This window comes from Ambystoma mexicanum, chromosome 5p, assembly GCF_040938575.1.
Source record: "Ambystoma mexicanum isolate Mex_15411 chromosome 5p, UKY_AmexF1_1, whole genome shotgun sequence".
Taxonomy (NCBI): domain Eukaryota; kingdom Metazoa; phylum Chordata; class Amphibia; order Caudata; family Ambystomatidae; genus Ambystoma; species Ambystoma mexicanum.
This window is the reverse complement of record NC_090930.1, coordinates 894,010,939-894,083,027: the sequence shown is the minus strand read 5'-3', so window position 1 is coordinate 894,083,027 and position 72,089 is coordinate 894,010,939. Positions and strand designations below refer to the sequence as shown.

Here is a 72,089-nt window from a genome sequence, read left to right as displayed (position 1 = left end):
GTGGTTACCTATTAAAATATATTGTGATTAAATTCTATATACATAAATAAATATTTACCTTTGCAAACTAGCATGATTCCTGGTTCAGTGTGACCGGGGGGGGGGGTCTCAGGAGAAAGGTGTGATATGAGTGGTATCTCGTTCGGAATATTGAATTTATAGATAAAAATAAATAAGGGTTTAATTTGCGCACTACATGCTGGGCGTGACTTGGGTGTGTGCCAGATTGAAATCACTTACAACTGCTAAAATGGGCATTAACACTGCCTTAACCCACTCATAATCCTATGTTAATGCTATGGGACAGAGTGGCAGTAAAGGTAACCGATTCTGGCAGTATTTCCATGGATTATGCCATTATGCTGTCGTTCTATTTACATAGCACTAAACAGGGATATATTAAATGTTATGAATCAGTAACAAATAATGGCATTGAGCTTGGCAACCCTGTGCCATTTTGATTTCATCCATCTGGGGGATTACAGAAGGGTGAAGACCATATGCAAAACTGCTTCCCTGCACACAAAGAACAAAAGCAAAAATATCCAAGAAAGAAAAGCTTTAATTTCCCTTATGTTCATGTTTTACTACTGGAGTATTTTAGCTTACATCTTCACTGAGCACACTCTAAGTAGAGATCACTTGAGGAGAAAATGAAACAATGGCCCTCATTCCGAGTTTGGAGGTAATCATGGCGCTATTTGCGCCATGACTACCTCCAATACCGGTACAGAGTCCGCCCTGATTCAATGGTGACTTACCGGTCTATTCCGACCTTTGCAGGACCGGTAAATCCCCATTGAAAAAGCCATTCCCCATTCCCATTTCAGCCCCCATAGGCCTCAATGGGAAGGGGGAAGGAACTAATAACGGTACCGCAAATTGCGGTACCGTTATTAGCTCTGAAGTTCCTTAACGGGCCCCGTCCATAACGCCTGGTAAAACCAGGCGTTAAGGAAGGGACCCGCTAAGGGACCTCGGAATAGGGCACAAAGGGATTACCGGCACTGATGTCCTTAACAGTGCCCGGTATCCCTTTGCACCCAACTCGGAATGAGGGCCAATATTTTACTTTATCTATTATCCTATGGTGTTTGCCATACAGCACAGTAGGTGGAGTGTGTGCTCAACCCAATGAGTACTTGCAGAGCAGACCCACATGTGCTGATGGAGTTCACAGCACAGACCGTAGTGCTAGTTAGAAAATAACACAGACTTTTTAGTTTCTTCTTTGCAATGCTCACGGGATAAATGTGAAATACAAGAATAGCAAATACCAACAAACCTTCCAGCTATGAAAGCTCTTATTCATGTGGTGGAGTTCAACAATCAGGAGTATATGGGGGTGGGGCAAATCAGGTTACCTGGAAACAGAGTAAATTGAAATCTGCTCGGGTTCCATTCACAACTTACTGGCCTTCCTGGATGCATTACAAAGGGAGGCTCTCTCTTCAGTGAAGAAAATGTTGCCCAGAACGCTAACAGAGAGTTGGTGTTGTGGGCTGCTTTATAGAATTGAGTTTTAGTGCTTGTATTAAGCAAATACATGCCGTTTCATGTAAAAATGTTGTAATGTCCGTAAATTACACCCTCTCAAGTAGGCGCGTGACACATAAGATTAAATGAGTGCAAAATTCATATTTTTTTTCGTCACCCACACAGTTTAAACATCTGGATGTATTTTTTGTTTCTGAATTCTTCAAAGGTGTGGGTCGCACTTTAGGCATCTTGACAGATGATGGTACTGCTGCATATGTCCTGGTATGGCAAAACATAAGACATAATATTTGAGACTTGCTTTTAAAAAGTGTTGGTGTTTGATGTTGGTGGTAGATCTCTTTCCTCGGCTGGGGCCTCCCTCTGGAATAGCCTCCCTGAAACTTGAGAAGAACCATCTCTGGTTTCCAGAAGCACCTCAAAACCTTTCTCTTTGCTTCTGCTTTTTCTCCTCCTCTCCCCTGCTGACTTCCTGGCTGTTACTGAAACTGCACTGGTTACCAGGCCACCCCCTGATCTCGGGTCCAGGTCCGCCCTGCAAGTCGCACACCTGCACAGCCTTCCTGGCAACCCCCACACATAGGGACTGTTTCTGTATCCATACAGTTCTACTACCAGCACTTGACACCTGATGTCTGCACTTACCCTTGCACTTGCCACCACACAGATTGCTTCACATAAATAATGTAATGGTTTATGAAACCGACCATTTACCTTGGCTATTGATGAAGCTAGACTCCCTAATATTGCACATCTTGAACACTCTGTTACATGACCAACTAAGTTCTATATTAATGAAAACAACCTCAAATGGAATAACACAAATCAATAGCATACTTCAAGGTATGATGTTTTGCTGTAAGCACATATTTTAAACTAGCAAATCCAATGTGTTTGACGGGTTACTAAAATCTCTCGACCAAACCTCCTTGTGGTGTGTATTGTATTGTATTTGGTTATTTATACAGTACTCTTTCCCCACTTGAGTGGCCTCAATGCGGTTTTACCTTGGTTGAATGCCCTCGGTGACCGTAGTCGATGTGGTTGGAAATTCTAGGGAGTTTAGCTTATGAGATGCATGTGTGCATGTTGCCATTCTAGGACGGGTGGCTGGCGAGGATCGACTAAGCAGCACAAGAGAGGTCAGACACATGTGTGGGTGCTGTTGAGGGTTAGAGATAGATTGCTATTATTTGTGCGAGTCTATATCGGATTCCTTTCAGGCGGTGGTCACTATATGCTAGTTGCGAGGTGGCGAGGTACGTCAGGTGTTTCAGTCTGGACAGCTATGTGTGCACTAGACCGAATGTGCTTGGCCGTAGCCGTATTCTATCATGCATGGATGCTTGGCCATTCCTGCGACCTGTGTCCACACTAGTGGCGTGAAGATATACGTACCGTAAGCTCCTAGTTGCTCGGCTCGGGGCAATGTATGTTCAGGTCTAGAATTGAGAGTCCTATACCAATGGGCCTAGCTTTCATACTGTAGCAGGTGTCTGCATATATTAGACAGAGATGGAGGCTACACCTAGATTAGTCCTGTATAGTGGGAGAAAGGCCTATGTTTTACAGTGCAGTAGGTTTAGGCATATGGTAAACAAAGAGGGAGGCTATGCCAAGGTCTGAGAATCCTGTACAGTTTGAGAGGGGCCCAGGTATCACAACGCAGTAGTTTTCATCATACAGTAAACAAAGATGGAGGCTACACCTGAATTTGGGAATTCTGTATTGTGTGCACCAAGCTTCGGTCTAAATATGCAGTAGGTCTCATCATACCATAAAACAAGTATGGAGGCTACATCTAGATTCGAGAATCCTGCATGGTGGGCGGGGGGGGCACCTAGGCTTCATAGTGCCATAGGTTTCCGCCTATAGTACAGTAGGTTTCCGTAGTGTAACAGAGCTTGATGGTTTGTTGAAACCTAGAACCTGGTTTTGGGAATACCTTAGGTGTGGGAGATTGCTAGTGTTGAGGGCGTCCCTGAGTGAGCGATGCCGGTTAAGAGGGGCAGTGAATTACTTAGTGATGGGAATACGTTACCCTTGGATTACTTATTTCATTGTTAGTCGTCTTTCATGTGAGCTGGCGGGCGAGGGCACGGTGGGAGTGTTGCGGGTGTGCCACAGGTGAAAGCTGCTGGCTTACCTGGAGTGCTTGTCTGGTGGGAAGTGTTGTTGTGGATTGGTTGATGGTGGGTCAGGTGTGCCACAACGAAAGCTACTGGTTTACCAGGAGTACCAGTCGATGGTGTGCCAGGGGAAACTGTTGCAAGAGCTGCCGGCCCCTGAGTTGTGGTTGATGCGTGTGTGTTTATTGGTGGTGTATTCATGGGCAGCAGTGGTTTAGGAGAGTATCGGGAAGAGCCAGGTTTTAAGGGCCTTCGTGAATTTCAGGTGGTTTTCCGTGTTGCAAATGTGTAATGGAAGGGAATTCCAGATGATTGGCATTTGGACGGAGAGGGAGGAACCGCCAAGTCAAATGGAGCTGTGGGGTGGGATCACTAGGCGAAATTCAATGCTTGATCTGAGGTTCCTGGAAGTTTGGTAGAGGACAATTTTGTCTCGAAGGAATTCAGGGACGGTGTCGTGGACTGCACAGTGGGTGATACCTATGGCTTTGAAGGTGATGCATCGAGCCAGTGGAGGACTCTCAGGGCAGGGCTGATGTGTTCTCTGGCGGGCAGGTTAATGAGCAGGCGTGCTGCCACATTTTGGATTCTTTGTACCTGTTTTTATATTGTCATATACAGTGCTCATGGTATGTGATCATGAATTCTGAGGCTCTCTTTCCGTGGTGACTGTATTTTTTTAACCTCTGTCTGAAGTGTGTTCCTTTCAACACCAGCACACAACCTGATAGCTTGTATTAGTTTGTCAAAGAGCAAAGAAAGCTCAAGATGAGTATTTGATCGCAAACACAATGCAGGCAGTACTACCAAGTGAACAGGATATATTTTAATACATGTATGTTTTATTTTAAATCATTTCCCACACCAGTTGTCTGTGTTTCGGCTGAATGTAACTGTACTGTTTACTTTTTGTTGGTAACATACTGGAACCAAAGCATTGGTCCTACTTAACAAAGTGTGATGATTGGGGAGTGGGTTTCTGCAGTTGTGCATCTTATTAATGCTGTTATCTAATGGCTCATACATGATGTATCCAAAATCAAGAGGTTTTGTGTTGAATATCAGGATCTAGAAAAATCTGCCCGGTTACAAGAGGCAAAATTATTGTGTTACTCCCCATTGTGGTAAATCCGGACAAGCAAATTTTGTCTGTTTTTGCAGGTAAAATGGAGTTAACACCCCCAGCCAACTACTGCAGGTATTTCCTCCATTTTACCTTCAAATCATAATTCGGTGGTGCATGAAAGTGGTTGTAATGGATTTATCACCACTTTATTGCCACTTTTAATGAACTACTAACCTCGTAATGAGCACAACTGTATTTAGTTTCAATGTGCCTGTGCCTAACTGTTTCACTTGGGAACTAAATGTGGCTTTTGTACCTGCTCAGGAGGGCAGACATGGCTGGTAAAGGCCCCCCAGCCCGAGTTAAGGCAGGTTCGAGCAAAGATAGTGGATGTCTGCAGGCTGGCAGTAGCAGCTTGCACCACCAAGCTCTCAGCGGGAGATATGAGTGGATAGAAAAGCCAGGTCAGAGGGATTTGGATGATTTGTACATGCCAGCTCCTGTCTACAACTGGGACTGAGGCAGGTTCCTCACAGCATCCAGGAATGGGGCCAATACTGACACATTGAAAATCATAATGTTTCATTTCTGGGTTAGTCATCCAGGATATCTGCAGTTTCATACAGAACTTTAGGTCTGGATGGGGGGTGGGGGTGACAACCATATGGTGTCCACCACCTTAGCCTTCAAGCATTGACAGAATACTTAGGGCCTCCTCAGAGATGAAGCTGGAAGTGTGTCCAGTTCCCGGGGAATTTTCCAGGCCACTGACTTCCTTGAGATCCATGGCCAGTTCCACCAGATCTCAACTCTCTGCATAGAACTTCTCTGGGGAGTCACTTTCTTCTCCATGGTCAAGGGGTTCCATCCCATAGGGTACGGGTCCCCTTCTTCATTGCAAATCTGACCCATTTTCAACATAAAGTGCCATATAGGGAAAGGAGAATATTTGAGGGTCCCCTTGTGCCGAAGATGTCGAAATAGAGGTTGCTGACGGCGCTGAGGTCTAGGCAGAGCCTGTCAGCTCTGGGATGAGTAATTGCCCACAAGAGGTCAGGCCCATTGGTCCATGGTTGTGGTCTATTTAGCCAGCTTTTCTAGGGGTGGTGTGCCCTGATGATCACCCTTGGGGTCCCAGATTCTTTCAGTTTCTTATTTGCGTAGCAGTGCACCTCCCAGTCTCGCAGTGTGTTATCAGGGTCCCAACCCTTTTATTCTCTGTTCTGCACTTATTCTGAAACTTTCCCAGACCTCCAGCTCCTCTGGGTATGCCTGTGTACCTTGTTTCTTGGTGAGCGGGTTCTGAGCAGCGGACTGCTTCTGCAAGGCTCAGGCAGAGTTCTGCCACTTGCTAGCCTTCATTGTGGTGCCAGCTCTAACGTCCTTCTGGGAGTTCTTCGCCTTGCAGTTGCCATGTTCGAGTCCCCGGTCCCCGGTATGCCCAGAGGTTGCTTTTGGTAAGCGACTGGATCAGGGACTGTACGCTTCCTGTGTCTGTCCTCCATACACAGCGTTTGGCATTCCTTCTCCGGGTCTGCTGAGGTTCATTTCCAGCTGCTTCTCAGCTGCCACCGGTTCTCCCTCTTCATCTCAGGTGAGACAATTTTGAACTCCTTCACTTCCTGGTCACATTGTTTAGAGCCAATGGACTCTCGCGGAAGACTACAACTGCTCTGTGTGGTTTGATGGAGTAATCCTCATACTGTTCACGTTATTCTTCATCCCATTACTGGTATTGGGATAATAAGAGTAGAATGTCTGATTTTTGTGTACCTTACCCTAGTCTTCCTTATCAGAAGTACTGATGCCACAGAAAAGTATCTTAGAACTCTCTGATAGGGAGGAAGGAGAATTTGGAATTTGACAAGTTGAGGGGTGTGGAAGAGAAGGGCTTTAACGCATTCTCTGCGAAAGGCCATCCCTATGCCCATAAGGGGTTTCCTCCCCCATGTGATCCACTGCCTGTGTACCACCCCCAGGGGAACTACTGTACTGTGGATGCACCGCCCTGGCCCCCTGGGAAAGGTTTCCCCCTACAGGAGAAGGCACGACATCCTCCGATTCGTCAAAGGGGAAAAACCAGAATCTAACACAGCCCTTTAGCATTCACCCTTAAGCGAATGCGTGGGAGAAGACACCTGTGTCTGGTTTAATTGTTGAAGGATCACGTGACCATGTGACAGAGTGTGCAAGAACAACCGCTCTATAAAAAGAGGCAGCAATTCTCCTGTGGCACATACCAACATCAACGTAAAAGCTAAAGGTCTATTGGTTTGAATAAGGTGAGTTTTAATGTCCAGCAAGTAGTGCACTTGTTTCGTGATGGATTATGTGATTGACCACCAGAGTGGCAATGAGCAGAATCAAAAGCTGCTTTGTGGAAGAAGCAACAGAAATGGCCACCTCCATAGGACACTGCAGAATATGAACCAGAGAATCCTAAGAATTAAATTCCTTGGACTCAGAAAACAACGTGAAAAGTTTCAAGGATTATGCCCCGTCCCTTGATTCTAGATTGAGACTCAAACACATCTTCTTGGGTGATACAAAATATAGCAAGTCAGACAACAATACAAAACAAGAAGTTGCAGGCATTGACAAAGCAATACATTTGTCAAGTTCAAGCACAGTGCACAGCAAGCAGGTTTAATATCCTCACTGTGCTTCAGTGTGTAGTCTATTCCAGAGATGGTTAGAAAACACACATGATAGCGGTTTTATACCTTTTCAGACAGTTACATCAACACCACTGTCATCTCTAGCAAAGTAAGCCATACAGCATACATAGAAAGGTTCAGTAAGTAGACCACAATAAGGAGGGAGCGAGGTTTAGACCCATCTCAGCTCTCAAAGAAATCTGCTGTGTCGAAGTATCTCACAACTGAAAACCAACAATCAACAATTGTCATCTGTCGTATAAAATAAAAAGTGTTGTGCAAGGTAAGCCAACAGCAAATGTTGCATGAGATGGCATTATCCACACGTTTGGCGAAAAGGAAAATGCAACCAGTCATTCTCACATTCCTCTTCTATGTGCAATCGACCGTTTAGCAGCACCTTTTTTACAGCTTTTTTTCATAAGCCTTTTGAGAACACCATCTTTGCTAGTTAGTCTTTCAACATGGATACAGCTTATTTCCCCCTCAATGCACCAACCCAAGGTTCCTGAGACTTTTGAGTGTGCTACAACATATAACACAACATATGAAAAGCTTCCTCTTCAATTAGAGCCTTGTTGCAATGTTGGCAAACGGTTTGCTGGCCCAGTGTCTTGAATGGCTATGATTCCAAGTGAGTATCTGGGCGGAAGCTTGAAGCAGAACCTTTGCGATGAAGCTCTTGGGAACGTACGGCTACAGGCAAATCTAGGCTATCATTCCTGGTAAGTATCAGAACAGAAGCTTGAAGCTGAACTCCTACAATGAAGTCTTCGGGTAAGTATGGCTACAGATACGTCTGGGCGTGCATAGTACATGGAAGAACAGAAGGGTTAAGCAATACACTGCTCTGGTAGCTAGCAAACTAAACGCTAAGCACAGGGTGTGGCCTGGGGCACGGTTTCATAGCCTCGGGCCGTGCCTTGTTAAACCTACACTACCAGGGAAGCCAGATCTTCGGGTCTGCCGGGGGCCATCTTAAGTTCCAAGATGGGTTCAGTCTTGGCGGTCATGTTGGTGTGGGTCAAAGCAGCTCTTGTCAAACGCCTGTGCCAGCCAGCCACCCTACATGTCCAACTTCTCCCTACACTGCCATGGGAGGATGTGTCCTGGGTCCTGATGCACATGTCTTGTGCCTTTACTGGGATCATGACATCGGTCCACCACTTGCCCCTGCGCCATCTGCAAAAATGTGTTAAATAATAACAGTGAGGATTCCAAAGAGTGCCGTGATTGTAATCTATGCAGTTGTAAATCGTCCTTCCTGGCCCAAGTGGAAGAGGAAACTGGGCATGGGCCAAGAGACAGCTGCACTATTTTAACTAATTCTTGGGAGATTATTGGAGCCAAAATCAACACATCAGAAATTAGGTCTTTAACCGGACAATCAATCGAGTCCTAAGGATCAATGTGGTTCAGTGAGACCGAAGTCTGTATTACATCCAAAGAGCCGACCACACTTAATGCTTGTGTCTCCATGGACAAGATGGTCAAAGAATCAGAGGTTTAACCTGAGGGCAATATCCCAGATTGAGGCTCAGAATGAGGTGATCCTACTACCGCCTGAGCCATTGTCCGTCTTGCAGAGCCCTCATGTGTCAAGATACCACTGACTGAAGGGCCACTTGCAGAAGTATTTGGAGCCACAGTTAGAAACGTAGTTACTTTTTACTGTCCTTTACAGACTAAGAATCACCCTTCATGGCCACATTGTTGGAATCGTTCTTTGCTTCACACTCCATAGGTCATGAACCATTAAGGATCCACTTATGAGAACAAAAGAGAAAAATAGTCTGTGCTCAAATGGAACACCCGACTGGCTCAGGGGGCAGGGTTAGTCTGAGTCCCCCGCCCTCTGATGAAACAGACTATACTGCCGTTTTATGGCTTCCACAAACTTGCAAAAAACAACTTTTGATATATGCTAATTGCAATTATTGCTTTAAACCAGCTATCAGTTGGTTGTACCTGGTAGAAATAGCCCCTGCATAAACCAAACAGGAGACACCTCTATGAACTGTTCCCAATAAATAAATAAGTAGGCACTTGGATACCTTAGTACGATTTATGAACCAATGCACCAGTGATTATGCATCTTTGTGGTAACTCAAAACTACAATCAACACACACCACATCTAGGCATACCAACATTAAAGTAAGTATCATGACATACCATCTCTAAGAGCATCAACATCACTGTCACCACACATGATTAATCTGGCCCCTATCACACATTAGCTGTGTGAGGACCTTAACTTCCCTACCATATATATGGGCTCTTTACAATCACTGCCATCACAAATAGTTCCTTCCTTGTGGTGCCAGTCCCTTGCCTGGCTCTGGGGACATCTGTTGATCCTCTATGAGTCTTCAGCACATATTAAGGAATTCACACATGGATCAAAATAGACCCAGCAGGCCTCAGTACAAGTGTGGCGGTCCGGAAACAACGCTTCCGGTAAGCTTACCGGCATCCTTGTTTCCGGACCGCCACGCTACAAGTCTGCCTGCTGGGGCAGCTATGCCCAGAAGTTCTGACCCTGCCAGGTGCAGCAGCCCTGGCAGGCTGAGTTTCCATGGAAGCACTGGCACCGCCAGCGACAGTGCCTGTGCTTCTGAGTCCCCATTCCCAGTCCTCCTGGACTCCATAGAAATGAGGACTTAAAAGATATGACGCCTGACTTCCCGCACCGCCGGGACTTATAATGTCCCGATGGCACGGGAAAGCCAGGTGGCAAATCCCGTGTTACGAGATTGGCAGCAACCCGCCGTTCACACCGACGGGTTACTGCCGACCTCGTAATGAGGCCCACTGTCTCTTTAAGATACTTTGTCCCTGTAAGCAACCATACTTTACAGATTCCAGGTCTGCATGCAGTGCCCCACTTGCGTCACAGAGACACATAAAATATTGGCACAATTCCCCACAAATAAAGTATCCCCTCTGCTACAACATGGCAAAATCCAACAGAGGCACATTTTAATTTCTATCAATGTCCCATTAACAAGGACAGGTGAAGTAATGCAGTGGATACAAAGCGAACACACCTGAGAACTGTTAGCACACCACAGGTGTATAAAAGAGGTGAGCCAGACAAACAGAATGAGCGAGCTAGAGCCTGAGAAGGTTCATGAGTCAGAGTATGTGAGCACAGGCAAACTGGGATGCCCAGAGAACCCGATACCTGCTGGGGGAGTACTGAGGGCCCAGATGCTGAGAGCCTATTGTGCAAAAGGGCTAATGAAAGCGTGGCGAGGGAGCCGTGTCTCCAAAGAGCCAGAAGGGGGTTACGTGCAAAGCTGCTATCCAGAGTGAAGTCCGTGGAAGGTTGCTCATTATCTTGGGGCAAAGAATCCTCCCAGGAGAGTTGGAGGGGCTGGCGGGGATCCCTTGGTCTTCAGTCGATAAAACTGCAACAGTGTTGTTAAAGAAATCACAACCAGTGAGTTCAAAGCCAAAGGGGAACCCGGTTGATGATGGCGGCAAAGCGTGAGGGATCAAATGTGCAAATGGTACGGTAATTACAAGGACAAGTGTAGGGATTACAAGTGCGCTGAAAAGGATAACTTTGATTGTCCATTGTGAACGTTCAAGAGGAGAGATATAAAGTAGCGAGCGTTTGCATGTACGTTAACACGTGTTTAAAGGTGCTCTAGTGAACAGAGACATTTTGTAATGGAGTAAAGTTCACAGAGGGAGCGAATATGGAAGCAAGTGAAGGGGGGCTATGCTTGAGGGAAGAGGCAGCTCCAGTACTATTCTGACCTTTACTTTGAAGCAACCTTTTTATTTAGTCCAATCCCATGCACATTACTGTGTTAGAGAATGTGAGGGCAAGCATAGTTTTCACACAGGCACTTTTGTTTTGACTAACTTGACTGACTTTGGACTTATATTTTTGATTAATGGTCGAGATTTCTCCCATTATGGATGTGGGGCAAGTTAGGCAGTCTCCAACCCAGTTTCTTTATCAAATAAAGGTTTTCATTAACTTGAATCATTGTGTCTGTGTTTCTCTCATGATACCATGCCTGGCTCACATGGTGGAGATATCCATCCCCCTAGCACCACTGTATGTTATTGGCTCTGGCATAGCAACCCAAGAAATAATACATTAATGACCACTAGATCCTAACTCAGTTCACAGGCCAATAATGTAAACATACAAATGCTGCAATTCTCATTGACATCTGTGCAGCAAGCATATTCACTCAAGGGGCCCAGACTTGGTTCCCTGCAACACAATGTTGCAACAAGCTCACTGGAATCTGGTATCATGCATTTATTTTGTCATTTTTTTGCCATTGATTTGCCCGTCCACTGTTCATTAACCTGGTCTCTGGACAACAGACACATTCAGGATGTCTGCAGGGTGGCACAAAAAGAGAGAGGGTTTGGAATTTGCAATGGGAGTTTTGGAATATTCAAACTTGGCCCAATCTCTCAGTCCCCCCCCCCCCATTTGACTCATGTCAATCATTTAACACCCAATCACTGGGCTTCAGCCATTTACCTATACAGGTGAGCACCCCTGGAAGATGGCCAGATTAAGGAGAGCTGTCACAAAAAGCCAGTTAATCAGTCAGTGGGTGTGGGCGTTTGAAGAAGAGGATTGTGCTAGGTGGTTGGGGCAAATTGGCATATAGAAAAAAGCCGTGGGCAAAGTCTAGCCATTAGGGGAGGAAAAAGAACAGCATGTGTGGCTGGAGGTGAGAAGCAGGCGGAGGTTGAAGGTAAACAGCAACAGTTGGCAGGATGTGAGCAGCAGGAGGTCGGGAGAGGTGTATCACATGAGATGCTGGAGATGAGCAAAAGTAAGCAATTGAAGATGAAAAGCAAGAGGTGGTTGGAGGTGAAGGACAGGAAGTGGTTGGAGGTGAACAACATGAGGTGGAGGAAGGAGTTAGTGATCAGGAGGAGGCAGAAATGAAGAATTGGAGGAGGTAAGAAAGGCCCTAGCTACATAGCCTGCTTAGGACTGAGTGGGAGATCTTGGCCCATGGTAGGGGGTACAGGCAAAGCCCAGTCTGAAGGGGTTAACCCCATAGTGGACGGAGGAATCAGGATGTAAAGGACAAACACAGGACTAAAGAAGAGGGGCAGAAGAAAAAGGCTTGTCATCAGGGAGGTGCTCCAAACCAGCATTCCTTGACCACATCTGAGACACTCCATCTGTACCAGTTTCCTCGAGCAGCAATTACAGACAGAAGATCAGAGAATAGAATTGTTTGCCAGCAGAATGGGGAACCACGTTAAAGTCAGTTGAGTGAACAATGGCCCGTGTTAGGCGAAGAAGTGTGCAGGGAAACTCTTAAGCCCGAGACCGCGATTGAAGAGATTTAATTTTTATGCTGTTTTCCTTATATCTTGGTTGTGTAAATAAACTTTGTTTGACTCAAGTTGTAGGTCCTATCTCTTTGTGCATAATCCTTGGATACATAACAGACATTTGACATCACTAATATGACATAGCATATCTATTTTGAAAATGTAACTAACATTAAACAAGTGCTGTAATGATGTGGTGTACATGCTGTAGTAGAGATGGTCTGCTTGTTAATTTGATGATAGTAGATCATTCAATCGTGATTTCGACTACATTGTTCTCTCTTTCCTGTCGTTATGCACCTCACCTCTGGTGACACAAAACTCCTAATCCCTCACAAAATCTCTTTTGGATGTTTAACATCAGGATAATCACAAGCTATCAATGCAGAGAAATCAGAATTTATTTTACTATCATAAAACACCATGTTTGCAATGATTTTGACATTACCATTATCACACACTATTCATTTGAGGACCTGATCACAATTACCATCACACATCATCTCCGAGGGGCTTCACTATCACAGACGATGGGGAGTTTAATGTCATTATTATCACATACAATTTCTCTGGGGTACATCAACATTGCCATTTTCACACACACACTGACTCTGTGAGGGCAGACAAACCATCTCTGTGGAGACCTTGACATCATCATAATCAAATACCATCCCTTTGGAAACTGTAACACCATGGTCATCACAAAGAATCATTGTGGAGATTTCAACATCCCTATTACCAAACAACATCTCTGTTGGGACTGCAACATAATCAAGACAAAATACATCATCAACCCCCATCCACACACACATGCAATTCTATGGAGACATTGATATCCTATCAAACAGCATCACTGTGGGGACTTTAATCTTATTCTCACACGCCATCTTTGTGAGAACCGGAATATCAGTATCATGACACCCAACCTCCTTTGGGACCATCACCAACATCACACACCATATCTGTGGGTACATTCATATCATTATCACACGCCATGTCTGTGGGAACTATAACTTGTACAACACACACCATCTCTATGAGGACCTGGACATTAGAATCATGAAATACAATATATATTGGTACTTCAGCATCACCAACATCAAACAGCATCTCTTTGGGGGCTTTAACATCCAGATAATCACATACTATCTTTCTTTGGACTTTAAATATTATCACATACCATCTCTATGGGGACTTTACCATCAAGATAATCACACACTAGTCCTCATTACAGGGTTGCCAGTTAAACCCGTTGGTAGGTGGCGGGTTACTGGCAAACCTGCAACAATATTGCTAACGGTGCCGGCACTTCAGTGAGAGACAAGCCTGTAGCGGCCTGAAAACCCGGCATGTCAGGCCTGCCAGGAGTTCCATGGCACCTACCGGCATTTTTGTAGTTTGGCGGAAAGGGTGCCGGTACATTGCTACTGGCACCCTTGTTTCTGAAGGAACTTTGAACTTGTGCAACCAGAACTGTTTGAACCTGTACAAATAATTTTGTGCAGTGCCTTTGAAAGCCGAGTAACGCATGCTGAATCCCAAGTTGCTTCCTTGGGGAAGGGAACTGTGGACCAGCTCCACTACTATTCTGACCTTTACTTTGAAGCAACCTTTTTGTTTAGTCCAATCCCATGCACAATATTCTGTTACAGAATGTGAGGGCAAGCATAGTTTTCACACAGGCACTTTTTTTTTACCAACTTGACTGACTTTGGACTTATATTTTTGATTGATGGTCGAGATTTCTCCCATTATAGACATAAGGCAAGTTAGGGAGTCTCCAACCCTGTTTCTTTATCAAATTAAGGTTTTCATGAACGTGAATCATTGTGTCTATGTTTCTCTCATGATACCATGCCTGTCTCACATGGTGGAGATATCCATCACCCCAAGCACCACTGTATGTTATTGGCTCTGGCATAGCAACCCAAGAAATAATACATTAATGTCCACTAGATCCTAACTCAGTTTGCAGACCAATAATGTAAACATACAAATGCTGCAATTCTCATTGACATCTGTGCAGCAAGCTTATTCACTCAAGGGGCCCAGACTTGGTTCCCTGCAACACAATGTTGCAACAAGCTCACCGGAACCTGGTATCATGCATTTATTTTGTCATTTTTTTTCCATTGATTTGCCCGTCCACTGTTCATTAACCTGGTCTCTGGAGAACAGACACATTCAGGATGTCTGCAGGGTGGCACAAAAAGAGAGAGAGTTTGGAATTCGAAATGGGAGTTTTGGAATATTCAAACTTGGCCCAATCTCTCAGTTCCTACATTTCACTCATGTCAATCATTTAACACCCAATCACTGGGCTTCAGCCATTTACCTATACAGGTGAGAACCCCTTGAAGGTTGCCAGATTAAAGAGAGCTGTCACAAAAAGCCAGTTAATCAGTCAGTGGGTGTGGGTGTTTGAAGAAGAGGATTGTGCTAGGTGGTTGGGGCAAATTGGCATATAGAAAAAAGCCGTGGGCAAAGTCTAGCCATTAGGGGAGGAAAAAGAACAGCATGTGTGGCTGGAGGTGAAAAGCAGGCGGAAGTTGAAGGTAAACAGCAATAGTTGGCAGGATGTGAGCAGCAGGAGGTCGTGAGAGGTGTATCACATGAGATGCTGGAGATGAGCAAAAGTAAGCAATTGAAGATGGAAAGCAAGAGGTAGTTGGGGGTGAAGGGCAGGAAGTGGTTGGAGGTGAACCGCAAACTTATAATGAAACCCACTACCTCTCTGGGGACTTTAATATCATTATTATCGCATACCATCACTCTGGGGATTTTAAAGTTATTATTAACACACACCAGCTCTGTGGAGACTTTAACGTAATCATCACAGACCATCATTGTGAGGATCTGGATATGATTATCATGACATACAATCTCTTTTGGTACTGCACCCTCACCAACATCAAACACCATATCTATGGGTACTTTATCATTATGTTAATCACGCACCATCCCTGTTTGGTTTACAAAACAACATAGGTATAGGGTCTTTAACATGATTATTCATACACACCATCTCTGTGAGGACCTGAAACCAGTATCAAGGCATACAATCTTGAGTGGGACTTCAACATCACCAACATCACACACCATTTCATTGGGGACTGTAACCTCATCGTCATCAGACCAATCATAGAGACCAGATGTGTTTGGTGGACAAGATGGTGACTGTGAAACAATGACACCTGCATTCAAATCACTGTTTCCTCACTTGACCACAGTGTGTGATCCCGAGCCATTCACCTAATCATTCTGTGCCCCAGTTCTCTTTTCTGACACATTTGGAGTGTTTTAAAATATGGTAGAATGCCAGATTGAGCACGTTTTTAAGTAAATTTCCTATGGAAAATACAACACCATTACCATTCATCTATTGTGTATTCCTCTGGTATGGTTAAACCTAGATTAAGTATTCTCCCTATTTTTTGTCGTCGGGGGACCAATTCTGAAACGGGAGATTTCAAATAAACCAAATATAAAACACAAAAAATTGGTTACCCCTTTCTATGCTGACAGAAAATTTGATTGGTGATGTTTTTACACACTCTTTATGTTTGCACACAGGAGGTTGCTAGATCTCAATTTAGACTTGAACAACTTGTCATGAAACCACATATTGTCGTAAGAAAAAACAGATTTATTAATCACAAAAAGATTTTTAATAATCACAAAAAATTTTATGAAAACATATGTATGCATATTGTCAGAAAATCAATATACACATAACCTTTGATATTTAAAAGCAATTCAGAAACCTAAGAATGACACACAGTGTGGCGGGGTAAAAGATGCCATGTATATCTCTATATATACACAATCCAATATTATAGGGACAAAACCAATTAGATACAGAGAAAAAAGAGAGACTGTTCTTATTTCAAATCTCTTTTAGATCATCGACATGTTTCAGCCAATGATTAGATTACACTTTATCTCTAGTGTATTTTCCGTCTAGTTCTGCAGGCCTTCTTCAGGACAACAACATTTCTTCAAAATAGTGGTTTACTCCTGTATACCCCTTTGATTGCTGGTCAGAGACAATATTTCTACAGAAACAACATAAAAACAACAAGTAAAAATGTGGTCTAGAGAAGTTCAAGGAATCATCTTTTGTAGGACTCCAAACAGCGCATAGCTTAACTACATCAATCAATTAGATGCAAACATCACCAATCTCTTACTTTTATCTACTCTCAGCATGAAGGTGAAATAACTCCCCATGATTTAGGCAGAGATATACAGTTCTTCTAGGACACTGTCTCGTCCAAGTTGCTGATGAAAATTCAGTCACTATTTCCCAGAGAACATGGTTGGAATATTCTCCTTATTTCCTATAACAGTAAATTGTTTATCACTAATTCGGTTTAGACTTCTTATTTATCATGCACATTATGGTTAACCTTCTACAATTTTTGTCCTATTATACTTGCGAAAAATTATTTTTCTTTTTAAAAAAAAGGAATATTCCTATCCGTGCACATCTTCCATCACATGTGCGAGTCTTATTTCTTCCTTGTAACCCTAGGTCTTGTGCAATGAGTTAATACAGGGTGATAGTTTAAATAAAAGGGGCCCCAGGATGTTAGGATCCCAAAACAATAGGCTCTTTCGAGCACTTGCTTTTAAACAGTTTTCCCCAGCATATTTCAATTTACCTCTTAGTTCTATGAGAAACTGCTTCTATCGTTTTCCCTGACGTCTTCTGTTCAGAGAACAATCCTTTATGTCCACAGTCATCTGGTAACCCAGACGGATGGCATGGGGTGACCCCACCGGATGTTGTCTCGAAACAGCAGCAAAATGACAAGACATTGGGCCTCATTACGACCCTGCCGGACCGGAAAGAATGGTGGTGGTAAAACCGCTGCCACTGTTCTTTCCGGACCGCCTCATTAAGAGTCCTGCAGGCGGGAGGTGTCACTCCCGCCAGGTCTGACCTGGCAGGTTTAACACCACCTGCCTGCAGGCGGACATGGAAACACCGGCTCTGTCATAGACGGAACCAGTGTTTCCATTGTCCCCATCCCCATGGAGTCCTATGGGGCTCCATGGGAATGGCGACTTACACAATTCCGCCTCCGGATTTCCGGGTCACTGGGGTCGTAATGCCCCAGTGATACCGGGAAACATGGAAGTGGAATGGTAATACGGGTCTGGCGGTAACTTATTATATGAGAGAAAGCTTTTAAACGAAAAGCATGTTCAGTCCAAAAAAGGAGGATCATCACATGCTATTATAATCCTTCAAAAACTCATATGCTTTTCCACCTACCCTTACATATACACTCAGTTCATTGTCATGTTAGCTGAGTCAAGATTCACTGGAGGGGTGAAGTGCAGAGGCGCCTAACTCCAGGCTTGTTCACCCCATGATATCAGGTCCCGTGAAGGAAGAGCAACTGTATAAGAACATGTGTTCTCTGGTGAAATATTCTCCCTCTCTGCCCTTCTATCCTGGCTTTCCCTTATCCCTACAGCCGCCTATCCACCCCGTCCCCCCAGAATGTGATTTTGCTCTGTAGTCATGTTGAAATAACAGGGCAGAGCAACATAAAGAGGGGATTTATCATTTTGGTTCATACACTTCCGTGATAATATGGGTCTTGACACACTGCTACATATGATTATTCATTCTTGAATTAAATGTATGTCATATTATATTGATATTTTAACCATATTTTTCCTAGTGTACTGAGGGATACTGCCTTAGGATGTCACTTCCGGCAAATTCACATGGGGGCGAGGTCAAATGACATCACTTCATGTGATGTCACTCGGGTCGGGATCAAATGACATCACTTGAAAATGTCCCTAAAATTACGTCCCTGGTCACTGCTAATGTTTCACAGCCACAATGTACCAGTCTAAAGATTTGGCAAACGAGATCTGCGAACAACCTGACCCCTAGGTACTATCTGTATGTGTGTGCTGGTTTTGGCAAACCCCTGCTTCACCTGCCCTGATATCGATGCCTGGACCATGTTCTTCATAAGGGAATCAAAAGCAATTTAAATGTGAGAGGTTGAGCATCCAAGAAGCATGTGGTGGCAAGAAATCATGACAGTGTACTTGATCATTGAGACATATGAAAAGCTAATGCAGCATCAGCATTAATGAGGCTTAATATCAGGTTTACCCTGGAATCTGAGCTGGTGAAACAATGCAGCAAAAACAGAACTATGCACTGACTTTGGGAATAAGCCACGTGTTGTATTTGTACATTGATGAGTCTATATACTGAGAGCAATCCAGCACACTCGATACAATCACAGATAGTGATGTCATATGACCTTTCACTCTGATTGCATCTCAGATATTAAGGTCACGTGTCACCACGAGGTGTGTCATGACTGTTGTTAAAAAACTCAAGCTGAAGATTATTAAAATGCCAACAGTTAATAAAGAAGGCAAAGCATTACTGTTGTTACCAATCATATGTTAACTATGGAGCTCCCTTGAGAATATATTGGTGTTTTTAAAATCTGACAGGGGTACATCCAATAATACCAGCATAGTTCAGGGCATTGCTTTCAAGTCTCAGTTATCTCCTCACATGTCACCGATAGACATAATATGACAAATACAGCCATGCATTCTCATGTGCTGTTGTGAAATGCTGAGTGAAGCTTTCTCTATGTGGATACTGCCATTATCCTCAGATGGCATACATGGTCATCATATGTAAAGTACAGCCTCACACGTCCAGGTGTTGCCCTCACATGCCAAGTTTCTATGTATCAAATGCATAGGGTAGTCACAATAAGAAAGGTAATGACTCATGGGGGGTCATTACGAGCATGCCGGTCTGGAAATAAGGGGCTGGTGATAATGTGTACCGGCACCTTTCCCTGATCGGCATACTCTGAGTCTGCCAGCAGCGGCAGGGAACTACCGGCAAGCCCGACCTGATGGGAATTCAGGCCCCTACCGGCAGAGAAATCACTGAAGCACCGGCACCAGTGTTCCCATTCCCATGGAGTCCTATGGGACTCCTTACCCCGCCACCACCCCTTATATCCCGGTAATACCAGAATATCAGGCGACAGAGACGGTAATGCAGCTTTCCTCATAGGCCAAGTGTGGTGTCACATGCCTTCACAAATGGCATCCAACGCCAGTTAATGACACATATACATAGAATAGCCACTAAATGGAAGGTGCATCCTCACAGCTGTTGACATCATATGACAAGCGCAGTCTCAACTGCCCCTACAATGCTATTCAATGGCATATAATGCCTTACATACATGTCCATCTGTCTGCCCACCCAACACATATGAAGCCACCTGCTTGCCAGCACTAGCACATGCCTGCCAATACATATGCAGCCACCTGCCTGTCAGCACTAGCACATGCCTGCCAACACATATGCAGCCACCTGCCTGACAGCACTACCACATGCCTGCCAATACATATGCAGCCACCTGCCTGCCAGCACTAGCACATGCCTGCCAACACATATGCAGCCACCTGCCTGCCAGCACGAGCACATCTACCAACAGGTGAGCAACAGACAGCTCACAGGGCCGTACTCTTCTATTCTGGAACCAGTGCCATGTCCAACCCCAAGAAAGCCAGTGCTATTGTTTAGTTGGGAGGAAGGGCTAGATGTAGTTATGCCCTCCCAGTCTCTACTTCTCTGATATCCCGCACATTGCAACCCTCAATTCCAGCTTCATCCACCTCTCCCTTAAAATAAGGTATATTCAGCCTCAAAGCTGCCAGAGTGGGGATTCTTAAAACATGTCTATCGACGTGCTACCGTGGAAGGTGCTTGCGCCACCATGCCCAAAGGACTCCATTCCACTCGGCACATCACTCCATTCCCATGTATATATGTGTGAATGTGTATTATAGCATGCATCTTGGCACTAGGCCGGAATTAAGTGCTCCAGCTATGTGTGTTACATTGCCCCTGTCCTATTACCTGTCCTCCTCAACGACTACGCCGTCCCCAGATACCCTCAAAATATTGTGAAGGCATCCGACGGCATCCGTTTCCTGCACCCTTTGCCATGTACATCGATTCTTGTACACCAGCAAAATTACAAATTCAAATATGTTGATTCGTCCCCAGTTTTTCTTTTTTTTGATGAGTGTTTTGCCGAAAATGTTTGGCTAAAAAAACTCAGCTACATTTTTTTATATATATGTTTGGGCGAGAGGGGGTCCCCCAAAACCCCTCCTCTCCTATTAGTTATTCCCTAATCCCGACCCCAACATTTTTCGATTATTTTTTTGGGCCAAACGTTTTCGCTAAAAAACGAATCTGAAAAAAAACTGCAGATAAATGAACGCCGTGCCGCTTAGGATACCTAAGCCTGCCTGCAGTGGTCACGTCTGGTAAAAATGATGAATGCCGTTGCTGTGTCTCCCCAGACCTAGGAGGTGAATGGGGAAGTCTAGCAACGTTAGGAATGTGTGTTTCCCACCATAATGAGCGCAGGTCCTCATCACTGCCCGGGTAATTACAGAATAAGCAGGGAGAACACCAGAAAGGGAAAAATGCTGGAAAACACACATCACAGAAGTGAATGTGGAACAAGGCCACAGCCAGAAAGATGCTGTACCGTGCAATTTCTAATAATAACATGAGTCCAATACGACTTCTATACCTGGAAAAGAATTAAAATCAGTCTAGTGTAAAGAGAAAGAGGTTTAGCATTAGTCATTCTCATTCAACCGTTTTCCCCCAATTGTATTGCTCCCACGTGAGAATTTGAGAGGTTTCCATGTGTTATTCTCGTTTCAGTGTCAGTCATTATTAAGAATTATGGGGAAAGCTCAATCTCCCTGAAGGCCCGAAAAATGTCAAAAATAGAAACTCAAAAGTAAGAGCATTCGCGCTGCTTCACTTTCAAAACATTTCAGTTACGGGTGGGGAGCGGCGCGGGCAAGAGTTCATTTCCTCCACAGTTATAGAGACGAAGCTCGTAATTGAAATGTGAGGAAGAATTCTTTCCAGACCGCAGTCCCATAAAGCACGCACCTGCCTTAACACACTCACAGCACACATGAAGTTGCCTTTCGTAATACACAGGCCTTCGATTGGATGGGGGCTGCCAGGGCGAAATGTGTTGGCTAGAAATCTTATAGATGACTCAAACTTGACTCTAATATGCTCAGGTGTGATGCTCAGTGGCCTGCTGCAACTTTTTCCCATCAAGGGCAAGGCAAGACGTTTGTCAGGCATTCATAAGGGAATTGGTCAAGGCAAGGGCCAGAATTCCTGCCCCATTTTGCCCAGAGCTTTACCCTGCTGTCTCCCACAAGCTACAAAATCATCTCCCACAGTCCAAAATGTGCCCCGACCCCCGCTACCAACAGTCACAACTCACCAGGTTTTAACCCCGCAGCATCAGGCCTTCGGTATCAGAGTAGTGCTGCAACCCTGCAGGGAACTCTTCATGATGAAAGGAGGTCACAAGGTAATAATGCTGGCTTTACCCTTGATGACTGTTAGGAAAGATTTCTTAATTGTGGCTAATTTTCCTTCCATGTTGCAACCCCTAAACTTTTTGCTGTTGTTTTCACCATGATCTAGACTTTGCCAGAGAAGTGCAGCCTTCTGCCGCACTCCTCTGGGCTTTCGCTCCATTCTTACGGGGAAACTGACATGCCCTTAAGACAGTCAGTACCGGGAAACGCTGTTTTCCGTAGTTTCTTTATCATGTTGCAGCTTTCGTGCAACATGGCACAAGAGGGCACTGTAAGCTAAGTTACTGCTCTCTTGGGTCTCTAGTCTTCTACAGGCCCTAGATACTCTTTTTGGATTGTAAATGAACGGTGCAAGTGAATCTCGGACGGGATTGGTGGCAGCGATCGTTTCTTGTGTTTTTTAACTCCTTTTGGCGTTTTAAGCGCGTTTCTCGCGCTTAGCCCAAAATGGTGGCCTGGCTCCCAAAATGACCAGACCACGAGGCTCTTTGTCCTGTCCGCTGACCGTCTGGCCCCCTTCACCTCCCCCAGGTCGAGCTGACCCGGGGCCTTCCTTATTTGGGCATGTACTTTCCCGCGAAACACAGATGCTTTCGCAGGCTTCTACAGGCCTGTGTGTGCCTCCAGGATGGGGGCTGGGATGTCTGGTCCCAATACACATCCTGGGCGCCAGAGAGTCTAGGGTGGTGTGAATGCCTGGGACCCCCGTGGTCCGTGATGAGGTCCACAGATGGTGTGAGTGTTTTATGAGCGGATCTCCCATTGGGTCCCCTCCGTCTTGGCGCGAAGGGAACCATGGATAAGAGGGGGCTGGAAACGCCACTACCATGTCGATCTCCTGAGTTCTCACGAACAAAGGAATACACGAGCCAAGTATCCTGCAACCACGAGGCTGAACCGAGGAATCGCTGGTGACCAGCTGAAGGACTGCTCCTCTGCACTGCTGTCGCTTTGTCAAACCCTTTCTACCTCTGATCGAATGAGAAGGCCTGTACTGGTACTTCGACCCTTGGAATATTGGGAACAACTATTCTCGGCATCTTCACCATCTCCTGCACGTAAGCCTTCGGAAGTGTCTCTGGGCCATCCAGCAGACTGACCAGCATACCCAGGAGCCTTGCTCTGTAACCGCCATCAGGTTGTGTTGTATTACGAGTCGTTGTCACTCTCACACGATTAGTACACTTGGCATTCCCAGGTCTGAAGTGAGTGGTGTACATTTGGCTGAAATACACACGGCCGCTCCGGTGCTACCGCGGAATCTACACGACGCCGAGACGTCCCCTGCTCCTATCTGAACCCGCCAGCACTGAAACTGACGCGGAGAAGCCTGGGTCTGCTGGCATTGGGGACCGGTGAGTAGCATCGCTAGGACCTGGTCGCACTCCTGCAGGAGCCCATAGCTTTTCCCCCCTGTGTCTAACAGCACGCCTTTCCGTACTCGCGCTCTGCTTCTGCCCACAGTGGAGGCTGCGCTTGAGTCGCGGAGCTCTGTTAATCTTCATTTGTTCACCGAACTAAACTGCCTGATTCCCTCGAAGAGACCCCCTTTTTGCCCGTTGGCACCAGCATGTGCAGGTACTTTTGAGCACAAGGCTCCACTCTTCGTAGGGCTTGGACTTCCTTTTAGTTAGATGCGTCTGAAGAAGGACTGGGTCTAATTATTATTTGCACTGCCTATTTTCCTCCCCATCTAGGTGGTCTACACATTTCGTGCGTCTAACTCTTTAGACTCGTTTGTATTTGTATATATATTGTATTGGTTTGGTATGTGTTGGTTTACTGGAGTTTTATTGTGATTTCTCGCTACGGTCAATGTTACAAAGGCCTTGTAATAAATGTGTATATATTTTTAATATAACACCTGCTTGGAGTAATTTGTAAGTGTCCTTGCTTTGTGTGCTCATTGCAGGCTTTCAGTCACCCTCACCCCTCTTGAGACCTAGTCTTGACCGCCGCGATCGCTACCCTGATAGGTCTGGCTTGTCCAGAGGTTACCCTGTTCCAAGAAACTAGGCTGGCCTTCTGAACCTCTGCGCCTCCAGGACAGAGTTCAGAAATCCGTCTTAACAATGACAATAACAAAAATGCTATTCCACAGTTAGAAAACATGTCCATACTCGCTGAATCAATCTAGGGGAGACTAACCACGTAATACTTATCCTGTTTGCTTTACCCTTGATTCCCTGTAGAAAATGCCATGCCACAGTAACAAAAACATGTCCAGACTTGGCTGAACCAATGTAGGCCAGTCAAGCCACGTAAGAACAATCATCAAGTTTGTTTTCCCCTGATGCCGCGTAAAGAATGGCAATATCGTTGTAAGAACGTATATCCGGACTAGATGCTGATGCTGATGCTGCCCCCTCCCCAAATCTCAGTTTCTGAACAGTGAAATGTGCAAGCACATGCATTCATTTAGCAAACCCTTGCACATTTACTTGCACACTCATGCGGCATACATACACTCTCTTTCACCCATGCACCATTACAACATGCACTCTCATTCACATGTGCACTTACAGATGCAAACCCTTGCATGGACGCATAGACAAATATACACATACATACATAAAATGCATACAGACAATTGGGCCTCATTACGACCCAGGCGGTAAGTTACCGCCTGGGCCGTGACTTTACCACCATGGCGTAAACTACGTTTACGCCATGGTGGTTGGCGGACTTACCGCCCCATTCCGACCTTGGCGGGGCGGTAAGTCCCCAATCCCCATTTACCCTTCCCCATTCCCATTTTTGCCCCATAGGGTATAATGGGAGTGGGGAAGGCGTTAATTACGCCACCGTAAATTACGGTGGCGTAATTAATTCCATGGTCCCTTAGCGCCATGGATTTTAACACCTGCTAAAAGCAGGTGTTAAAAGCGCCATGGCGCTAAGGGACCTCGTACTCAGGCGGTAAGGGTCGGCGCTGTTAACGCTGCCGTTAACCCCTTACCGCCTGGGTCGTAATGAGGCCCAAATGCGTATTCTTTCCTAACCTGCTGCCCCACTCCAGAATCCTCTCAGGTTCATGCCACCTCAGGCTCCTCAATCCAGTGAAGCATGAAACAGGAATTAGGAAGCAGGGAGAGCTTCGGGTTTAAGCACATGCAGTTGAGCTGATGCAACCCCATTTTGCCACCTCTTAGCCTCTGAATATACACGGAGGCATCCCCAATTTGACATGTAATGCTGGGAAAGCAAAATTCCCCTGGCCTTGCATGGTTTTGGGCATGTGCGCTGATGTACTGAACTATCAACAGGAAACCATGTTTCCCTGTACAGATAAAGAGAGTGCAGGAGCATTCTGTCAGCAGTTGCTGCAGGTGCGGGAGCGCTCTGTGTTTCACTGAACCGACTTGGCTCATCCACAATGGATGGCGGCTCGGTGCCCCATTGCCTATTATGGACAAGGCAGGACTCCAAGTTTATGCTTGCAGAAGAACATGAACAATGCACTGTTTTGAGGTCACACTTTTATTTATTTTAATGTGGGTATGTATTGGGAAGCAATGTGGTGTTGTTTATCAGTAGGGGTTACAGACATAAATGAAATGGTTAGAGTGGGGAGCAGGCCTTACAAAATATCATGTATTACTGCCATGCCATTTAGGGTAGCAAAGAGTAGTTAACATGTACATTTAGGTTTGACAAGTGACAGTGCTGAAGGAGGAGATGGGATGGATCAAGAAGAGATTTAAAGAGGGTGATCATCAAGACAGATACTGGGCAAGGTGGGGTTGGGTGCGAGTATCTTTCAGGATGTGAAGAAGGTGCTCCTTGAAATGGTGGGTTATTTTCTACGTTTCATAAGGGAGGGTGTGACAAAATGACCCACAGGAGTACAAGGATGAGAAGTGTCTAAACCACGTACTCTGCGTCACACAAGAGGAATCCCAATCATAAAGGTGAAGTAGACACTGTGACAAATGCCTGGATGTCGTCACATTTCCGCAAGTGGAACCCTTCCCCATGACTTGAAAGAATTAAGGCCGCTACCCGGTAGTCCTCCTAGGGGTGGGATTCAGCGGCAGGATCTCACAGGAGAGACTCCTCCTCTAGGGACAAGGATGACCATCCAAGGGAAACGCGTCATGCCAACCCTTCATCACCTCACCTCCTACACATCCTCCTATCCCTTCACTCAACCCTCTGTACCTCACACTTCCATTGGTTTCGGTAGCATTAATAACCGGGAACATACTGTGACAAGGAGGAATAGGGCTGACCTTAGAATGATCTCCCTAGAAAATAATGGGACAAGGGAGAGTATGGATGACTGTAGAAAGATATCCCTCAAAGATACTGGGACGAGAAGGTCATGGGCAGCAATGAGGAGTGTTGGGATGGAAATGAGCTTATTCCACCCGCCTAGACACTTCCAAATAAGGAAAACACCATATGAGTTGATATATCATACAAGGGGGAGCAATCTGTGCTTTCACGCAACATGTAAAGGCCCTGCAGCACTTAGAAGTAGATGCATGGCACTAGAGAAGCCAATAGCCCTCGACTCCATTTTGTATTAGGCCCAGAAGGGATAAGCTGCAGGCTTGCGCTGCTGACATTCCTAGTTCACAAAGCCTAATTTCTGCACAACATGCTGGCCACGCTAGAGCCCTGTTCCCACAGAAGTCCACTTCCCCCTCGTCCTTTTAGTGTTGCGAATATTTAGTAGCTTCCAAAGGAATGCGCCCTACAAGAACGTGAGATAACACCAAGTTCTGTGCTGGGTTCATTCGTTTCCACTAAACTGCAATTAGGCCTCCAACCCTCACCCAGACATGCCAGAGCTAGCCCCTCACCACTAACTCGACCCGCACACCTTTGCATTCCTCGTTATGCATGCGACCCCAGGTCCCAACCCCCATTAAGGGATTTATCCGCTTGCCACATAACCAGCGGAAGGATGCAATAACCCGACCTATGTGTCGAGGGGGGCGGTGATGGCCGGTCCAAGCACGACCCCACCCCTGCCATATGTTGCACCCTCTGAGGTGTCCACCCATACAGGGGTAAGCGCAAGAGACCTTGAAGTGGCATTGGCCACTACACATACAGAATTAGCGAGGTTACGAGCAGCTTGTGAAACAGCACGGGTGGGAGGTTCTTATGTTGCCCCTAGGATATGCCCCCAGAACAGCCCAGAGATGAATGGAAGTAGGGTGACTTCCTGTTCAGAATTGACAGTGCCCCCATAAGGACCATTCTTCTAGAGCGGGAGGGGGAAACGGAAAGCCCGGGGTATGAGAATGTGGGGTCACAGCGAGGGGATGGGTAGTACTGGAGTGATTTTGAGGATACAGATGGAGCAGAGGGAGGGGCCTAACAAGTGCCTACTACCACACCAAGAGTAGAAACCCTATGGGACGGAAGGTCATGTGAATGGTTTGGTAGGATAGCATTGCAAAGAAAAAGGGAACTGTTGCCAAAAGTGGAAAGGGAAGGATGCAATTACAAATGCCCTTAATACACAAAGGTGCAGGACGACCCCATTATGTCCCCTCAGCACAAATGGACAGAAACCACCTCCTCAAGGCCCTCCCACAACTCAGTGGGAGCAAGGAAATGGAGTTATGCTTTTGAAAAACACACTGCAGGGGTTCCCCTAACCATAGGGAACATTAAGAGCGTGTTTAGTAGTGGCAGTGGGATATCAGGCAGAGTCAGTGTGGATTAAAGCGGGGTTCCTGGGAGTAAAAATAAGTAATGACGCCCATGATGGAGCATCGTTCAATAAGATCAGAGCACGGGTATGGGCTGCACAATACATTCTTAGGGTTCAAGAGATGTGGAGAGTAGAAATGGGCAGGGCCAGGGATCAATCAACATCTTTATTTTATTTTATTGTTAAAAGGGGATTGCCTAAGAAGGTGCAGAAGGCACTGGATAAGGCAAGAGCATTACTCAAACATTCGCCTTACTCAAAACCCCACGCCTCAATGTCCGTACATCCTGAATCACATTCTTCAGAAATATCGATCGACATGAGTTCCTTGACAGTGATATCCTTCATTATAAAAGTGCTAACAGTTTCCTTGGGCGCATGTACCTTTGGTCCTAATGTACCTATAATTTTCGCACAACATCCTCCTAACATCGAACGTATGGCAGGAAGACATTGCACACAACAACAACAAAACATTAGAACACCAAGAACTACCACTAGGACTTCAAAGAGCTTCCATCCCAATGAACGTAGAAAGTCCCAGAACCAAGCACTAAGATCCCAACTTCCCTCAGGAACATATACTTCCTTACTCAGGACATGCAGATTTTGTATCACCTTGAATATGATAGGGGAGGAGTCAGGTACGAACACACAACAAGCAGATCCCACCAATTTATCTCTAGGCAACCAAGGATAAGCTTCATCACCACAGACAAAATAAACAGGATCACCTACATACAAAGGTCTGTCCTCACTTGTCAGATTTGCAATGGTGGTACAACCCTCAAAAGTACCCATTGACTAAGAACCATCTCTTTGTATGCAGAAGGAAACAGAGTTGGGGCTATGATTGATAGTATAAGAATGAGGCATGGCATCCTGGTTGCCTACGGGAGCCATCTTAAAATAAATTAACGATTGGAAAGGTCTAGAAAGTCTATTGGAAGGCCTAATAGAAGCAACATTGAGTTTGCTCCTATTTGCAAAGAGGGAACATCCAAAAGGTGTCAGGACTCATCTTTCAAATTCGTTCAAATTAGTCCCGTCGAAGTTCCCAGAAATACTATCATTCCAAAGACCAAAGAATAGTGCCCTTAGAGAGGTGTAGCATGTAGTAGTCAAAGGAAGAGGATGAATTTACCAGCCCAACCCTTTTTCCCCGTGCTGTGGCAAATGCGAACTTATCCAGCAATTTGTTCTGTTTAGAATCGCATGGGGCGCATTCATAATTAATAGAAGAGAATTATTGTGGTAACTCTGTCTATGTTGTGAATCCCTAGGAGGTAGAACGTGCAGATACACGAAAGGTGAAGACATAGTAGGAACACTTTCAGTTGGTAACAAAGTCTCAAGTGAACACACCAGTTAACATTATTACAGGAAAACAGTGAGTCCTCAAGGACCATGATTTTTGATGCTCAATGTCTTTGTTAGCCACAAGACTCATAGCTTTCTCTGTACGAGTAGAGTAGAGAAGGGCATTGTTCCTCAAAACCCATTCGAAAACTCTCTCCATCAGACTCCTTAAATTCGTCCGTTGGTGATCTCCTGACCACGTGGCTTATCTTGCTTAAAGGAAACTTTTTTTTTCCAGTCCCGGCCACTTACTTATGTTTCAGTAAGAGAGTGGCAAGGGACTAGATCAACAGTGGTTTCTTGTAGGCACATCCGTGCTGTGCTGTAAATCTAGTGCTGTGGACGCAGATCATACCTCAAGACTCCAGGTACGCTGTGATCTGCGAACAGAGTGTCGTTGCTTCCTGACGGAAGTGGTGAAACAGAAGCAAGATTGCTCAAGGGTGCAGAAAGATCTGAGGAAGAATTCAAAGACAAAGCAGCAGTCTCCTCAGGCCCCACAGGCTCAGGAAGAATCTCTGAGACACCATTGGTGTTGTTCAAAACAGGCTTATCATACGGAACAAAACAAACAGTTTCCTTCTCTTCTCCTTCATCGAGTGGCAGAGGAAAGGATATTTTCTTGACGTGAGTACAGCGGTCTGTGTGGCCAACAGGACCTGAAACGGTCCTCTGCAGCGCGGTGTGAGACAGGATGCTCTTTCGAAAGCTTTTGTGAGCACCCAATCCCTAGGACGAAGTCGATGACCTGGCCCCTCGTACTTAACTGGGAGTGCTTCTCACGCCTGTTGATAAATCATATACAAGTTTTGAGTTAACTTGTCACAGTATTCAAAAAGAAGCAAATGCTCCAGATCTTTCAGTCTCCTGGGTTTGGGCATATTCCAAATATTAGCTGGTCTCCCCATCACAATCTTGTAGGGGGAGAGTCCAGTTCTGGTTTGTGGGGTTGTCCGCATGGGCAATAAAACTACCAGTAAGGCATCTGGCCATTTCAAGTTACTGCTAGCACAGACTTTAGCTAGCTTATTCTTTAGGATACCATTATGGCATTCTACAAGTCCAGCACTCTGAGCGTGTCTGGCCGAATGGAACCGTTTATCGATCTGCAATCCCGCGCATACTTGCAGGATAACAGCAGCGATAAAATGTGGGCCATTGTCCGACCAGATGACCCTCAGCAAACCAAACCTAGGAAAATATTCCTTAAGCATGATTTTTGCCGTTGTCATTGATGTGGCATCTTTCACAGGGAAAGCTTCAACCCATTTGCTAAAGGCAAAAATGACTACCAGAACGTACTTATAATTGTAGCAGTGCTCCATTTCGATGAAGTTGAAATGTATTACCTTGAAGGGCACAGAGGGGGGACTAAAACTACCCCTCGGTGTCGCTGTACCCTTCCCCACATTATGCTGTAAGCATACCATACAATTTTGGACAAAACGCTCAGCAGTCTTTGAGTTGTTTACATTTACCCACACAGGTTCGAGAAATGTATACATTTTTCGAGCACATATGTGAGTAGGACCATGAGCCTTCGTAACCATAGCGGTAACATAAGCATCGGGAAGCATCCATCTTTTCCTTATATTGTCTACCCAACAACCTTCATTTTCCAAACTTGCTAAACCCTCAGCCCATTGCTTAAGTTCTTCTGGAGTGGCATCTGCTTGAATATTTTATATCGAATCAATTCCTTCATCTATTGTACAGATATTCGTAACTTCTTTTGTTACATACATTTCTGAATACAAATCAGTGGCAGTCTGTTTAGCTATACTGTCAGAAAAAGTGTTAAATCTCCGTACATCGTCTATTACTTTCTGGTGTGCGGCGCACTTCATGATTGCTAGTTGAGTAGGAAGAGCAAGTGCTGAGAGTAGCTGAACTATCAAGGTACCATGTTGGATTTTAGTACCGTGTGAGGTCAAGAAACCTCGTTCTGCCCATAGTCTACCAAAGTTGTGAACCACCCCAAAGACATACTGGCTAGCTGTAAATATATTTACTCTAAGCCCTTCGGAAAGTTCACAAGCTCGAGTCAATGCGATAATCTCTGCGGCCTGCGTGGAGTTATGTGAAATTCTCTTGGTTTCCACAATCTTGCTTAATGTAGTGATGGCAGAAGCAGCAGTGCATGTACCATCCGGAAGTTTGAAGCAGGAGCCATTGCAAAACAGCTCCCCTTGTGGATCTTTCAATGGTGTGTCATTTAAGTCAATTCTACCTTTGATTTCTTGCTCTGTAGTATAGAGGCAGTGATGTGACATGCTGTCACTGCAAGCAATGTCTTGCAGAAGAGGCAATAATTCAGCCGGATTTAATATGCAACACCTCTTAATTTAGATATGCAGAGCAAATAAAAACAGTTTGTATCTTGTTAGTCGTGCGGAGGTAAGGTGTTGTGTTTGCGTTCTGTTTAATGTAACGTCTACGGAGTGGGGTTCCATCACGGTTAAAGAGTGACCTAAAACCATAACCTCACTTTGTTTTACAGACGCAGCAGCAGCGGCAGCTCTCAAACATCTCGGCAAAGCGCATGCAACAGGATCAAGTGTGGAGGAAAAATAACCGCACGGTTTATTCTTCCCCCCCATGTTCCTGCGTTAACACAGCCAAAGCACATCCATCACATTCATGCACATATAACACAAATGCCTTGTCATAATTTGTTGTGCCCAAAACTGGTGCTGAACACAGTGCAGCCTTGAGCAGATCAAAAGCTTTCTGGTGTTCCAAGTTCCACGGTAATGGCAATAAAATGCCCTTCTTTGTCAATTCCAACATTGGTTTTATCACTAGTGAAAAATTAGTGATCCACTGTCTTTACTAAGAAGCCGTTCCTGTCAAGGCTCTGAAATCTTACTGTGTATTTGGGACAGACATGCTGGAGATGCTTTTTATCCGTTCAGGTGTCAGTCTTCTTCCCTCCTTTGACAGTAGATAGCCTAAATAGGCAACCTCCTGTCGACAATATTGAAACTTTTTCAATGAAGCCTTATGCCCATGCTCTGCTAGATGAATAAGCAGCAACACAGTGCCCTCCTTGTAAGCAACTTCTGAGTCTGCAGCTAAAAGAAGATCATCAACATATTGCAATAATGTACAAGTGGGAGGCGACTCAAGTGTATCGAGCTGCTCCTTCAAAGCTCTACTGTAAATACTCGGACTCTCAGTGTACCCTTATGGCACACGAGTGAATGTAAACGAGCGCCCCCCTTGGGTGAACGCAAATAAGTATCTACTATTAACATGTACAGGAATGCTGAAGAAATCATTCTTAAGATACGCAACACTGAAGTGAGTAGCAGAAGCTGGAATCATAGTTAATATTGTAGTCACATCAGGCACAATTGGAAATTGTGGAGCAACAATCTTATTGATAGCATGTAAACCAATAATGAAACGGAAAGGAATCGCATTATCCCCTTTCTTATATACCAGTAAAATCGGACTATTACACAAGCTTCCTGCAATTTCCTCAATCACTCCGCGAAGAACAAAATCAGAAACTATACTTTTTAAAGCTTGCTCACCATCAACTGAATCTTATATTGTGGAATACGTGACAACTTAACACCTGGTTTCAAGACAATCTTAACAGGTTCAATTTGCAAAATGCCAACATCATTATCGTCAACTGCCCATAAACATGCTGGAACTTTATCCAATTCAGTCGGTAAAGGCCTAGTCAGGAATTGTGAAGCAGAAAATTGCTGAGGTGAAATCGTCAAATGTACTCCATCCGAAGAACAATGAATTACCGCATTTAATTCCTTCAACAGATTCAACCCCAACAAATTCTCACCACAATTTTCATTAGAAGAAATGGACATTGATCCGTGAATGGCCCCAGTGAACCGGCACTGGCTGAGAAACCGGACTAACCACTGGTCTGCCAGAAAACCCTACAGAAATGTTATTCTGCCCTGACAGTTGAATATCTGGAATCCGTGAATGATCTATGGAACACTTCCGTGCTACCGTATCTATCAAAAATAGATACAGGAGTAGCTTCCTATTCCCCACCTTCATTTCTACGTAGGGCCCTTTCTGATTGACGGGAATAGGCACCGGTTCCATATTCTGCTTCGGGCTGTCCTAACAGAACAATATATCATCAAATACGAGATCCTCAGAAAGATAAGCAGTCGAAGGATTATCAAAAATATTCCTATTATCAACACTTTGTTGCTGACTATCTTGCGAGAATGACTGTGGATTCTGGGAAAACTGACTTCTACCAGGACTCCCTACCCCAGGGCGGCCTCTGGATCATCTACCCATGGTACCATATGTGTTATTCAATCTCTGCTAAAGGATCGGGCATTGTGCTCGCCAATGACATTCGTGTCTGCAATATAAACATTGGTTCATGTGTAGAGGACCTATCTGCGCATTACTCTGTGGAGCAAACTGGCCTCTAAACTGTGTGCTCTCACCTCTTGTTCCTCTAACTATCTGTTGCAAGAATACTTTGGTTTTCAGTGCTCCCTTATTCTTTTAAATCCTCTCTTTCTCATTATTGACTCTATTTTCATAATACTGAGCCATATGCAATACTTTGGACTGTGATTTAGTTTGCCAGGCACTTTCGGAAGTAATGATTTATGATTGGATATCAGGCAACAATCCACACACAAATGTATCCACAAACAACTTTTCCCTGACTCAGTGCTTAAATCCTGTCAGCTAAAATCTGAAAATACTTTTTCGAACCGATTGAAAAATTCAGTAGCACCTTCAGATTTCCCATTGGTGCAAGCATTAAGCTTGTCCCAAACTATTCTTCTCTCTGGAACTAGAGTCTTCAGTTTTGTTACTATTCTGTCTGGCAGTGTCAGTATCACCTGTGGCGGTTTCTCACCAGCTTTCCTTTCTCGATCTATCTAAACAAAGTTAACCCATGAGTCACCCAACCCTGCCTGATCATCTACAGTTCTAATCTGTTTCCATAAATCAGCAGGTAGGATCACAGGGAACAACAAGTCTATATCACCCAGAGTGAAAACTGACAAATGCAAAACATATTCTATTTCTTTGTAAAACCCTGTTGGATTTTTCCTGATATCTGGAATTGACTGTCTAATGGTATTGACTTCCTGTCTAGAAAATGGGACATGAACAAACTGTGAAACATAATGAGCTTCAATAGTAGCGGCTGCTGCACCTGTCGCGACATTAGCTGGAATCTCTACTTTAGGAGCAAATGTCGGATGAACCTCCCTCATTGGCATTTGGGAAGTAGTCAACTCTGAAAGTTTGTTAAGCAATAGGGCTAGATCGAGCGCCAAAGAAGTCAAAGCAGTATCGGATGCAAATGCCCTTCAAATCTACGGACAACAATTATTTTTCTTCATACACTCATCCTGCAGGTATTTTACCATCGCCTGTAACACTTTCTTCTGCATTTCTGGAATATACTGACTAAACGTATCATATACTTCTATGGGAGATATTGACACATCCGAAAATCCATCTAAGCGCATCCCTTGTGCTTATTCGCGTCTCTTCGCTCGTTGATTTACAAGAGGGGAGATATCGCTTCTGCACATACGAAGCATCCAATCTATTGCCATCCATATCATCATTCTGTAACCGATCTAACTCCCTCTTAAACTGAAAAACCCTCTCAATATGCTCATGTACTTTCTCTGCAGTGTCCCTTGAGTAAGCTAAGACATTCAAATCCCTTAACCCTTGTGAGACATCCATGTCCGTCAAATCATTCCACATTTTAGCCAAGTGCATTCCCATCCCCTCTATAAAAATATTCTGTTCAGGAATACTTTCTTGGTCAGAAATTGTAGCTAAGATAGCTGATTTGTCACCTTCTTCTATACATTTCTTAGCCATGCATACAATTCTCTTTTTCTAGCTTTTGAAACTGTACTTTGAGTCACTACCTTTGAATCGGCGCTCGCCCCTTCAATTGTTTCAAGTGGAGCAGAACCATTTGGAAAAGAAAATTCAGACAAATCTTGTACAACCAGTAGTGGAGACACTACCGCTGGTGGTAAAGACGGAGTTAAGGGAACAACAACTGGCGGGAAGGGCAGAAATGCAGAAGGAGGAACAACAACAGGAAGAGGAGCAACAACTGGTGGAGGAGCTACAACAGGAGGAACAGGAATAACAGCGGGAGGAGGTGCAACAGCAGGAAGAGGTAAAACAGCAGGAAGAGGCACAGAAGGAGGAGGTGCAGTAGCTACAGTCCTACGCTCATTTAAAAGCTTATTAATTATTTCGTCTGAGGCATGGAAATCCTTAGAAGGATACATTTTCTATACACCAAGTTGGAAAGCCCTATCCATATATCTAACAGACTCTGACTGTTTCTGTTGGTCATACAATAATGCTTTCTCTGAATTAGACATGTGACGACATGCATGTTTCTCTTTACTCTTAAGTTGCTGCATAGCTTCCTTTTTCAATTCTGAATTACATCGAATGCTGCAGGCCTAGCCTTTTTCTTTAACAATATAGACTCCAAATACTCTATGCGAGCAATCTCAAAACAACCATGAATTGGCCACTGAAATTCAGAAGCATTTCTAGTTTGTCTGTGCCAAATATCATTGAATACTATACTACCAATGTCGTACTTACAGTACATAGTACATGCCGGTGATCCCTCCTGTGGCGCTGGTCGGCCAAATTCCAAAGATTGTCTGTCTCGGTGGAATAAACCCCTGAAACAGGCAGACAATTTCCCAGGCATATCTGATCACTGGTGTTACCTAGCGTCGTTTGAACTCGCAAGTACAAATCTGCTACCAAATATCAGGATACTTAGGATCGGGTCACGACTCACCTGATTACAAAGGACTGAGGAGGTCCGATCGCATTACAAAGGACGACCCTCGTGGTTGATGATTTCGGAAAAACAGCCCGCCTCGATATGTGAACCCTCCTCAAGATGCCCTCTCGAACCGCATGCTCACCGTTCAGGGATCGGAAGGTGCAGTACGGTTGAGGTGTCGCATCTCATACAAAGGGGCCCCCTTTTTCTCACCCTCCGATCCCAGTCTGATAGCCGCGTCTTCTCAGCAGCAAGGTGACATTAATCTTGAGGGTCCCTATTCGGGTGCCATCTGAATGACCAAAGAAATATTGAGGCTTAGTACCACAAATGAAATACGCCAATCGCTGGATGAAAAGATACAAGTATTACTGTACAGTTTCCAAAGAAAAACAGATAGCCATCTGGCTCCCAACACCTCGCAGTGTGTACCAGCAGACACAGTGAGGGGTGAGAGTGCTGGACATCTAAACACAGACATATTTCTACAATTTTTTAAACATTGTCCAGCCTCTCTCCAAGCTAATAATTCACTTGCTAGAGTTTGTGCCCAGTTCCCATGTCAAATATTACAATATTGTACAAGGAATTAAACAAGTTTGCATGTCCATGAAGTTACAATGATGCTTGTTGGTTCTCTAATCCATGGTAAGCCTTGTTCCAAGAATCGCCACAATGCAGTTCAGCCAGACCACACCATCTCAGTTTACTTTCCACTGTCTCATTGTTCATTGTTTATATAAGGATGAGGCTTGTGAGCACAGACAACACTTGGATTGCAGTTCATATGAGTCACAAGTTTTCTTTGCATTGGTCAAACAGTCTGCTCTCGGTCAGCCTAAACATTAACAGAACTCAAAGGTCGTTCAGCTTGGGTGCAAGTTGGAAACACAGTCCACCATTTTAGAGCACAGAAACAAGAGTTGAAATCAAAATGGCAGACGATTCTTAAAATGGCAGCGACATCGATCGAAAAGCGGAACATTATGAACGCAGTTTTCTGTGTAATGCGAATGAGCTTAGGCCAATATTCATAACAAGGCAGTATTATGTGATTATGTTTTAACAAGGAAAATGGCCCTTGTTCTCGGGACAATACCCCCTGTCCAGAGAAGCAGAGGAGGGAATTCAGGAAACACTGCAGGCCCTGTTAGAGCAAGGGATAATAGTACCTTCTACCTCACCATGCAATATGGCTAGCTATCCGATCAAAAAGCAACAGGGGGCAGTTGGAGGATGATTCAAGATTTAAGACCCCTCAATGACATTGTACAGAAAGAGATTCCTCTTGTCCCTAACCCGGCCTCCATTTTGTGCAGCATTCACCAACAGGCCACCCATTTCACAGCAGTAGACTTGAAGAATGCATTTTTCTCAGTGCCCCTAGACCCGAGCTCACAGTATCTTACAGTATCCACCCTGGGAGGAAAGCGCTATGAACACCGCCACTTGCCCCAGGGGTACTGTGAATGCCCCAGTATTTTCAATAGAATACTGCATGAAGATCTAGGGAACATTCAGGTGCCCAGCACAATCATTCAGTACATAAATGGTCTACTGGTCTGCAGCAACAGTGAGCAGAGCTGTCGAAGGGATTCCATCGCACTACTAAATTTGCTTGATTTGAAAGAGTACAAGGTAGACAAGAAAAATCTCCAGTACTGTTGATTGCAAGTGCTCTACTTATGGCAACATATCTCCAAAGATGACAAGAGAATAATTCCAGACAGGGCAGCAGTAGTGTCTGCCACTCCCAAACCACTTACAGTAAAAGACATGCAGAGGTTCTTAGGCCTTTGTAATTATTGTAGAGCATGGATCTTAGACTATGCAGCATACACCAGGCCGCTCCTACAAAGACTCAAGGAGGACCAGAAAGAGGGCAATCAAATTCAGTGAATAACAGAGATGACATCCAGCTTCAATTATCTAAAATAAGTGATTTCAACAGCTCCTGTCCTAGCCACCCCTGATTATACACAGGAATGTGATATTTTCTCTCACTCAAATGGCACCCTCATGACAGCGATGCTCACACAGAAAAGTTCAATGGGACACAAGCCTAAACCTTATTACAGCGACACACTCAATTTTGTCATGCAGGGACGGTTCGAAATAAGACAAACTTCTTCTTAAATATTACCACATAGCCCTTAAACATAACTGCAGTGCCGCCCATTGCTTCAAATTCTAACCTCATGCACTCCATGATGACCAAAACCCTCCAAGCACCTACCTCCTTTCCTGATACAATACTAAATACCAGCACACACTTCAACATGAATGAAAGGATGAATGAAAGTACATCAGCAATGGTATTTGAATTACCCACCATGCCTACAAATGGAACAACGTACAATGACACCAATGTCACCTGTAGCAGCTCTGCTAGTAGTACCAGAAGTACACCTAAAGGGGGGACCCTTGGCTGATGAAGAACAGCTTGTGCCCCTGACCACAGAAGTAATGCCCACTATGCCACCTCCAGACTTCTGCATTCTTCCTGAAAAGGAACGCCATGATCAACTTCGAATGACTTATCTCAAGAATCTGCTGACATGCTCACACAGATACCAGATGAATACAAGCTCTATACTTCAGCATAGACATTTTTTGTGCCCTTAAAACCCAGCATCCAGACATGAGCAAACACAAAATGGCTCTAGATTGTTTGGTGGGAACTGATCCAGCTGGCAAACAATACAGAACAAGAGTTCAATGTCATAAAACTGGAACTGCGGGCTCTAAGGCTAATCACATGCAAAATATCTATGTGTTGGACCTCCTGCCGGCTATGGAGGGTGGTGTTTGCAATAAGATCGTGAGTTCATGTTGCACATTCACACCTTCTGAAGACGCTTAAAATGGGACACTATCACATGTCATCGCAGCAGTGCATGAACTCGGGGTCAAAAGGAAAAAGGAAGCTGGGATCCAAGAAGAAGACTGGTTCACCATGGCCTTTAGCTGGGTTCCATCATGGCTTGGAACATTGGTAAAGATGTTGGTCCCAATCAATGTGGTTATCCTGGTGATCTTCTGCACGTGCCAATGGGGTCTCCAGTGTTGTGCCAAAGCTGTGCCTAATAGTGCAATAATGATGGTGTCTATCGGGAAAGCTGATAATGAAGTACCTCATGATACAAAAGAAGTAGAGATCCAAATGGAACAAAATTGTGGCCCCGCACATTGCATGGTGCCCCTCGCTCTTGGGGACGTAGTTGACAACTTATACCACACCACCATTGTACCTCCCCCGGATCTCAAAAACTACAAAGAGGTATGGGTAGATTTGGTAGGTGGAGCGGGATGTATATATATGACCTGTACACCTGAACAGTATGTGCAACATTGGGAAAGTTTGAGGGAACATCCGCGTGGGATGAAGCAGAAAGGCACAAATGAGTGGAAATATGGGAGGGGGAATTTGTTACTGTAGAAGTAACGAAAGGGGGGAATGTTGGGAACAACATATGAGGTGATATAACATACAAGAGGGAGCAATCTGTGCTTTCACGCAACATGTAAAGGCCCTGCAGGGCTTAGAAGTAGATACATGGCAGTAGAGAAGCCCATAGCCCTCGACTCTGTTTTGTATGAGGCCCAGAAGGAATAAGCTGCAGGCTCACGCTGCTGACGTTCCTAATTCACAAAGCCTAATTTCTGCCCAACATGCTGACTACGCTAGAGCTCTGTTCCCTTCCCCCTCGTCCCATTAGTGTTGGGAATATTTAGTATCTTCCATAAGGAATGCACCCTGCAAGAGCGTGAGAAGACACCAAGTTCAGCGCTGCATCCATTCGTCTCCACTAAAGTGCCCCCACACCTTTGCATTCCTCGATACGCACGCGATCCCCAGGACCCAACCCCCATTAAGTGTTCATCAAAGATCAAAACATGCACTACTGTATTTCTTCCTTGCAGCAACACATATCCCTTGTAAAACTAGGTACCAGGAGGGATACATTGAAGATCAAACCCCAGGGTGGAGACATTGAGTGTGGGAACTGCGGTATCAATGAAACCCTGAATGTGTGGGTCAGCATGACTGTAATTTATCCTCCCTTCTCCATGGCACCATTTCCTGTGCCGCCCAGGTGCCTGACACAATTAGTTAATATTCAGTCTTAACGTGTTTAGCTTAGAGAGGAACAATGTATTTTATATGTGCCCTGATCTTCACCGCGAGGATGAGTCCAGCTGACCCACGTGGACCCAGATTGCAGGGGAAGAACCATCCAATTACCGCCTGGCATCCCCTATGGAGCAGGCTCATGTGTAGGGTGTCTCCAATCAGTAGTTTTTGACTCTAAGATTTAGAGTGCTCTCGAGCAGCAGAGTCCTTTGCTGATATTTGTATTCTGTATGAATAAACCTTTTAATCCGTGCAACGCTATCTGTTGGCCTATTTCCCTAGTGGGTTGTCTTTATTCTGGAGTGTGCGTAGTCTTTTTAATAGTTTGAACATAAAAACCAAAGAAGGACTTTCCTTAACGGGAAACCCTCCCTGGAGGAACCGAGAGTGAGGAAGCAATACAGCAGAGCACCGGGAAGAAACCAGTGAGTGCAGCAGGAACCAGGAAATCGAGACTTCCAGCGAGGAGAAACGGGACTGAAGCTTGGGTAGAAGAAGCTCCAGGCACGAGAAGAACCTAGACGGTGCATACAAACAGACCTACATACATCTGGTGAAAAAGAGTGTTTTTTTTAGGTCTCTTCCACCCTAGCCTTTCTATTTTCAAGTTAAAAAAAGAGATTAAGTCTAGATTGGTCATTTAGTAATTAGATCTTATTCTTTGTGTACCAATGGTCGTGTTATAGGTAAGAAGGTGACAGCATACTCCATTTGGAGGTACTTGTAGTAGTTTTGCTTTTTCAAGGCACAGTTATAATTTTGTAAACAATATCGGGTGAAATATTCCCTAAGAATATTCCTTCACATGGTTTACACACAATATACACTTTATGCAGAGTTCATTGTTGATTCACAGTATTACAGCATGTATAGTTCACATAAACACATTCATTGCATTTGGAGCAACCTATAGCTAAGTAAAGATTCTTAATGGCTCTGTAGTGAGAGCAGGAAAAAGTAGAGATAGAGTAGAGTCAGTTATAGATAGGGTTGCATCTATTGATTGTCAGGTCAATGATTTAGTTAGTATTCTAAAGTTCAGAGTAGGTCTTACCTATAGAATTCAGGTAATTTTCTAATCCATTATATCTATGGAATTTAATCTAGGTTTATCCTAATCATTGAAGATGGTTAGCAGAAGTTCTATGGTGAGCCCTTTGAGGAACAGTCTATAGAGATAAAAATTGTAATTATTTACATTATTCATATGTTTACATGGGGAATGCATTTGAAAGTTTGCGTTTGAAAAGATCTTTTTACCTACGTTAATTGTCCGTCAAAGTTTCCCAGATGATAGTGGCAAGGATTCCAGGTGTTAATTCCAGATATTCTTTCAAGTAGCTTGTCTGTAAAGAGACCAAAGCTGTGTTAGTTTATTAACCCTCATCACCTTAATGCTGCAAAATGGTAATTATTCTGTGTGTCCCACTTTACATCTTATCTTATTTGGGTAAGAAGCTTCCTTCTAGGTTCTGCTTTCACAGTACACTATTTTTTCAAAATATCTTCATTGTGTCTGTCTTGAAGAGATCAGACTGAGCGTTAGGTAAAATATTCCCATAAGGGCCCAATTGGCATTCTTCATTGTTTTAAAATCCATATCGTCAGTCTTACCTTGTGGGAGTAGGGAAAATCCTTCACTGGGCTGGGTTCTTTCAGGATGGCAGAGTTCCATGTGTGGCTTGATTGCCGCCATCCTGAAAGTGAACTTTTAATGGCCGCCAACGTGGTGATTCCATCTGCCATTGCATTATGATGTCATCCACGCTGGCGGCCCCTTCCATTATTTTGTACTTTGCCGCAATTGTGGATTTTCACAATATGACATTTTTTGCTTGGTTTCTGATCTAAGGGCACCATATTGTCCCTGTGTTCACGGAATCTTGCTTTTGTGGTGCCCAATGTGTGGATGAATTTTTGGGTGGTGCCTGCATTGGTCCCAATCCCAATCTTGATAAAGAGTTTGTATGAGAGAGAATGGGCTCATCCATTCTCAATGTGTCCTGCATAGTTGCTAACCCAGATTAATTCAATTAGTGTTTCCAACATGTTAGTAAACCAATAGTGTGTATACACTTGTTTTGATTGTGTCGCTAGATGAGCCTATCCTTTGTTGATCCAATGTTAAATTCCGAGATCAAATTAATTATGATCTTAAATGTAGTTTGTCATATATAGTCATCAGAGATAAATAATTAAATGGCTCTTCCATTTCAATGTTCAATCTCAAGTTTGGAGTTAAAATCTTATTTATAACAGTTATTTGGTTATCTCATCTATGTTTTCTCAGATTGAGAATAGTGATTCCTTTTAGTGAAATTGGCCAAAATGCTTGTAGGATAAAGTAAAAAGCTTGTGCCTTAGGGCAATAATTTTGCTAACCCATTGTCGTTGTTAAGTGTCTCATTGACAATTCCAATTGTTGCAGCTGTCCCAGGGGTGCATGCATCCAGCTACTAGTAGTGTAACTGGATGCGACCCTTTCAATGACCAAGCACATCAGTAGCCTCTCATCATTCACCGCATACACTGCTAAACTAAGTGCTCTAAGCTGACAATTCCTGACCCCCACCAATTGCATTACACTGGCCAGAGCCCTGATTCTATCAAGACTCGACTACTGCAATGTCTTGCTACTAGGCACCTCCATCACTAATCTAAAAGAAATACAACTGATACAAAATAAAGCCTTATGGGCTGCACTGGGTATTAGGAAATCAGACCATGTGCCTCATTCCGAGGTGGGCGGTAAGGGATACCGGGCACCAATAAGGAGACCGGTGCCGGTAATCCCTTACCGCCCAATTCCAAGGTCCCTTGGCGGGAACCGTAAAGGACGTGTGGTCTGACCCGTTAAGGTATCTTGGAGCTAATAACGGGCCTGCAATTACCGGGCCCGTTATTAGCGCCTTCCCATTGAGCCCTATGGGGGCTCAAATGGGAATGGGGAATGGCATTTGGAATGGGGACTTACCGGGTCGCCTAAGGGCGGAATGTCCCAGTAAGTCACCTCTCCACCCGACCGGACCCGGACACGATTTTGGAGGCAGCCATGGCGCTAATAGCACCATGGCTACCTCAAAAGTCTTAATGAGGCACCATATATCTAAGATCAGAAGAGATCCCCATTGGTTGCCTGTCGCAGCTAGAGTCATTTTCAAAACCTTATGTATCACTTTCAAATGTCAACAGGAAAAAAGCCCATATAGCTACCTAAACAAGGCATTAGCCAAAAAAGAAGTCACAAGAACCCTAAGATCCAAAAACCTCATAATATTAGCCACACCGTGCTACAGGAACACCAGGGCAGGTTTCAATACCTAGCCCCCTAAACATTGTAACTCCCTCCCCCACAGCATCAAAAAAGAGGGATTCAATAAACTGATGAAAACCTGGTTATTTAATCAATACGAATAAAACTGCATTTTTAGAAACTGTAAATATTCTGCATCCCCTGTTGTTTTACTCATCTCAATGTAAATACACTGTATGATTGATTGATTGTAACCTTCAATGGGCCTCATTACGACCCAGGCGCTGGACCATGGTGCTATTAGCACCATGGTCCATGCCGGTCTCCGGCATGGTGGATGGCGGAATTACCGCCCCCCATCACAAGGTTGGCAGGGGCGGTAATTCCCCATTCACCATTTGCCCTTCCCTATTCCCATTTTGCCCCATAGGGCATAATGGGGATGGGGAAGGCGCTAATTACGGCACTGTAAATTACGGTTGCCGTAATTAGCTCCAAGGTCCCTTAGCGGGTTGGATTTTAACGCCTGCAAAAAGCAGGCGTTAAAGCCTCCAACCCGCGAAGGGACCTTGTAATCAGGCGCTAATGGTTTAACGGCGCCGACGCTCTTTACGGCGCCGTTAAACCATTAGCGCCAGGGTCGTATTGAGGCCCAATGTAATTACCACTGACTAATATCTTAACAAGCTGTCTGTAACCTCGCTGTGATACCCAAGGGTCTAGGCATGGAACAAATGTAATAAATAAATAAATTAATTGCCAGTGTAACGTTCTAGTGCTCAGGCTAAGTAGTTGTGGTGAGATGGGCGAGAAAGGGCCTCATTACGACCCTAGCGCTGACGGAATGAAGATGTCTTTTCTGGGTCCCGGGAGGGGAAGAGGGAGGTAACAACGGGACACTTGTAATGTGTCCGTTGTTACCTCCATTGCCATTGAGCCCTATGGGGGCTCAAATGGGAATGGGGAATGGTTCCTGCAAGGAGGAATTACCGGGTCCTCCTATGTCAGAATGACCTGGTTATTCCTCATTTAAGGAACCCGGTAAAGGAGCCCGGTTTGGAAGCAGCCATGGAGCTAAAAGCTCCATGGCTACCGCCAAACTCGTAATGAGGGCCAAAATGTTTTATCTTTATGTCCCCTTAATATTGTCCTGTGTCCAATTTGTTCCTTATCCTGTCGTTAATGTGGCTTTCCTAAGTGTAATGTTATGTTATCTGCATTTGTGACGTGCACTTTTGCCCAAGGGAATCTTGACGGGAGGAAAGATAAGGATACATCCCATTACAATGGCCCTAAAACAGGAACATTTTCAACGCCTGTCTGAACTGTAAATGGTTTGCCATGCCTCTAAAGTCCCAAGGCAGCCCATTCCACAATTTGCTGGCACCATATGAGAAAGCTTGCCCGCCAGCATGGGCCAGGTGGACCTTCGGAATTACCAATAAATTGGCATTACCAGAACGAAGTAACCGTCCAGGAATGTAGGGAGAAAGTGTATCCTGAAGGTATTCCAGCCCTTGTCTAAAGAGGGCACGGTGTACCAGGCACAGAGATTTAAATGTAACCCTCTGGGCCACCGGGAGGCAGTGGAGAGACCGCAACACAGAACTTACATGGGCTCCATAGGGGGAGTTGGTTGCCACCCTAGCAGCTAAATATTGCAGCAGTTGTAGGCAATGTATCAAACCCAGTGGTTGTGCCAGATAGAGTGCATTACAATAGTCGTTCCGGCTAGTAATTAATGAGGCAACTACCGGAGGTCACAAATGCTCAGGCAAAAATGGGAGAACTCTGCACAACACTCTAAGGAGAAAATGTCCAGTCTTACAGACCACGCTAATCTAAGGTGACATAGATAGATCAGATGACAGGAGAATCCCTCAGTTCTTCACCACCTTCACCGGGACTGGAAGATCACCCAAGGTGGAGGACAAAAAGAAGCAGACCAGAGCAGTAGAGGAACCCACCACCAGAACTTCAGTATTGTCCCCATACAGCTTAAGCCAGTTTGCACGTGTGGGTGCGGATGACCGATTGTCCTTTATATGCCCTTGTCCTGGTTGTGTAGTCATTCTGTTGGGATGGTCCAGAGTCAGTCATGGTTAAAAGGGTATGCAGCTTATGTCAACTCTGATTTCTCTGAGGTCAGTTTTGGAAGTGTAGAGAAAGGTTGGGTTCTAGTTTTGGAACTCTCCTGTGCTAGGTTCTCTTTGTTAGTTTTAGTAGACCTGTTTTTAATGTTTGCAAGGTCACAGTTAAGTAGGGGTGAACCCTCACCGTCCTAGGTGAAAAGGTAAACGAAAAAGTCCTTGTTACCTCGCAGTCCCACTTATGAGAAACTTGTGTATTAGAAAGTTCCCACGCTAGTTGCAGTGTTTTACAGTGACATATTTAATATAGTGAAGACACATAGTCTCATGTTGGTCAGCCGACACGTGTTTTGACCTCGGGGGGTCTTTATCAAGGCTGATATTTATACAATACAGTTCAGTCATTGTTTTGCATACAGGCACGTGTGAAGTAAGTGACATTCATTTGCATTTGGGTGAGCCGGTGAGTATATTTAGACATTGCATTTTGCACATGTTCAGCAGTTGTTTTGCATACACAAATAAGTGACATAAGTGACATTTGTTTACATTTAGATGAGCGGGTGAGTGTAGGTAAAACAGACAATGTTTTGTTGGTGCAGTGTGGGGTACATCACATTTGCAATAATTGGAATTACATTGTTTGCATTTGTTAAGGATGGAGCCCGTGTCGGGGGTGGTGGAGGGAGGAAACAGAGGGGGGAAAGAAGAACAGGAGAAGGTTAGATGATTGCAATTTGAGGTTCCATGGTATCATGTTTCTTGGAGTATAAGGTTCTTACCAAGAGATAAAATGTAAGATGGGGGAAGTATTGCCTCCTGGTCGAGCCCCTTAAGGCTAATTGTTCAAATTAATTCCCAGTATTGGGTCTTGATATTAGAGCTCAGGCTGGAATTGAAAGGGAAAAAAAAAGTTTGGAAGTGGGTGTGTCCAGTAGTCCCTTGGGTTTGTGTTATACATCTACAGTCCTATGGTCTGTTTTGGGTATATTGAATAGTGAAAGAAATGTTTATCCTCTCAGTATTTACCACATACAATCTACAGAAGTAATCCATTTTATGGTCAGTGTTAAGGCCTTATGTGAGAGATCTCAAATTGCATATCATTTTGGCCTCCTGTTGGCATAGATTCTTTTCCTAATCACCCAATCTTGCGTCCAGTCGGATGTGTTTAGCCCCGAAGAACTTGATGTCCTCCTTCCTGTCTTTCGTATGTTCCTTCTGCCAATGTTCCGCTAGGGCTGATTTACATTCTGGTGCTGTCAGGTTTCCAAGGTGTTCCCTAATTCTGATTCTCAATTCTCATATAGTACTGCCCACATACATTTTATTACATAGACATATAATGATGTAAATTACATAAGTTGTTCTACATTGAATACATTCTTGTATTCCGATTGCTCTTCCATTGGCAGCATTATAGGTTTAGGCATCCTGGCATTAAGGAAGCACGCATGAGAGATTACCTAACTAGCAGTCCCCTTTACCTTACTTACATGTGGACAAGTAAATGATCAGAATAGCAAGGTGAGTGTTTTGATTTTCGAATATTTGTCATGCCCCAGGCTTTTGAACCCTTTAGGAGCCAAATCCCACCAGGCGATATGTCAGAATTAACCTGCGAGAGTCACTCTCTTGAGTGGCTAAACAGAGTACTCAGATCTGTGCTATTGGAGTTTAGGGGCTTGTAGCATGAGAAATGGGCCCCTAACTGCACTTGCAAAGAGGGTGCCCTGAGCACTCCTTAAGTAGGATACCCAATGGAAATGGGTGTGTATTTGGGCCCTTACCTTTAAATGTTCAGTATACATGAACTCTCTGGAATAAGATTCCTCTAAAACGCACTGTGCTCAGAATTATATTCCCACTCTTAATAACATGACACTCGCCAGAGCTAGCCCATCATACCCAGCTTCTAGAAATATCTTTTCTGACCTTCTGAAAATGCCACCAAAGTTTCCTTGCTGTTTCTGGGGAATGATACCGCTAATCCTGATCTGAGGCTAAAAATACTTGCGAAACATTGCTTTCCTTAATCCTATAGAGGTTCCTGACACTCCCTTTCTGTCGCATTCGCTTGAAAGCAAAACACATGTTCAATCCCATTCAAATGATAACATTGACATGTTTTGTGATCCACTGAGAGTGGTTAGAAAAGAAAAAACACATGAGTGGTTGGCAGCCTGCAGGATAGGTGCCAGCTCAACCAGGGTGGTTGATGAGTGTGGTGAAATGACGACTTCTTTGCAGGACTACAGGGATGAGTAGTAGATAACGTTCCTACTAAGCACCACGCTACTATTAAACCAGCAGTGATCCCAGTCATAAATGTAAAACAGCCACAGCCCAGTAGGCATACATTCTTTGCTGCTTTTGGTAATGTGGGCTGAGTGCAGGCTATACTCTTCGGGAGGGTTTGTGAGCTGGTACAGAAGCAATCCAAACTCATATAACACGGTGGAAGCAAAATAAAATAATGTCCAAACAAGGTTCTATAAGAATAGGATCTTTAATTAAACTAACACAAATTTGCACAACTAATGAAAACACTACTAACGCACCTCTGCAAGGGAAAAGACAGAGAAAGTAGACTTTAAATGAATGGGGCACTCTGGGTTTGTAAACAGGGGTGCCCAGTCAATGATACTGAATATGTCTTTCGAAGGGTAGGTAGAGAAGAGGGCTTAAAAGTCAACAGGGCCAATTAAGTCAGAAGGAGAAAGGGTCAATTCAAATACCTTTAGCGCTTCTTTTTTAGGGCTCAGCTGCATTAAGCCAGATGTGGAGTTGGGTAAGTGGTGATGTAAAAATGACTCTGGCAGTTCCCTTTGAGAAGCTTGGGTTGCGTTGAAGGTGCCCAAAGATGCCTCGATTCAGTTTGGAGATGCAGGGTGAGCGAGGGGTTGCTTCCTTGTTATGTAGTTTCTGGGAGACCAATACCAGATTCTCAGGGGATTGGGGAGTCTTGTCTTCTGCCATTCCCTAACGGAAAGATTTTTAAAGAGCACTTGCAGTGATCTGTCACCCCCAGTTAGCATGCTCATGAGTAACAGTGTCTCAGTTGTAGTAGGCCATTTCCAGACAGCTTGACATCCCCTTTGGGGAAGACCTTTCCTCTTCCTTGGAGCTCCTGCCTTCACCTCCCTGGAGGATTTTGGAGTAGACTGTACTCCCAATCAGGCTTCAGGACATCCTAATTCAAAGGTGTTCCAAAGAGGAATCAACTAAGGCTGAGGCCTCCTCCTTTACATAGGCAAAATGCAACTGTGGATTAGACTAGAACAAGCCTTTTGTTAAGGGTCTAATCCAGGCTACTGTAACAAAGAAGTGTCCTTTGCTGATGTCATACCCAGAGTGTCTTGTCTGCAGGCATTTTCGAGGGGACACAGGATTTTTGGGGATCCTAGCAAGATCCAAGAATCGGGGAACCCCTTTGTTGGCTCACCCTCACCCCAGGGCTACTCTAACTCTGCCCCCTTCCTCTGTCTGCCTACTTCAAAAGGGTTCCAATAATCAGCATCTTGGTGTGGGATGGTCATTGTCATAACAGGACAGTCTTTGAAGCACTGGTTCCAAATGAGGGTTCCGGTTCCCTGGAGAAAGATAAATAGCCTCCTTAGGGGGATCAAAGAGAGACTTCCTGGGGTGGACATTACATGTTTTTTGTGGGTGCACCAAGGCCAGATGGCTAATACTCAACAGGACCTGTCATGCATGAGTCTCTGCTTACTAAGTTCACAATAATTTGACATGCAATGCTTGCATGTAAACAATGATGTTATCCCAGTAGCCACCATGTCAAAACCAGACAACGTACCTTATATTTAGATTATAAGTACTGCCACCAGGTTGCTGGGGGACACAGTTGTAATATTTTCAACTATATGTGCGGATGGGTAAAAAGCCTCCTTTGCCTGTTTGAACTTTATGTGCAGCAGCTTTGCTCAGAAATGTACAGGTGACCTTTGACCCTGCACCATTGAAGGGCAGCTTCTGGGGATATCAGCAGATGGTACATGTGAATTTTCACTCGTGCGTTATGCTTTTTAGCACGGGGCAATATGAAAGTGCGATCTGATTACCAGATATCACATTCAGAAACAGCATTACCGGCATCATTTTATTATTATAAATCATACAAGCTGAGACCACCAGGGTGTGAGGACCAAGATGGCCACTTGAGACACCCATCCTGCCATCCCTGTGGAAAGAAGCTGCTCCTCCCCATGAGGCTAAACGTGGGTCAAATTGGTGGATAGGCTGAAGTGCAGCCCTGTTGTGAAAAGCAAATGCAGGGGAGTGAAGCGGTAGGAAGAGAAGAGGGTGGTGGCGGGTCTGCTCTCTTCTGTATGGCTGGTGACTTGGCTGTGCAGACAAGAAAAAAGGGAAAAGGTGGTGCAAAACACTGTGAATGCATTGGTGAAGTTATGGCATGCACCCATCTCCGGCTACCCCCCACGTAAGTTCAGAAGTGTGCTGGAGAGCATTGGGAGAATTCAGGAAAGCTGTCCGGGTACACAGAGTGAGACGAGAGATCAGACCTGGCCCAGAGGTGCAGGATGTATGCAGAGTAGGTTCACAGGGGCTCCTGTCATTGGATACTACTGCGGCTTGAGGCTGAGTGAGACCCCAGATCTGGGAGCTTACAGGTGAATGGGACACAACCATAGCTCAATGCCAGGAAAGATATCCTCTGGCTCATGGCCTCCAGTGAAGGAGAGAGGTGGTGGTTAAGTGGGTGGAACGATAAGAGGGGGACCCTGGGGGCTCATTTTAGAAGAAGCAATCACCCCGAAGTGCGCAGAGAATGTGGCCCACTCATAAGAGAGGAAGTAGAAGAAATACAGAGCCACATCAATGAGGGATATGTTGGAATGTCCCATCGACGGCAGCGGATGCCATCTCCTAGATGGGTAAATACTGGGTTTGAAGTGCGTGTTTGAAATGAGCTGATATTGTGTTTCTAAGTTTAAAATCCGAATGATCAAAGAGTGAATTACCACTGCAGTAAGGGCTATTGGGTCATAGCTCCCTAGATCAATAAACGGAAGGTGACGTGAGCATGAAGTCCTCAGGGCGAATAGCAGGAGAGTATCTGCCGGGTCTCTGATCTGATGTGCATACCATTCTGGTGGAAATGAAAGCTCTAAGAACAAAGGTACAATCGTCAACTGCGGAAATGAAAGGCAGGATGGAGAAGATGAAGGACAAGGTTGAATCTTTGTAACAAAACCAACTTTCAGTGGATGTACTACAGCTAAAGATTGAGCCAAATATCAAAGAGCTTTAATGGGTGGAAAAGAAAAACTGGCCCAAACTGGATGACATAGAGAACAGAGAATAGAGAATCCTAGGCCTCTCCCACAGAGAGGGGGAAACCACAACTAATCTGGAAATGAAAGTAAAGGATCTGCTGAGAGGCCTCCTGGAAATAAAGAGCTCCCAAAACATCATGTATGATAGAATCCACAGAGGTGCAAGTAATAAGTCTGGATCAAGGGCATCAGTGGCCAGATGTCACTATTACAGAGATGAAGTCAATATTTTAAATAAGGCCTGGATGTGTGATCCTCCTGAATAGGAAAGGGCCATTATAAACATTTTCCAGGACCTATCTGCATTCATGGTTGTGTAACGGAAAGGATGTAAGCAATTTATGACTTTGTTAACCCAGGAAGACATCCGGTATAGCTGGGTGTTCCCATTCACCCTGCATTTTGAATTCATGGGAGAGCAATTTGCAATAAAGGACACACAAATCATTGCTCAGGTCTTGCGAGATGTGAAGGAAAAGCATTGCAGTGACAGCGAGGAAAGCCAAAAAGAAATTTGTGACATTTTTTGTAAGGCCTTTTCACAGCCAGACTATAGGCAGAAAGTTACAAGAGCAAGGAAATTCTGAATGATGAGCACGCTGTCACCTAAGAACTGGGGAGGGGGAAAGCAAATGTTAAGGTCCAAAACTGGTCCAGTCTCATCATGATATGCAAAGCTAGGTGGGATGGGGCTGGGAGTGTTGGTCCTGATGGGGGCCTACATGAGTAAGCCCTGGCAGGGGGGGGCAAGTGATAAAATAAGAGGAAGAGTGAGGGACGGGGTAAATAAAGAGGTTTCTAAAAGCGGGTGCAGGTGTTGGGGACACATCTCAGATGGTGGATCGGGTGTGCCCTACTACCTCAAGTTATACAGCTGTTATTGTTTTGAATGTTCTAATTGATAATGGGGTTCGGTTGGGGAGGAGGGAGGTAGGGGTTGCAGAGGGGCAGGGAAAGGATGGTAAATCAACAGGACAAGACGTGAACTCTTAGGCACTCGTGGAAAGGTTTGGGGATGTAGGAGAGCAGATACATACCATAGGGTAGTGATCCAGCCAGGATCACACAACAACAGACTGAGTTAAAGGTGGTGTCTCTCAACCTCAGGGGGCTTAATTCCCCTCATAAACGTTCCCTCTTAGCGAGGTAGTTGGTAAACAAAAAATTGACAGTCATATTTGTGGAAGAATCACACTACAAAAGGGGCAGTCGGTATAGAATTCCAGTAACGGCAGCGGGGAAAGTATGCTGTGCCTCGGACAAGGAACGGAAAAAAGGAGGGATAGGTATTGCAGTCGCAAAATCGCTAATCTTTGGTATCATGCTTTGCTCCAAATACAAATCAAAGTGGGTTAATAGAGCTATCACTTGATAGGGTAAAAGAATGGGCCACAGGAATGATTGTACTAGGGGATAACTTCACCTCGATAATTGATACAACCCTTGATTGTAAGTCCCACAGCCCTGGAAGGGAGAGACCAAAGGAGTGAAGCAGTGTTGAACTAGAGCCAAGCGTGTGGGGTGGGGTGACCGGTGTGATATGTGAAGGCTCATTTACTCTAGGGCCAGGGGGTTTGTGGGGTAACACGTTATATTCTGTGGCACTTGCAACGTGCACTCGGATAGATTGCATTTTCCTAAAATCTAATCCTAGATGCCACAGTGGATATAATCACATGGTCAGATCACGACATAGTTATTCTGAGCCTGAAAAGGGACTCAAAGGTCCCTACCAAATCCAAATGAATGTGTAACCATACATTATTAATGCACACAATCTTTAGGGAGTCTTTGGAATCCGAATCAGTACATTTCTTTAAGGTGATTATGGAATGGAGAAAAAAACTGAAATATGTATGGGAGGCGGAAAAACAACCATTAGATGACGACTCCAAATAGCAGTGGGGGCAGGAAACAAGAAGGAAAAGAATCTTATAGACTCCAAGTTGAAAAAGTAAATTAAGGCCCTGGAAGAGAGGTGCATACCTCAATGAGTACAGATGATTCTGTAATGCATGTGATAAGGGGGAACTGAATGCTGTCCTGGTGTCTCGAACATACCATAAAATCAAACTGACGAAAAAAAATATTTAGGAGGTGAGAAAGCAGGCAGCCTATTGGCTTGTAGGCTTTATTCTTGCCAGTATTAAAACAGTGGCTGATACTCTTGCACCTTTAAAGAGGAAATTGTATAAACAGAATACCAAACGTAATCTTTGGTTCTCCCCAGAGTTAAAGTCCCTAAAGAGAACTACTCTGAAACTCTTCTATATCTGGAAAGCCAAACAGACTGGGTCGACTCTATCTGCATATTAGACGGCAGCCAGATCTTATAAAGCAGCCATTTCGGAAGCAAACAAGAACTTTTTTAACAGTAGGATTAGGAATGCCCAGTCTGACATCAGGGAATTATTTAAAATGTTAAAAGAACATGAAACGACGAAGAGGGCGGACTCTCAATGATGAATCACGGATAAGACCTGGTTTCATGCATCCAGCAGTCTATGCGAGAGAAACTTAGTAGCATTTGAGCAGATATTGATATGAATCAAGCTAATTTATCTGGTGCAGACATTCCAAACTTACAATGGCTTTGAGAAATGTCCTTCTATCTCCACTTTTAACTTTAATACTATTTCAATTGGTGAACTAGAATTGATTTTAAATCAATTAAAGGTGCTAAATGCAAAAATTATATGTTAGCGACCATGATTATCAAAACCTGCTCTCCTACTCATACTGGCATCGATTTGTACATTTATTAACACTTACTTGGAGACGGGAGTCGTCCCACAAAATCTAAAAAAGGCTTGGGTTACACCAATATTAAAAAAAACAGGACTTTCCATTGATATTCCCAATAATTTCAGGCTTATCTCGAATACACCGTTCCTCCTGAAAATCTCAGACCAGGTGGCCTATAGACATATATTGAAGCAGGTTTTAGGGCCGGATTTGGCACAGAGTCAGCACTCTTAGAACTTAAATCTGAACTTCTTCATCATACGGTTAATGGGGAGTCCTCCCTTCTTATGTTGTTGGGTTTGTCAACAGCATTCCACCTGCTGGATCATCATATCTTAGCCACCTGGTTGGGTGCGGTTGCTAATTTCTCCCCTTAGGCGAATCAGTGGATGCTGTCTTTTCTTAACAACTGAGAGAGTTGTGTATTTGGTCCGGAAGCAGAAGCTGCACCTATTATTGTCAGCTTTGGGGTGCCTCAGGGCTCCTGCACCTCGCCATGCTTATATAACCTCTTTACTGTCCCCTTCTTTGCAATGTTAGCACATGAGGGGGTTATTTTTACGAACTACGCGGGTGATACACAGTGTATCATCCCTCTCTCTGGGAATCATGACCTGGATGAAGTATTGATCAACAAAACTTACCAGCTGATTGAGGTGTGGATGGTACAGAACAAACTAGCCTTGAACAGAGGGAAGACTGAGCTTCCAGTTGTTGGCTCGCTTAATATGTTATGAAAACTGGGTATAACATATGACTGCTTCCATGTAGATGTCAAAATCTGTCCTCTTAAGAAAGTAAAGACGCTGGGGGTCTTTTTAGACCAACATCTTACGATGAAGCCCCATGTCTCTGGTATTGTATCATCATGCGCCTATTATATTAGACTCCTGGCTCATCTTAGAGCCCTGATATTGTAGACCAACGCAGAGACTATAGCAAGGGCAATAGTAGGAGCCAAGATTGATTATTGCTCGAGTCTCCTGATTGAAATTGATAAATCTATCTGAAAGAAACTGCAAGTAGTCCAAAATGGAGCGGTATGGGTGATATTGGGACTTTCTCGCAGAGATCATGTAACTATGGTGAGACACTTACTTCATTGGCTCCTGGTGGAATCCAGAAATTCAGTTTCGAGTCCTAGTTATTACCCAAAAGTGCAGGCAGTGTAAGATGCCGGCATATCTGCAAACCCTACTCACCAAAAAACAAAAAAGTCACGGTAGAATGCTGAGGTCTAATAATCAGGATGTTTTATTGGCTCCTAGATGTAGAACTGAGAAGGCTCTAAAAGGAGCCTTTTAGGCGATCGCTCCCAGGATCTGGAATTATCTTCCCAGGGACGTAAGAAGCATCGAATCCACAGATATGTTTAAAAAGAGGCTGAAGACTCTATTGTTTGCTTAGATCTCTTTCATGGATTGGATCATTGCGCCACTTTCCTTCACTATTGACTGAGTCAGCACCCCTTTGTGTTTTTTGTTGTAAGTCTGTCTGCGCCCTAAAGCCATAATATAATAGAGAGATTGGGCCAACTAGACCAGAGACGACAATTAGCTATTGTTCAAATCATAATAGCTTTCTGTTTATTGTACAAATGCATATATCATATGAGAAGTATATTTACAATGTTTATATTCATTGATAAGCTCCACAAACCAACTGTAATACATCCCTTCACAAACCACTCATTCACAACTCATTCATACAGTCATCATATTAACAAAAAATTAGAAACAGGTGATGTTCTGTTTAAATCACAGTAATAGGTCAGACAGTTCTTAAATTAAGCACTCAATTATTTCACAATGTGCCCCACTGCTAGTATTCAGGGGGTTTAGAAAACCATTGTCAACATGTTTCGGTTGAGTTCTCTTAACGCGGATGAAACAGTCCCCTTGTGTCGTGACTTAATATTCAACCTTCTTCAGGACAGGGGGGCAATCGCCGATTCTGCGTTGCCTCTTGATAGTAAGACAAAGGTGGAGGATGTGTGTGGCAAGAGAGCCTTAGATCTACAAATAAAAAATGAATGGCGTTGTCATCTCTGTGTTTACTCAAAAAATTAAGTTACTTAATATTCCAATGCAGTTTTCTTGATTTGCTGTATGACACCTGCTCACCTCCTCTGAAACTTTTCAGGGGCTGGCAAACTGGTAAGATGGAGTGAATCCCGTCGTGAATGCTCCCGGAAGTGGTGCTCTGTAATGAAAAAGGACATATGTATTTTTTTTTAAAAAGGAAGGAACTACCTGGGCAGTGGGGACCCAAAAAGGTGGTTCTACAATAACGGGTTGGTACTCACTGTTTTTTTTTAAAAAAGAGAGAAGAGAACTTGTTTCTAGTTTGTCTCTTGTGGCCCGGTTAGGGGGCGACTTTACTCCTGCAAGCAGCCGTATATTTGAAACCGCCTGCAGAGGAGAGAACAAAGCATGTATAACATGCATTTAGCTGCTGTGGCTTAGTAGCGTAGCTACCCATCCATACTAAGCCATATAGTGTACATAAGCACATTGGCATTTAAAATGTAAACGCTTACTTGTATCAACCGTGTGGTTCATCACGATTGTGACACACTGGGGAAGAGGCCAGTGGTGAAATCCCACATAGTGTGAGGCCATGGACCAAAGTGATCTCCACTGGGCGTGTGGCTGCCTAAATGAACACAAACACAATACAGCGTGTTGATTAACTGTATGGTCATTGTGCCATGAAGACATAGTACGCTACAGAATCACTTTCTGTCAATCTAGATGTTTCCTTACCTTGCTTAGGCCGTTGATAAATACTAACGCAGCAGGTTAAACTGTCGCTGCTGTGGCACCTTTCGTGAGTCAAGATTGAGTGGAAGCTCAGCGCGCATGCGCTTTAGCGTCCATAAACAGCCGCTCAGGATTGTGGGCTTTGCAGTCCACATTGCTTCTGCATGTAATTTAAAATGTAAAAAGAAACAGTGAAAAACTTTTTCTTGTTCTTATCATATAGTTACTGCTATCCCGTGATCCAAGGGAAGCAGAAATCTATATGTGCTCTAACGGGTCACAGGTCAGAGTAACGTCCATACGACCTCGCAGTTGAGGGAAACTTGCATGTACAACGTATTGTGAGCAAGATAGTTCACAAAGAATTAATTGTTATTTAGTACATTCCACTCTACTGAAATATTTAACCCGTGATGTACTGTGTCTAAGGAATAAATCCATTTTTGTTCAAGACGGTGTAGAGCCATTGCCATGTCCCCGCCTCTTGTTTTCAAGTTCAGAGTTTGTAAAACGAACCACTTCATTTCTGTATCTTTATGGTTGTATCTCTTGAAATGATCGACCAAAGGCTTGTCAGGGGTCTGGTTTCTGATGCACGAACGGTGTTCTCCAATGCAGACCTTCACTGCTCTGACGGTTTTCCCTACACGTATAGTAGGTCGCATGGACACGATATCACATAAATCGCATTCTTCGTGCAGCAGTTGGTATGATTTTTCATCACCCACGTCTTGTCCCCGTATTGGAAGGTGTGTTTAGTCTCAGTCAAGGGGCAGACACTGCAGTTGCCACATTTATAGTGGCCAATAATGGGGGGGAGTCCCCATTGGTTCATGATGGTAGCATCTCGGGGTTTCTCACGGTAGGTATGAACCAGTTTTTGTTGCAGGTTACAGTTACGTTTGAATGCGAACATTGGTTTTCGTGATAGTGTACCGGGATATTTTACCAAATCCCAGTTTCTGTTAATTATTTTTCTGATTGTGTTACTGATGGGATTGAATGGAGTAACACAGACCAATCTTTCATTCGGTTTTTTGTCCTTGCCTTGTAGAGAAAGTTCCCTATTTGTATTCGCAGCTCTTTTCAGGTTGTTTTTCACCAAACGTTTTGGGTATCCCCGGGAGTCCAGCCTAGCTTGAAGTTGTGCGGCATGTATGTTGTAGTCCTCCTTATCAGTGCAATTGCGTCAAATCCGCAAAAATTGGCCGTAGGGTAGGTTAAATTTGAGACTCTCTGGGTGAAAGCTTGAGTAGTGCAATAAAGTATTCTTATCCGTGGCTTTTCTGTAAAGTGAGGTGGCTAAGTTGTTGCCTTGTTTTCTGATCATAAGATCCAGAAAACATACCTCTTCTTTACTCCACTCAATAGTGAATTTAATGTTCAGATCACAGGTATTCACCCATTTATGAAAAGAAAGGAGAGATGTATGGTCCCCTCGCCAGATGATAAACACATATTCGATGTAGCGACGCCACATCTTGAGCTGTCCATTTGTCTCATTGTTTAGAATTCCAGTAATGTGTCTTGATTCAAATTTTGCCATGTAGAGGTTTGCTACATGTGGGGCGAAAGTGGCCCCCATACTTACCCCTTTCTGTTGTTTATAAATCTGGTGTTTAAATAGAAAGAAGTTTTCTGTCATGGCCAATCTTGAACATTCTAGTATAAATCCCGTGGGAGGTTTTTGGGGTCTATTTCGTGTGTCCAGTACTTCTGCTAGAGCCTCCAAACATGCCATTTGGGGAATTGACGTATATAACGCCTCCACATCCATGGTCACTAGCAGATCACCTGCTTCTATCGTGACGTCTTGGAGGATTTTGATCATGTCCGTTGTATCTTTAATGTAAGATGGCATCTTCAGCACAAATGGTTTAAGAAAAAATTCACTGTAGATAGACAGAAGTTCCAATAAAGAGTCTATTGCTGACACGATAGGTCTGCCGGGCGGATTTTCAAGGCTCTTGTGTACTTTGGGTAATATATAAAAGGCTGCTATTTTTGGATGTTTTTTGTTGAGAAATGTTTCTTTGTCGGGACAGATCCATTCTTCTTGTCGCGCATGTGCAGTTAAATTTTTAATCTCGTCCTGTAGTCTTTTAGTGGGGTCATGGTCCAATTTCTTATATGATCTTGTATCATTGAGCAGTCTAATGCATTCTCTGTCATAGTTGACAGTATCCATCAGGACTATCCCTCTGCCCTTGTCAGCTGATTTTATAGTTATGTTTTCTTGATTGCTAAGATTTTGTAGGCTTACTCTTTCGTTTCTGGTCAAATTATCTGTACAGTAATTTTTCTTTTTGAGACTGGTTAAAACTTGTTTAGTCACCCGGTTCTCAAAAGTGATGATCTCTGGTGGACAAGTATGTGATGGTGGAATGAAATTGGATCTCATTTTGAGGCCTGTGATGTTTATGTCTGCTGAATCCACTGTTTTGTCGCCTATCTCTTTCTGATTTTGATTAGGCAGAAATACTTCGAAGAAGTGTTTTAACCTGATGTTACGGAAGAATCTCTGTAGTTCAAGCTCTACATTGAATGAATCTGCTTTTGCAACCGGTACATATGAAAGACCCTTAGCTAGAAGGTTCTTTTCTGTAGGGCTCAGCGTATGTGAGGATAAATTGAAAATTGGAAGGGTATCATGATTCATTGATTCGAATACCACTGCCTGGTTCTGACCCCTTGCTGTTGTGGGATTCGTTGTCGGGGCCGTCCTCTTGGGCCTCCTCTGAAAAAAAAACCTTGTTGGGGGAATGTGCCACGCCCTCTCTGTGGTTGCCCTGAGGGCCCAGCTAGGGATGGATCAGATCCACTCGACGACCCAGATGTATTTGAAAAGGATACTACCCGATTGTGTTTTGGGTCCTGATTAGGGTGTTGTTGTCATGATGCCTACCTCTAAGGAGCCAGGCCGGGCCCAGCAACTCCAGAGGCAGACATCATTTTCCCCAGGGAAGTCTCAGCGGGCCCAAGTCGGGGCCCTTTGGACTCAGTCCTGGCGCCTTAGGCGCCAGGCTCATAGCGGACCCCAGTCCTGGCGCCTTAGGATATGTGTTTAAGTGCTTGGGTGCACACTTACCTGATGCAGAACTTGCTGCTTCATCCAGGCCCTCTTGAGGCCTGAATGGGACTACTTAACCTGTAGGACTACTTCACCACCCGGGTGTGGTCGGGGAAGGATACATACCTGATTGGTGGAAGGATACATACCAGGAACTTCTTCCAAGGCTATTTAAACCCCACCCGAACAGCCACACATGCTTCGCGTTGTTCTGCACCTAGCAGCTGGATGCTCACCGTGTCAGCTCCTGCATCCTGACTTCAGCCACACCTGCCAGCACCCTGGAACACCTGCAAGGGGAGAAAGGAAGAGAATAGGAGAAGAAAAGCCCTTACCTGCTAAATCTGCATCCCGGAGTCATTTCTCCAACGGCCCTGAAAAGGAAGACATCATTTTAAAGGCATTTCGTTTCGATCGCTGCAGCACTGCATTTTACTCACCTTTGCAAGGCGCTTCCATCTCCAACAGCGATCTTCCGGATTCAGCTACGCCCCGGCGCCTAGAGGAAAAAAGACAAGAACAAAGGTGAGAGGGAGAAAAGGAATAAGGAAGGCTCAGTTTCCTTTTAAGTCTTACCTGTTGGATTATTCCCACTGCATTTTGGGTCCTGCCGCTTCCTGGCATCTCAGGACCCCGGCCCCTATGGGGAAAAAAGACAAAGACATTGAATGAGCGAATGCAAAGACATTACCTGAGCGCTCATCCAGAACTGTTTCACTTCGGGTCGGCGCCATATCTCCGGCACTCCAAACCCCGGCCCCTAAGGGGAAAAAGACATAAGCATTAGCGCTTGCTGCAATTAGACAACGAGCATTATTATTAAGCTTGAACTTTTGAACAGAACTTTTACAGCGCCTTACCTGAACAGTCAAGCTTACCTGAACTCCCATCAATCCTCAATCCAGTGAAGTAACTGGGTTTCAACGCGCCCCCGCATCAGAAGCAGGATGGAGAGCTCATCCTTCCAAACCCTAAGGTGAGGCTTCACAGGGAATCGTGGAGGAGGTATCGTGGAGGGTTGGAAGGGAGTGGGAGGCTTGAGCATTGTTCCACAGTTGGTAATACTCCCTTTTCACACACAGGAGGGTATCCAACGAGCCAGGGAAGCCAGAATAGAGGGGCCCTTCCTGTCCATCTTCAGAGTTCTGCGCCTTCGACGCCGCGCCTCCGTGGGAACCAGGTGAGCGTTACAGTTGTGGAGGGTTAGTAAAAAAACCTTCTTTTAGATAGGGGTAGGATTTGTCCTCTTTATAGGTAGCTATATCTTTCTTCAATTTGAGTATTTTCCAATCTAGATTAAGCTGTTTAAATTTCTTAATTTCTATTTCTAGATTTTCCAAAATTTTCTTTGCGTCTTGTATGTTTTTATTTTCAAGGAATTCTTTTTCAAGAATAGCTAGCTCTTCCCCTTGTTTCTTTGTTTCCTCCTCTGCGGTCTCGATTATCAATATAATCCAGTCGCGGGAGCAGCGGTTACCAACCCCGCTAAAGTTTTTTTGAAATTTCGGATTGTCAATGAAAATACACGGTATATTTCTGACCTAGAGACCGTCTGGAATAATTCCAGCTCTAAGGTACTCAAGCATCAGTTTGCCATGTAATTCCGTCCGGGTGATCTTTTTCTTTTTTTGCAAAATAGTTTCACTTTTGTCTTGTTCACCCCCTGTTGTTGTTTCTGCTATCTGATCTTTAGTTAGCCATGCGGGTGTCTCTAAATTTTTTTTTACAGTATTCATCGGAAAAGGAAAATGCCTACGGGTCTATGTGTGCATGATACAAATTTAATAAAGTAAATTAATAGCACAAAAACACATTGATCTGTAGATAAACTCATACATTCACAGAGAGGCTGGTTAACAGACCCAGCAGCCAAAGCATTGGAATTTTCTAAAACTTGTCATGAAATTATATGAGAAGAAGGATGTGGTAATGAAATAGGTATTAGAGGAATATCTAGATCACTTGACTATACCTCCACTGAGTGAATCAGATAAACTCACATTGGAGATTCCAACATCAGCAGAGGAGATAAGATCTGCAATAAGTCATTTGAAAACCGGAATACCCCAGGGATCAGATGGATTTACATGTACTTTGCAAAGGTCCTATGTCTATTAAAATAAATAATGGGATTAAAGATGGGGGTGACATTGTGCCTTTCTTTATGGAGGCCCTGATAGTGGTCCTCACTAAGGAAGGGAAAGGTTGAACGCTATATCACTCCTATAGGCCGATATTGCTTGTAAACATAGACGCAAAGTTTTTCATGAGTGGTTGGCCTCCAGATTGGAGAGTGTTCTCCATAAACTGGTACATGCAGATCATGTGGGGTTTATTCAAAATAGGCAAGGAGCAGATAATATGAGGAAGACCCTGAATCTGATGGTTCCACCAGAAGTTCAAAAGGGAGGCTAAGTCATACTTTCCTTGGACACCAAGAAGGTATTTGACCGAGTCCGCTCGGCCTATTTGACGGCATTATTGCATAAAATATGGATGGGCCTGGTCTGTTTGGGCTGGAACCTTCTATTCAGTGCCGGTTTCTAAAGTGTTAGTGAATGGCCTAGATTCAGCCCCCTTTAGGCTTCACAGAAGAACGAGGCAGGGGGTACACTCTTTCCGCTCTGCTATAGACCCTCTCAATGAAGCACCTGGCAGTCTCCATTAGGGATAACTTTCAAATAAACTGGATAGACATATGAGACAAAGATGTTAAATTTAGCCCATTTGCCGATAGCACATTGCTTTATGTCACTCTACCCTAGAATACTATTCCCAACATATTGGAGAAGCTAATCAAATATGGAGATGTTTCCGGTTATAAAATCAGTCTCACCAAATCTGTGGCTTCCCCAGTGGGAGATCTCCCAAAGGACAATCTAGAGTACCTGCATTCCCTTGCTTTCAGGAACCAGCGAAAGGTTTTAGATATTTCAAAGTGTTCCTCCCAGCTAATCTGAAAAATCTCTGCAAAACAAATCACTCACTCCTTCGGAAGAAAACTCAAAAAGAGATCCAAAGGTGTAAGAGACTCTCACTATCCTGGATGGCAAGGCTAAATGCAATCGAGATGTCCATACTCCTGAAGTATTTTTCCTATTTCAGATGCTACCGTTGACGATTACCTCATCATTCCTTCCAAGTGTCCAAAGGTTACTTCTAAATTTTCTATGGAAAGATTCTTGCCAAGGATAGTGTATAAGACACTGTACCTCCCTAGGGAGGAGGTGGCAATGGGCTTCGAGGATATCTACAGTTATTGCAGGGCAGCCCAAATAAGGGTGTTAATGACATATTTGGATCTGAACAGCACAAAACAATGTGCATTTCTCAAGGGTGCAGTACTAACCCTGTCTCGATGGGGGACAGGTTATGGGTCTCCCAGGGTAAAATCCCAGATAGGATCATTAAGCATCATGTCCTGACAGTGCTATGGAATATATGGAAACAGGGTGCAGAAACAAGATGGCTTACATTATGGCCATCTGAACAAAGCTGTATCTGGGTGGCCCTAATACAACATATTATTCAGGACCAAGCTTGGTTCCAAGATTGGTATGAGGCCTGCCTGGTAAAGGCCGGGCAGCTATGGACGAGGGGAAATGATATGGCTCATGGGAAACTAGCTGAGCTACTCAAGAAAGACTCCCTCTCAGTATTCCATTTCCTGCAGCTGAAAAGGGTCCTCAACAGGGTCGGATTGGCCCATCTGCCACTCGGCCCATGGGTGGGCCAAAATCATGTGTAGTCCCTGGGCCGGTTTCTGCCCACGCTTGGGCCGGTTTGAAACAAACAAAAAGCATATGCAATGGCATAATATATCAAAGCAAGGTAACACATGTTGCCTTGCTTTGATGATTGATGTGCATGCATGATGTCTGCATCATAAATTATGATGCATGCATCATTCACATGCTGCTGCAGCATGCGGCCAACTTTGCACCAGACCTGCAAATGAACTTAACTGGTCTGCTGTTAAATCTCAGTTACCAGTTTAATGATATCCACTACAGAATAATTGCTCATTTTACTATAGCTGATATGATAGCTCAGTGGGTTGATTGCTCGCTGCTGAGATGTGTGTGTTTTCTGCAGGGTGCAGGTTCGAATCCCAGAAAGGTCATCTTAGCCTTTCATCCTTCTCAGGTCGATAAATGAGTACCAACACAGGTTGGGTGATATTGTGTGCATATTTGTTCTATAAAAAAAGAGCTTAAGCGTAAGTGCTATACAATAACATATTATCATTTTGCCTTGGACGTATGCTTGCATTCACAGTAATTTGACAATATGGATCTATACACAGAGATATTAATGATAAATATGCTGATCCATTCTTGTATGAAATGTATATCACATTAGTGAAATCATAACCATATTTTTCGCAGTGTACTTAGGAATAATGCTATTTGATGCCACTTCCTGTTTTGTCAAGGGGTGAAAGGTCGTGTTTCATCGCTTCCTGGGATGTCACTTTTGGGTGGGGTCAAATGACATCACTTCCGGTGATGTCATCAGAGGTCAAGGATCGTAAGGCGAGGGGTGGGCCACTTTTTTGAGGCGAGGGGTGGGCCACTTTTTCTTGGTTGACCGGGCCTATTTCTTGTCCCAGTGCGACCCTGGTCCTCATGGATCCCAAATGGGGTCTTTGCAAAGTGATCATCTGACGGCCTTTGAATGGCTAATACTTATGCATCAGAATTCCATAGGGCTCAAATCATTGATATGTAAGGAGCTCCTACTGGTGGAGCGAAAGGAGACCATGAGGATGCGTGTGAATTTGGAAAAAGACATAACAAGTGATATTTCAGACAGGCTTTGGATGTTAATGTGTAAAAATGCGTACAAATACTCAATTGCCATACAATACAGAATGCATGCCCTCAAACCTCTACAGAGATGGCCACTACATGCCAGTACATTTGTCCAAAATATTTCCAAAGAGAAACCTGCAATGTTGGAGAGGGTGTCATAAGGACATAAGGAAGGAGATTACTGGCATATGTGGTCGAGCTGTGAACATATTCAAAGGTTTTGGTTTTAGCATGGATCAATGACCGAGACGGTATTTTGTACAATGCATTGCCTCCGTTTGTCTTCTTTTGGATCATGAATGAAGATGAGGGGATGCTGAGGGTGAGCCACATGACCCACTGCATGTTATTACCAGCATGTTGTTGTGAAATAAACTTCTGGAAGAGACCTGGGGTACCATCTAAAAAGGAATGGCTAGTCAAAGTTTGGGAAATGTTCAATATGGAATGCGTGTCTTCCATTCTAGACGAAACGAGGGACAATATAGAAGAAATATGGTTACCCTTTTTGGAGAAAAAAACTATTGGGACATTAAATGAATATCATGGTTAATCAATGGGTCCACATTGTTATAAATTATGTCTCGGGGAGATATGTCTCGAGATTGGTCTGTTTAAGGGAATGAGGGGTGGAGGGTTTATTGTTGTAAAGGGTATTGGTGTATGATTTAGCGGATACGTCTATGGCGTTATCACCATTTACGTATGCTATTGCAAAAATGTAATGTTTCATTAAAAAAAAAGACTAAATATAGCACAGGCTATGCTACCCTCACCAGATAGCATTCTATCACAGTGAGACATCCAAAAGTGAGTTGAGGGTTTGGGGGGGTGGGGCGGGGTGGAGTGACACCCTTAGTTCTAGTGGCCAACCTGTTCATAAACTCTTCCAAATTCAGCTAATAATAGCGTCAAACAGTGTTTAATGCCTGATTCATCCTGCTTCTAAAGGTTGTAATGTCATTTTGTCAAACGGTATCCAGGTGTTCGAACTCTAAAGGATAAAAGGATGGATAATTTTTATCAGGATTCAAAATTGCTAATGATGAAGCTGGACATTTGGGAGTGGCTCTTTCTGAGCAACCATGACATGCGGGACACAGCAACCTATTTGTGCATGGATCGTGCAGTTAAAGTACAGCTCCACGTACTGAGCTGTTAGTGTTTGTGTAAATATAATGTCATGCTTCGGCTGACATTATATTTAAACAAACAGCACTATCCAGGCCGAAAGGCCCCTGCGCCCTGCTGGCCACAGCAAACAGGGCAGCGGTGGACTGGCAAGGGGGTCAAAGGGGCAGTTGCCCCCCAGGATGGCTGGGCTGTTGTCCCGTGGGCTAGAGCTCCAAAATGTAAAAGAAAAGAATTGAAAAAGACGAAATCCTTCAGAGTCTGGAACAGAGTGCTGCAAAGCCTGCTCAGATTCTGTGTAAATGGGGAGAGGCATACATCTTGATTTAAGTAATGCTCTAGATGCGCCTCCTCAAAGAGTGGGAGGGAGAACAGTCTAGGCTCCAGGGGCATGTACATACCACTCAGTGGCAATGTGTGCATTTAAATAAGAGATTCTGTGACCCTGGATGGTAATGTTTGAACCACTGCTTGCCATACAACATTGGTCTGTTACAATCCACAACAGCATATCACAATGCCTACTTGCCAAAGAAGTAAGGGTCCCTAACTTATTAGAGTGTGTCCCCAGTTTGATTCTGTACGCATGCTACCCTACGTTCTGGTGAATATCTTGGTCACCAGTGTATTCATACAAAAATAGTTCAATAGCACTCATGCATATTACCTATATAGTGTTATAGAAATGACCGTTGGAATGTTTGTGGGCTGTTTGTGGTTCTTACTTTTGAACACAGTTGCAAAACACACATAAAAGATGTAATTTTCAAGTTTTAATTATTAGAAGACAACAAACTAAGGGGGTGATTCAGAGTTGGGTGGACTTTCTAATACTGCTGAAGAAAGTTACCAGCTCCGCCGGTGGTATTTCTGAAAATCCACCCTACTCTAAGTTTATCACCTGCATTTCTGGCACACTTCCAGTGTTATTTCAGAAATAGCACCTCCGATGGCAGTAACCTAAATGTTTTTTTAAGCCTTTTTCAGCCTCAATTTCAAGGAAGAAATGGATTATGTACAGTAGTGGCTCATATCACTACAGGTTTTTTAATGCACAAAAGGGTCCATTCTGGTCTTTTTATGGATTATATGGGTAAGGTGGTGAGAGGAAGCAATCAGAGATGCTCACCTTTTTACCCCCTCAACATGGCCCTTTGTAAAAGCTCTTTTCACTCGATTGAATGGAAGCACCTCTGCTCCCGTTTTGTACAGTCATTATTATTATTTTTCCTTTGGGACCATTATGGATTTTTGACTTCCACATGGATTGCCTGCAAAAGGTCCACCTAAAATGCCACTACCTGTATTCCCATGAACTACCATCAATGGTATTTTATCAAAGCCTGAATTGGGTGGACGGTAAAATCAACAGTATTTGCCAAATACTGACCATTTTACTGTTACCACCCAACCCTGAATGACCCTCTAAATCTGTGATCGTTTTACGTTGTGTTGTCCAGAACATTTTTCTCTTATGTGACCAACAAAAGACACACATTGAAATCAACACCATATTCAGATATATAGATACACATTAGCATGAACACAGATATATCATTCCACCTATACTTTATACTGTCACAAATACATTCAAACATAAACACACACATTCCACCTTACTTGAAAACACACATATATATATACTAGGCTGTTTTTGATCCCCCTCCATCAGCAGGTCCAAGGCATATTGCCTTTGCAGTTCTCTCTGCTCTGTGAGTTGAACTTGGCAGCACAAAAAAAAGCCATGTCCACTCGCCATCTTGTCCAGGTGCAGACCCCAGCCACAATTACCAGCAAGGTTTCTTGTTGTTTCTTGCTGAGGATGACTGGCAAATCAAGGTGATCTACTGTCTAACTGTAAGCCAGGGAAACAGAAGGTGGTGAGGGACAAGGAAAGGCTTTGTGTGATGGGCAATTAAAGGCCGTGATAGACAAGGAATTGGTGAATGAGTAATGTGGGCAAGGGAAGGAGATGCGTGCAAGGTAAAGGAAGGGGATTGAGTTAATAGTTAAAGGAAGGAGCAAAAGGGGAATAGTGGTCTAAAAGTTAATTGTAAGAAACATGAGGTCATTTAAAATGTGGTGCAAGGGAAGGACACCAGAGAATGATGACTAAGGCAAATATGGTAAATGAGACAAAAGCACGTTAGGGAGTGAACTGGATAACACAGCCCTTTAAGATGAGTAGCAATTACGCTGGAGATGGATGGGGATGCAGATTTGTATTTATACATCAATAATCGAAATGACTCAGGTAGTTGACAAAAGGAAGACTGTTTTAACATAAATTATCTAAAACAGGGAGCATAACAAACATCAACGAACTCGCTCGATCCTTTTACTCAAACGTTCTTAGTAAAAACTGAGATTTTATAAGAAAAACTTGTCATCAAAGACGTTAACCTACATATGAACCAATGTCATCCTACGTGGAAAACCTCAAAAACCTACCAGTAGGGGTAATTAGCTCTGAGTGAAAATCTAACTATACGATCCATACTAGTCTAAAAAAGTGTGAATATGTGATTGGTTACTTAACATCTGGTAGGGCAACTAAGCCCTCCCCTAAAATTTACCACTATGAACGTCACTTAATACACAACGTTCCATTGGTTTACACAACTATTGGAACCCTAATTACACAGTCCTCTATAGTTGGTTGAAACTTTAACCTCCGTCAGTACTTTTCCATATACGTCTAGCAGCATGCAGGCTGGCCATCCAGGTGCTGGTGAGCTTGCCTTAACCATTGCTTCCCACCAATTAGCATATCAATCCATCATCACCTCAGTGCTCTACTATCAATTAGGCCTTTGAAGCTCGGCTTTGAGAGTGTTCTTAGCTCTGAGAAAATTAGGGAGTTAGAAGCACGGTCTGCCCTCGTGCGTAGGTGTGACCATTTTGTTCATTAAACATCATGCTTCCATGTGACTAGAGTCCATGGAATCGAGCCTTTTTGGTGCATTTAATACTATTTTTTAATAGACCTCTGATGTCTTCCTTGTTATGTTCATGCCTTCTGGACAGGAGTTTTGTTCTTTCACACGATTTGTATACAATGTCAGTTCACTCCAGTTTGATAGGACCATGGCTTCTTGGCTCATCCAGCCTTGTCTGCTGAGATTCACTTTGTAATTCAATTTGCTTTTTAACTGCGACACAATAGAAATGAGGCGTTCTTGCTACTGTCCATCACTGCTATAATGCGTAGTGGAAACATCCATTCTTTACTTACCCACAAGTATATATGTATAAGTCTGCGCGTGCCGCAATCTATTCACCATAAGCTTAAAGCTAGCTTTCAAGATGACTTTGCCTGCTTTCGTTTCTTTTGCATCTGTACATCGTTAAAATGACTCAATGTCTTCATCTGTTTCTGTGGCATAAGCTTCTTTACCTTGATCCCAAGATGTCTCTTATCCTTGAAACGTTCTTGATGCCTTATAGAATATCTGCATTCTCTTGTCTCTGCATCTCTTTTGGGTACATCATCTCAGCTCTGTGTAACATATTAAGCGATGGTTAGTGACGTTATCATTCTTCTTTGCCGTTTATCGGTTCTGCTTCTTCCGGGATTTCATTCAAATGGCCATCATATTTTCTTGTATGGGAACCTTGCCTCCAAGAGTCTCTTTGCTGTCGGTATTTTCACTGGTACCGCACAAAGTCCATACTCTGCTCTTTGTTGATTCAACTGTTCTGTATATGTCACATATTCCGGTTTCCAACATATAGGTAAAAGGGACGGAACAGTTGAAGTAGGAGTCCTTGGCTCCTCCTCTACACTCCCCCCTCTGGGCGATTTATCAACCACTCTCTCATCATCCATCACATCCAGGCATTTAGGTCTGAAGAAAAACTTCTTTGTGATCCATATCTTTATGACTCCCTTCAGACATCCAGCTGATTTAACATGCTCATCCTTGTTCCATATCATAAGACTACATGGTTCACTTGGAGTGCAATAGATCCATCTTCCTACATACTTCTTATGGTTCTTTGGATACAGGAACTTCGTCCCCTCAGGTGCATGGATACTGGCCTTCATGAAATCTCTGATTTCTTCATCTGTCAAGTCTCTAGCTTTCCATCCTGATTCGACATTGATCATGATCTTCTGTGGGTTGCATCAACCCACTCATCCAAGCCCTGCAACAGTACTGTGCATTGCTGGCAGCAGAAACATCAGAATGGCCACTGGAAAGCATGCTGCTCGCTCAAAACCATCCAAAAATGTGCAGTAAAAATCTGAAAGATAGGCTGCCATCCACTTTTGCCTATCTTAGTGAGCACAAGAGATCACTGCCTAAAACCACCATTGGGCCATCCACAAAACAGCCTGAAACCACTTGGAAAAAGCAATGCTGATTGCCAAAAGCAACACAGAGCTGTCTGGGAATTGTTTCTTGATTGTCAAAAATTGCTAAAATCCTGGCTCACAAATCACCTAAAAGATGCAACCTCCTTGTTGGGTGCTCCACATTATTCTACTGCAAGAATCCACATCAACACAATGTCAGCAAGAATCATATGCTATTAAGCTAAATCCCCTTTTAAAGATACTGATGTAAAGACAGCTGTCAAAAATGGGTGCAATACCGGTACTCACCACTACCAGAAGCCAGCGTTTTAAAACCATATTCTTTGAGAAGTTGAACATGGAACCCGAACTAAGAGAATTCCATCAAAATGCCATATAGAGTGCCACACAGTGATTTCATTGTTGAAAAAGACTTGATTTAAAGATATGTTGCTTATTGTGAGTTTATAAATGTTATTTTTTTTACAAGGAGCTATGTTGCAATTGACTAGAAGGAATCTGATGTAGTTAAAACTTCAAGAGGCCTTCTGTCCATGGGAACCCTTCACACCTTATCCCTAGACAAAGGAGACTTCCCCTGCCCAAGGCCAAGAGATTGACAAACTGGTGTGAACAGGAACTGGGGAGTCGCACCCTGGACTGGTGCTCTGTTGCCTGGAAACAAGACAATGGATTCTTTCAGCTGAATAGAATATGCTGATTTGGGTGTGCCTGGTCAACAACTGCCCTAGCAGGAAGGCAGGCCATGTGACCATCTGAGTCACCCAGCTCTGGGGGGCGGACCAGACTGAGATGTGAATTGGATGGAAAGCAAATGTATGTTTTATAAAAATGCTTATAACAAATTGTACCAAGCAGACCAAAATGTTAAACTTTGAGACGGTTACAATGAAAAATTCACTCACAATTTAAGACTAAGCTGGATGCCAGGTGATGTTCTGAGACCAAACCCCAGAATGTATTAATATTGTAGGTACGGTGTTTATGCTATGAACATAAGAACTTACAGTAATATGCCCAGAGAGGATCTGCATGCATGTGTAAAATTTGGTGCAGAACCAATATTGAGAAACCCACCAAAATCGCGAATAAGTTGTCATTTTTGAACTAAAGCTCTTAGGAAGATCAGAGTTGGACAAGAATGTACATTAAATCATCTGTGATGTGTATATGTATTATGAACAAGTTGTGCACCTTGGAAATATGTTTGTTATGAAAAAATTGATTTTCTAAGTAAAAGCAAAGGGGAGTTTCTTCCCTAGAGGGTAAACATAGCATCATGATGACACCTCATGACACGCTGATCCTTTCGCCAGTCAAAAGACAGAGAATCCTCTAACCTATCAAATCCTTAGGGGGTTGGGCATAGAAAATCAGCCTACCCACCCACTTTGGAAACACATAAATAGGAACTGCTGAGACCCAGATAAAACACACATTTTTTCTACTACTCACCGATTCTTGTGAAGCACTCTGCCGGAAGACTCCAGAATCCAGATCTAGATCCAGAGACCAGAACTCTAGAACCCAAACTCTAGAACCTTCAAGCAGAGAGGCCTAAACCACAAGCTGATTCCTTCTCAGCAGGACTTCGGAATCTTTTGCAACCTGATTTTAACCCCTAAACGTCCATGGGGCCTAACCAAACCATTCAACAGCCGGGCCATGCTGTATGCTTCTAGCTAAGAACCCTGTGCTAGAACCCAGATCCGGACCCAGAAAGCAGTGCTGTAATCCAAGACCCGTCAAATCCAGTTCAAGAGGCCGCAGACCACCTTGCAGTGCTGAACACAGAACCCAGAAGGCCTGAGACCTGTCCGGTGGCAAGAGTGAAGCCAAAACCCTTGACCAGATCTTTGACAAGGCCCTTTCCATTCCAAAGCCTAGGAGTGAGTATCTAGTCTAGAACTGTCCATAACCAAGCTCTTAGTTTAAAGTAATCCTCTTCCATCCATTTCAACCTGTGCAGAACTGCATTATAGAATCTTGTGTCCATCCTGTTGATTCCAAATCTGTAACGCGCAATCTGTCGTTTGAAATCTTGACTTTATTTCCAAAATCCACCTTCACAAAAACACCCGTAACCTTTGAACCGAACGTCCTAGAAGCGAAATCTAACTGTCATTTTAAAGCTAGGATCCTAAGCTTTCCAATTCATTATAGTTCTTCCGTAATCACGATTTACGCACGCAGAAACATTGCCACGAATTGCAATTTAGCTCCATTTCACCACTGGTAAAAATTGCTGTTTCTTGTTTGCAACTGCTGAATTCGTTTCCAATTTGATAATCATTCATGAATCATTGCTAGTGTTGACCTAAACCAATCCAAAGTAACTATCACTTATTCTGAATATCCTTTTGTGAATTAAAATCATTTTAGCATATTTTTCCATCCCTTGCAATCACATTCAAAAGCGTTTTGACCTGTGTTTTAAAATCATACCTGTTTTCTCTAAGCTTGCTGGGGGGAACTGGAATTGAACTGCATTAC

At 44.0% G+C, this 72,089-nt stretch overlaps 1 long non-coding RNA gene across 2 annotated transcripts; it reads right to left on the bottom strand.

Annotated features, from left to right (window-relative positions):
• Positions 1-16,470: 16,470 nt before the first annotated feature.
• On the bottom strand, positions 16,471-41,779 carry LOC138481720 (uncharacterized). Of its 2 annotated transcripts, none has more exons than XR_011274354.1 (3): positions 41,710-41,779; positions 41,356-41,441; positions 16,471-16,733 (listed from the first exon to the last, which is right to left on the bottom strand). It is a non-coding gene; the product is annotated as an uncharacterized lncRNA (long non-coding RNA). The 2 variants fall into 2 exon arrangements; XR_011274355.1 differs by having other exon boundaries at positions 41,360-41,441.
• Positions 41,780-72,089: the final 30,310 nt, after the last annotated feature.